This window comes from Setaria viridis, chromosome 3, assembly GCF_005286985.2.
Source record: "Setaria viridis chromosome 3, Setaria_viridis_v4.0, whole genome shotgun sequence".
Lineage (NCBI taxonomy): Eukaryota > Viridiplantae > Streptophyta > Magnoliopsida > Poales > Poaceae > Setaria > Setaria viridis.
The window spans coordinates 48,027,576-48,097,756 of record NC_048265.2 but is presented as its reverse complement, the minus strand read 5'-3'; the positions used below and the strand labels follow the sequence as shown (position 1 = coordinate 48,097,756).

At 47.6% G+C, this 70,181-nt stretch overlaps 6 protein-coding genes across 6 annotated transcripts; 5 read left to right on the top strand and 1 right to left on the bottom strand.

The window, feature by feature from the left end:
• The first annotated feature begins 9,375 nt into the window (after positions 1 to 9,375).
• On the top strand, positions 9,376 to 10,299 carry LOC117850103 (uncharacterized). The gene has a single exon (XM_034731891.2). The coding sequence runs from the start codon at positions 9,455 to 9,457 to the stop codon at positions 9,863 to 9,865; it is 411 nt and encodes a 136-aa protein (XP_034587782.1). The 5' UTR covers positions 9,376 to 9,454; the 3' UTR covers positions 9,866 to 10,299.
• Positions 10,300 to 27,205: 16,906 nt separating this feature from the next.
• Positions 27,206 to 29,216, top strand: LOC117850856 (uncharacterized). The gene is made up of 6 exons (XM_034732737.2): positions 27,206 to 27,481; positions 27,621 to 27,776; positions 28,003 to 28,096; positions 28,203 to 28,285; positions 28,405 to 28,558; positions 28,693 to 29,216. Exons 1-6 carry the CDS (start codon positions 27,341 to 27,343, stop codon positions 28,923 to 28,925), a joined length of 861 nt encoding a protein of 286 aa, XP_034588628.1. The 5' UTR covers positions 27,206 to 27,340; the 3' UTR covers positions 28,926 to 29,216.
• On the top strand, positions 28,786 to 32,076 carry LOC117850855 (uncharacterized). The gene is made up of 3 exons (XM_034732735.2): positions 28,786 to 28,927; positions 29,502 to 30,573; positions 30,681 to 32,076. Exons 1-3 carry the CDS (start codon positions 28,898 to 28,900, stop codon positions 31,946 to 31,948), a joined length of 2,370 nt encoding a protein of 789 aa, XP_034588626.1. The 5' UTR covers positions 28,786 to 28,897; the 3' UTR covers positions 31,949 to 32,076.
• Positions 32,077 to 34,697: 2,621 nt separating this feature from the next.
• LOC117847907 (uncharacterized) lies at positions 34,698 to 37,129 on the top strand. The gene has a single exon (XM_034729209.2). The coding sequence runs from the start codon at positions 34,810 to 34,812 to the stop codon at positions 36,916 to 36,918; it is 2,109 nt and encodes a 702-aa protein (XP_034585100.1). The 5' UTR covers positions 34,698 to 34,809; the 3' UTR covers positions 36,919 to 37,129.
• A 606-nt stretch (positions 37,130 to 37,735) lies between these two features.
• LOC117849432 (thiosulfate/3-mercaptopyruvate sulfurtransferase 2) lies at positions 37,736 to 43,554 on the top strand. The gene is made up of 12 exons (XM_034730983.2): positions 37,736 to 37,935; positions 38,016 to 38,234; positions 38,779 to 38,838; positions 39,244 to 39,306; positions 40,388 to 40,512; positions 40,675 to 40,837; positions 41,019 to 41,078; positions 41,178 to 41,236; positions 41,684 to 41,765; positions 42,410 to 42,473; positions 43,034 to 43,101; positions 43,185 to 43,554. The coding sequence occupies exons 1-12, from the start codon at positions 37,783 to 37,785 to the stop codon at positions 43,284 to 43,286; spliced, it is 1,218 nt and encodes a 405-aa protein (XP_034586874.1). The 5' UTR covers positions 37,736 to 37,782; the 3' UTR covers positions 43,287 to 43,554.
• A 186-nt stretch (positions 43,555 to 43,740) lies between these two features.
• Positions 43,741 to 46,152, bottom strand: LOC117849431 (L-type lectin-domain containing receptor kinase IX.1). The gene has a single exon (XM_034730982.2). It carries the CDS (start codon positions 45,941 to 45,943, stop codon positions 43,847 to 43,849), a length of 2,097 nt encoding a protein of 698 aa, XP_034586873.1. The 5' UTR covers positions 45,944 to 46,152; the 3' UTR covers positions 43,741 to 43,846.
• Between the last annotated feature and the right edge of the window lie 24,029 nt (positions 46,153 to 70,181).

Genomic DNA, 70,181 nt, shown 5'->3' with positions numbered 1-70,181 from the left:
AGCTCCGCTGGAAAAAAAAAAGAGCAAAAGAAGTGAAGCTCCGCTGGAAAAAAAAAAGCCAAGCTACGTCTGTGCGCCGTTGGCCTCTGCTCGACGTGCACCTGCCCGTGGCCTCGCTCAGAAGCTAGCATGCGGCTGCCCTCTCCAACAGCAACCGCACCTACCCGTTGGCCTCTGCTCGACGAGCCCTTCGGCAGTCTGGCAGCATCGGCTGCCTCCCATCCCCGTCCTCCAGCAGCAGGCGCCGCCATAGCCCGCGAGCTCCCTCATGCAGCAGGCGCTGCTGGGCAGCTGGCGGCCGCGGCCACCAGAGCTGCTCACGCTGCCCGATTTATAGTGAGGGGTCGACAAAATCACACTTTCATAGTGTCCATGGAAAAAAAACCCAATTCTATTCAAGACCCCGTCTGTCACTTGGATTGACAAAATCAGATCATATATTATCTTTTTGTCATGCTGCACCTGCAGACCGGTGCCATGACTCGATTATTTTCTTGTAGACATACGAGGTTAAGGCTCATAAATTGATGGCTCACTTTGCAACACGACTTTTATTAGGATGTCAATGACGTTTTTTCAAAGACCATTATCTTCTATTATCAACTATCCCTTTTATAAATTCTAATTTTCGATATTTTATTCCTAATGCCATCTGTTTTATCAGTTCCGGCTCTTTTGGTATATCTGAATCCACTAAGTAATAAAAGTCGAATGACCATTATAAATAGATTGTTCATCAAACTAGGTTCAATTTATTACAGCTTAACTCAGTTCCATTTACGTCTACGATGAACTTTAATTGGTGATGATTTAGGCTAATTTTTTATTTGGTGATGATTTAGGCTAATTTTTTAGTAAAAAAATACACATTTCAATAAAATAGAGGAAAGCGGCAGATTGGATTTGGTCAATGCCCGTCACCTGTGACTTGTTCGAGTGAACAGAGGTGGGCCGTGGGCGGCCGGTGTTTTCAGCCCATCTAGATGGAGTTCCCCGATCTCCCCAACCAAACCAAAAGGAAGAGTCTATCGCGCGCGGTATCGCACTCAAGCTGTAGACGCGACCCCATGCGGCCCATGTCCTGTTCAGTATTTTATTGGCCTGCACAGCACGCATTTATATGGGCTGGCGTTTATTGGCCTTCGCAGCTAGCGCTGGATCGTTTATTGACCACCTGCAGGGCTGCGGGCTATTCTGCTAGCGAGTTGGGCCACGAGTAAGACAGTAGATTAGCCTGCCTGGTTAGCTTTTTTGTACAATAGATATTTTGTTGGGCTGTTTGGGCTTCAGCTTGTTGCCACCGTTAACCATGTATTGCATACGTTGGTTAGTTAACTAATCATATGTAGCAACTTATATTCAAACCTTCATGTAAGTTGCTATGCAAATAATTTTGAACCTAATGCCATTACCTGAAGTATCTGCATAAGTTGCCACATTGTCTTTACCTGAGTTGTTATTTTAGATGCGCGGAAGTGGTGTACACAGCTTTTACCTAAGTGATTACATTTGTCTCGGTATAAATTTGATCAACGACATTAGACATGTAATATAAGTTGTTACATAGTCTATAAATAAGTTGATACATGATCTTTGCATAATTTGTTAACTTGTCTCTGTATAAGTTGTCAATTAGTCTTCATGTAAGTTTAATATATAAGTTGCTACACATTTGATATATATGTTGATAGTATACATACATTATAAGTTGACAGTCACATAAAACAACTTCAAAATATATTCAACATTAGTCTTGTTTTGTAGATCTCACCACAAGAAACACGATGGTGAAAACACATTTGAAAATGGATCCTTGATGAGAGAGTAATGCTTATTAAAGAATACAACTAATATTTTTTGCTAACATCAGCGCGATGTCATTAGAAAGGGACCTTCCCGCCTGGCTGCATGCACGTGCGCTGCGCTTCCATGCATATCAATATTTTTTTTAAGGTTGTGCCTGAATTGGTGCAGCGCTAGGAAAGGTAAGTCAAACGGGTCACACACTCGTCCAATGGGCGACCAGTCGTGGCTTAACTCGGTCCAACCCCCCTGCAATTGAAGCAGCTTGCAACCTAATCTCACACCGACTAAAATTCCTTTTGGACTTGCATAAAAGTCACTCATGCTCGTGCCGCCCTTGGGCCACTAAAAAGTGTCTAGGAGGAAGAATGGAAGCTACAGATAGTTCATCGACGCGCGCGATATATAACATTCCCGCTCGAGGCTCAAGTTTCGGATCCTAATTCTGACCCAACGGGATTGTTGTTTGCTCAATCTGCGCTTTCTTCTTTATCAATGTAATCAGTACGTTTCCTGCTTGGATCGTTAAAAAAAGAAACTCTAACCCAACGATTCGTGTGTCCATTGACGAAGGTTTTCTAGTCTGAGACGTTCAGGGAGCACTGATAATAAAATTGGATCAGCGACTACAATGTCCCCATAGCCTTACTAGTCAATTTACACCGGCAGTCCAGATACACTGGATAAATAGTAGCACATCTCATCGGATGATATTACAAATATGATCACTAGCACCGATAACCTTCTTTAGCTGTCCATTTTAAGTTTTGTTTCGTCATCGTCTCCCTTGCATTGCCAAGCGATCTCGGTTCTTCTCCCTACAAATAAAAAACTACTTCGTACAAATTGCCTTGTACAGCCTTGTACAGTACCTTTTATTCCCAAGTATAGCCTTGTACAGTACAAATTGCGTGACTCTAACATGGCGTTGGTAGAGATAGGAAATCTGTTAAATTATTACTGTACTACTTCGTAGCTATTGGCATTTTGTAAAAGAAAGTAACAGTAAAGTTCAAACCACAGCCACTGTAGATAAACAACGCTATTCACACCGTCTGTAAATATAAGAGATTCCGAGGCTTAAATTTTATCTATAAATAAAAAAATATTATAGGTATTAGGAAACAAATCATCACATGGCTGCTAATCAAGCATTCAAGCATGTTCACCGGCTGTGATTATATTTATTGTGGAAGGAGTATAACAGGCTTAAAACAGTCCTTACATTTGTTGTGGAAGGAGGGAGTACATGTTACAACAATTTATAGTCCAACTCAAGACCCAAAGGTTAAAATCAAATTTGATAAGCTCATAAACACATGTTTAACTGTTATCGAGTCACAAATGGTTGATCTGAAAACACTTTCTAAAACTGAGGATTGAAGTACTACGCCTTGGCTGATGCATCAATCTCAGTGTAGGTTATATTATATCGGCTGCCAAGGATATGCTGGATAGTAGACATCTCAGCACAATATAAACTATTATACTACATAAAAACAATCTCAAAACCCATAAGACTAAATAAAGTCACAATTTCTTTCTAACAGCCACATTACCGCCTTTGTTTCACCATTGTCTCCATAGCCCTGTGGAGGGACCCCTCCTCTTATGATAGTGATTCAGAACCTCCCCTTCCTAGTAAATCACAATAGTAATTGAGAAACTACATATTTATTATTAAACCTAAAAGGTGCGTGCCTGTTGAAAGTCTACGTACCTTTGGGAATCAAATCAATCTCTCTTGCAATATCCAACTTTTTCCTGGCATAATCCAAATAGAACTTTGGGTTTAAAGTTGAAGCCTGAAGATAAAATTCAGCCTCAGCTTTAGCAAAATAAAGCCAATTTCCAGACAGCATTAAAAGCCATAATCAACTAGTAAAAATTCTATAGCTACAGTACAATTGCTTGCCATGGAAATCAGTCAACTTACTATTGTCTCTCTTATCAACTGACGAACTTTATCATCTGCAGCCTGAAAAGACAGAAGTTCCATCAGTGTAAAGAATTTATTTCCAGTAGCAGTAGGGCAAGGATCCCATGCAGACCAGCTTATCATTTTGTCAATGCCAGCCACATGGGCATCATACTGGAAAAAGGAACAGACAACATAAGTATCTAGATGAACTAATTGAAAAAAAATATACACAAAAGAATTAGGGAAATGGTAATAAGAGAAGGAACTTGCATAATCTTTTATTCGGAATCTGCATGGAGTGTTTTCAAGCTCATGTTTAATATCAGAACTGCGCAAGGGAAACATGTCTTTGCTATGTATTTCCAACAAAGCTTCTTCGAAACTCATCTGAAAGAAATTGAGGTAAACAAATATGTCCCTTAGCAAGCATGCATATGTATAAGAATGCAAAGCAAGACACCAACAGAAATGGAGAGCAATGTGGGTTGCTTAGTTGTGCATACTGAGGTACTAACTTTTCCTTTAGCAACCCGCTTCCAAATCTCAAAATAGAGACCATCTAATCCCTTGCGAGAATAATCAGACAAAATGCTACAGATATACTCCTGCATTAAAGGATAGAATGTCAAATTCCAATATATCAACACTTCTCAACAACAAAATTAGCAAGTAAGCAAGGTGTCATTACTGGGAAACCGTAGGAAACTAAAAATGGGGAAACATCGGGAAAGCTTGCTGCAATATCCAGTGCTTGCATGTAAGCCACACCTCTAATTCTTTCCCACTGAACAACAAAAAAGTTCCCATGCACCATGTGTCACTACAACATCAATTTACATTGCACAACAGTTTATTAAGCACTAAAGGCTTTCTTTGGGAATGCTTACCTGAATTGTGCTGTCTCCCAGATAATCTTCAACCCACTGTCATATGAAAAGAAGACTATTAGACCAAAGATAATGTGATCAGTAGTTTACACTTCAATCGAATCAATGATACCTTGGTCTGCTTCGCTACCTCTTCAAAGTACTGTACATATGCTAGGTCTTGTTCGTACGTATTATTAATGCTGCGGTAGAAATCCCAATCTAGATATCCACGCTGCACAAAGAATATGTTGTCTATTAAAAGCAAAGTAACATCTACTATGTACAAGAATATTTCAAGTGCGGAAATATAAGCGCTAGCTGACTGTCTCAGAATGCAAACTTGAAAATGTGGATTTCCGAAAGAAGTCTAATATGATTTGAACCAGCAAGCTAGAATTTGTTGATACTATGACAAAACCATGCAATCATGTGAAAATCCTATTGTGTGTGTCTTAAGTACCAAAGGACAGTGCATTGCCCATAATTATAAAAAGATAACAGTCATAGCCATAAAACCAAGACAGCTAAACTCAGCTCCCTCACCAGATCACGAGATGTAATAAAAAAAGAGCAGTGTGCCTATGTAAGATAAGAATTTCAAGTACACCTTTCTGCTATCGATTAATCATCCACAGTCGAAGTGGTGTGAAGTGAAATGCAAGGAACTTATATCCTATTGGCTTTCTTAACTAAAAGTTGTATGTATCATGGCCATCCCCCAATGGATAGTTGCAAAAATACAATAATTTTTTTTCTTCCTTCGATAAAAGCAAAGGCTGCCAAGTTGATTATGATTGTTGGCAAGTGGCAGATGGATCCTCCCAACAAACTCAACACTAAACTTACTGCTGTTTCACTGGTCCAGTAAGTTATAGTCAGACTGTCATTAGTATTTTTAATACGCTTGAGAACATTAATTACAACAAAACAAAAATGTTAATCACACATGTTGCAGACCTTGTTGATGCCCAGAACAACAAATTCAAAATAAAAAACATAGTATTAGCTTCAACAAAACTAAATGTTTGCAGCATATTATAGAAGGTTGTAACAGATAATTAGCTAAGTTTACTCTTCCAACATTTTCTTGAATTAAGCTATTAAGGAATACAAAAGGCTTCAAAACCAATCAAAGTAACATTTAACACGGATGGGTATAGCAACGTATACTTAGTGATAACAAGAATGATAATTAAGCTAATTGGCATGGAGGAGTCAAGTGTTCATGCTTACAAAACCGTGAAGCACTAGCCGCTGGTAGTTATCAAACTGAGCGTTCCAGCAGCGCTCAAGATCGAAGTACCATTCAAGGCTTTCCTCATAATACTTGAAAAAATTGTTATCATAAAGTTTGGATGGAGGGTACTGCAGTTTCAGATTCACATCATCAAGTTCAGCCAGCTTCCTATCCACTGTTAACTGCAGAAGACAATCATAAAGTATTAAAAACGGATGCAAAGCAGATGCAGCAAACTAGAGTACACAGTACCAGACAACAACGTTTAGATACCCACAAAGAGTAAATTGCTAAGTCTTCTATTCATGTGACTTTTAAAGATACCTCATAAGCTTTGATGCGGTACAAGGCTAGCTGCTCGTACAACTCCATGAGCTGGTCTTTCTCGTATTCAGGACCGTAATCACAACGCTCAGGAGATTGACAGTTCAGGCGTTTGATGAAACAGCAAATCATTTTTCGGATGGTTTCATCATCCATGTCGAGGAGGGCCTGCGCTTGTCCACTTGCACTCCCTTGTTCTTATTTGTGCTCTTGAATGGCATGGACATCAATCTTGCCAGAATGCTGTTCATCTTCAACTGCAGAACAAGGTTTTTATCAGACTGTCCATCTTCATCTTCATCCTTTGCAATCTCGCCACGTTCCCTAGAACAAGTTGATTTCGAGATCCACATTTTCTTCTTCTGCCTCCGCTCGTCGAGGTTAGGGTTTCGGGCTTTCCTGCAGATGGGGACTCGGCGATTCGGCGGAGACGGATGGATTGGAGTTGGAGACTCTCCTTAGCGACGGTGAATAGGCAGCGGAGGGGATCGCGTCGCCGTCACGTGGGGTTTCCTATTTCAGGCGATGGTGAGGTAGAGCCGAGGGATGCGAGATGGAGATGGAGATGTGATTATGCAATGAGACGAAGGAACCGGAAGGCTCTGGAGTCCCGACGCGTCGTTCATGGGCCTGGCGGACGCGGAGAGGCGATCGGGGCCTGGTGGACGCGTTCATGGGCCTCAGCCAGGCTCTCTTCCCTTCCCGGTTGGCCCAGTACTTCGCCTGCCAGCCCTGCGCCACCTCCGCCTCCTACAGGACACCAAAATTTTTTGAACAAACAATTTCAACAATTTAAATTCACTATTTCAACATTTTATATAAAAATGTTGAACTAGTTTTTCTAAAATGTCCAAGTAGCTTGGATGAGATGTTGAATCATATATCCGCAAATGTTGAATGCATATAAAAATGCATTTCACCATTTAAAACAGAATGTTGAATAGAATTTGAAAATGTGTGTCGTGAAAAGAGCTTGGAAACACGGAAAAGCCGGCGCGCGTGAGAACGGTGAAATCGAACAGAAAAATAATCTTCTGCACGCGGATGTTAATTGGACTTTAATTGACTTTTAAATTTAGACTGCTTATATGACTTTTGGAAGTTATATAGGAGACCTCATGAAAACATGTCTCTGACCGGTGTTTTCTAGGTGTCATTATGGTCCCTTGCTTGGTTAGGGTTACTAATAACTTCAGCACACGGTTATGCTTACTCCCTCCATCTTGAAAAAATAAACCATTCTAATTTTATCTATAGTTATTTCTTTTAAATTTAACCAAGTTTATATAAAAATATTAATATTTATGATATCAAATATGCATTACTAGATTCATTGTGAAATTCATTTTCATAATATATCTATTTATTGTCATGAAAAATATTAATATTTTTCTATAAAAATTGGTCAAACTTCAATTTTTTTTATCTTAGTACAAAGTTAAAATAACTTATTTTTAGGATGGAGGGAGTATATCCACAAGTACAACCAAGAGAAAAAATAAAGCTTTACGAGATTATGAGAAGCGAAAAGCCGAAAAATGAGCAATATGCATTCCACTTGTACAAATCGATGTACAAATCGAATGTAACTAGGTGTTGATCTACATGCATTTAGCTGATCATCACGTTATTGGAAAAACTTGGACCGAACATATAGAAAAGAAGATGATGACGTGATGCTTGATGATATGCTTATGCTTGATCAGTCCTTCCTCCGAATCTTTGCTCTCTTGGTCTCGCACTTTGGCCAAAGTGGCCATCTTTTTTTTTTCACGAATGAGGAGAGCTTTATTACTTAACGAGTATCATTACGAATGAACAAGCATATAAACACACTCAGGAACATGAGAAAAGGAAACACAATACTGGTTCGCACGCAAGGCTAGATGGGCTAACTCGTGTGCAACCTTGTTTTGCTCTCTTCTAACCTTGACAAAGTACAAGCTTTGCAGCTGCTGGCTTTCATGCAGAGCATCCATGATGACAGGCGCCACCAAGAACCTATTCACTCCACCCAACTTGAGCATTTCAATCACCCTTGAGCAGTCCGCTTCCAATACCATATCATGCCCCGGTCACTTTGCCGCTAGTCTTATTCCTTCCAAGCAAGCAAGTGTTTCTGCCTCCTCTGCATCCCTACAATGTCACGCCCAGCACCAAGCTGTAAGCAATGCCCTGCCCAGGTGGTCTCTAATAATAACTCCAACTGCCACTGCCCCATCTCCTTAATGAAAGCGCCATCGACATTAATTTTGGTGGGGGAGACCATTTTTTGGGAGCATTCATCTTTCCTGACGTGGGACGAATCTCACTTATCTTCGCAACCTTCTACTTTCCTCGCTCATCCTCAACAGGGTGTTTCTATTAGGCTTGGGACAAAGCATCAATATATCGTGTCAGGAACACCACTGACCCAGGAATTGAGATTTGCTCCCCAGCTTGCAGGACACCGTTCCTAACATTCCAACATCTCCATATTAGCATAAGAAAATTCATTAGATTGGAGAAGAAAGAATTCATTGAAGTGTTATGTAATGATTTGGAAATGACGCCATTGTATTCATGCAAACATGTAGGATAAACTACTCGACGCGTCACCTGCTGCCGGCGATGAGAGGCTACTTCCTGTGGTGTTGTCGATATATCTATATGAACTGCCTGTGATACCTATTGTGAACTCTCTGTGATGGATGTGATGTTTATTTGAATGTGGTACGTGGCTGTGACCAAACCAAATAAACTGGTTATATGTGGCAGCTTTGCCAAGCAAAAGGGCTATTTGCCAAGTGCCATGCAAAATACACTCGGTAAAAAAAAACGTGGCAAAAATATATACATTTTGGGCCTAAAATGGCCATCTTTGCCGAGTGTTTGGGCTGTGACACTCGGCAGCAAAGAGGCCAAAATCCGTACATTCTGAGCCTAAAATGACCGGTCTTTGCCGAGTATCTGGGCTGCCATACTCAGCAACAAAGCCATGTTTGCCCAGTGTCCGGGCCGGTACACGGCAAAAAAGGCATGTTTGCCGAGTGCCCATCCGTTTAGACACTCAACAAACACGCCGTGACCATCTTTATGCTGTCACGTTGCTTTTGTAACACTTGGCAAAAACTTTGCCGAGTGTTTTTTAAGCTTCGCCATGTACCGTGGACACGGCAAACTTCAACGTTCCGGTAGTGACGTCGTCCTCACTTGCCCACAACGACGACGTGCCACCACCCCCACGTATATAACCAACAAGCTGTTGTGTATGTGTCGGCGTTAGGCTGGTGATCAGAGCTGTGTGTGTCGTGTTCAGAGATGAACAGGTTCAGGAGCGTGGTGCTGCGCAGGTGCAAGAGCCTGTCGCGGGTGGGGGCGCTGCGGCCGAGCTCGGCGCCCTACAGCAACCTCCGCTCCATGTCCACAAGGGACGCCGCCGGCGGCGAGGAGGAGCCGGCGGCCTCTGCCGGCGGCGGCGCGGTGGTGTTCGTGGGCAGCTCGCGGCGGCGGTACGTGATCAGCGCGGAGCACCTGAGCCACCCGCTGATCGCCGCGCTCATCGACGAGGGGCGGCGGAATAAGGACGACGACGACGACGAGACCGTCGTCGTCAGCTGCGAGGTGGTGCTGTTCGACCACCTGCTGTGGATGCTGGACAACGCCGCCGACGACCTCCGCGGCGGCGACGGCGCCGCCATGAGGGAGCTCGCACAGCTCTACGCCTGCTGATCGATGGGTCGGTCGTCAGCCTACCAGCAGGTCCTTTTAACCTGCAGCCACACGGTTGGTTTGCGTCGTCGTCTTCTTAATATTTACTACTCGATCTGTTCTCTTGCGCCGGAGATCACCCAAGGTTTCCTTCGGCGCCATGGCTTGGAAGAACAACTTGGTATATAGAGAGATGAGATCAGCCATTCCATTGATTTGATGCAGTTGCCTAGCTATGCATCGTGTTTTCTTTGTATCAGTCAATCTACTGATTATGCGAGAGGTAGTCATGAGCATCGTCATGTTGGCTTAACTCTCTGTTTGCATGACGATGTAGATGCTAGAAATTGCAATTCTTCACGTCTCTGATGAAGGTGTGTCTGTTGATTCCTTTTTTTTTTCCTGCTAATTAAAATGTACTGAAAATTCATGTTTTGTCTTGTCATTTCTTGCAATTCATTTGTTGTGGGATCAATCTTCTTGTTGAATCTGCAGCTAGCCTAGCCAGATATACAGCTTGTATAGTCAGCAGGTAGCTGACCCTGACTGGTTGCTGATTACATCCTACAACTCATACATACTTGAGTTTTAAAAGTGAATTTTTGCGAATTCGAAACAAAGCATGCTGAGCAGTTCAGCGATATCATCAGCAACTAGAGGAATTGAAAAGGGTTAAAAGAAAATGAAAAGCTAACTGATGTTGGTACACAGCTAGCTAGATGGATGTAGCTTGCAGCAGGTAATGCGTTGGGCAGGCAGGCAGTCAGATATACCCAAGAAAGACATGCCGCCTAATGCAGCTACCAAGCACATCCCAACGCAACGCGCTCAGTTGCAGAGTCCCTGTCACATTAACAGACGTGATTTAATTCAGACACACGTCCAGCCAGTCTAGCTAATTGGACCTTGCGTTGGTTCCCCTGTCGCATACAATGCTTGTTGCCTTAGCTTGGCGATCGATGAAGATAAGGAAAATTAAAAGATTGTTGCTGTGCTTTGCTTCTGTCAGCAGCGTACAAGTTAAGTAATTCTCAATCGCAAAAAAAAAGGTAATTTTCTGGTGGAGATGGTTGGGCAGTTGGTTGGGACATGAGACTCGAACGGAACTTCTTCAGGGTCAGTGACATCGTGTCCACTACTGTACTGGCCGGCCAGTGGCAACAACAGGACGGACACCCAAGGGGTTTTCAATGAGAATTTGGTGCGTGCTGAATTGCTGATGACTGCGCACCGCCGAGCCCTTCAAACAGCACACGTACGCATAGCATGTTGCTTACACTTTCATCCTCGTTTTATGTAAGATGATTAACTCGAATGTGCTACGACTGGGGACAAAGATTTATAAGTTGTCTTCACCCTTACTCAACTAGCAAGGTGGTACTAAACATGCGCACCTGCGCTCATGGGCTACTACTGGGCCAAATAAATTGGGTCGGGTGTCACGTACACTCCCCAAAGAACCCGACGTCCTCGTCGGTCCAACTCACCCACGCTTGGGCAAATGTTCAGGAACATTCTCTCTTAGCGCACGACCGTACGTCCAACGCCGGAGCCATATACCATGCGGTGTGTTCCATCTAGAGTCCACACACGCTATATGCTCGCACACTAATCCGTACATGCAACCGTGAGGGTCGGCTATGATACCACTTGTAACACGTCCTCCTCCAAAGCCGCACCGTCCAGCCCTTCCGAAGGATGGGCACGCGTACACATAGTACCCTGCTTACACTTTCATCCTCGCTTCATGTAAAAGTGTAGGTGTTTTGTACCACCGACTAATTGTACTCCGCGCTCTCCTTACTCCCGATGGCTAGCACACAAGACACAAAGAATTATACTGGTTCGGGAATGTCCCTACGCCCAATTTTGGCAGAAGTCGTGTTCCCTAGATTGTGTGCTCAGGACTTACAACAGGGTGCTTGCAAGCAAGCGTTCATGCGGTGTGAATGGAAATGCTAGAAAGTGTGAAGTGTAGAGAGAGAGGAAAAGGAGACCCAGTTCCCTTTATATAGGTTAGGGCCTGGACGACAATGCTTGAGAAAAAGGAGGGCCCTGACCTCAAGGTCGAGGGTTGTGTCTTGACGTGATCTACCCTGCACCGAGGAGACTTTCTTGCCTTGCTTCCTTGGCCGGTTGTGGGCTTAGCACGCCTTGTACGACGTCCCCTATGCGGTCGTGACCCCTTGCAGTCTGGTCTCCAGTTGCTGTTGATTACTTACCTTTATGCACTTCCAATGCAAACTTCATCAAAGGCAGGTCCTTGGAGAAAGGTAATGTTTTTGAGGTTCTTGGAATGCATTTGCTTCTATTGTCAATCTTACAGGAAGACTAGATTTTGTGTGTTTTTTTTCCTTGGTCAACCTTGGCCAAAGTATAAAAATCAGTACATTAAGGAACTGGGCAGTTTAATAACAGGATTTTCTTTTTTTTCCACATTTTAGGCGATATCAAGATTTCAGAATAATATTATATTGGATTTTTTGTCCACCGGACACTATGAAAGTGTTGTTTTGCGTGGAGCACCTCTCACTCATCAATTTAGGCTCTTGGACACTCTCAAGACTTGTATTTGTGCACAGCACACCATTGCCGTTAAAAAAACATTTCTCCAGCCTAGGAAGAGAGAGCGCCCGATAAAATGACCAAAGTGACCTTGGTGTGGGTCCCACCCATCAACCCCTTGCTGTGTTTTCCCATTTCATCCTCTGCTCGTTGCACAAGGAAACTCGGGGGCGTTTGGTTCCAGCTACATTAAATGTAGACTATTACAAAATCCATTACACAGATGGAGGCTAAACGGCGAGATGAATCTATTAAGCTTAATTAGTTCATGATTTGACAATGTGCTGCTACATTAAACATTTGCTATTGATAGATTAATTAGGCTTAATAGATTCGTCTCGCCGTTTAACCACCATCTGTGCAATTAGTTTTATAATTATCCTTCTAATTAACCTCCAAATATTCGATGTGATACGAACTAGCTCGAGGAACCAAACGCTCCGAGTGAAGCTCCGTTGAAAAAAAGGCCTCTGCTCGACGTGCACGTGCACCTGCCCGTGGCCTCGCTCAGAAGCTAGCATGCGGCTGCCCTCTCCAACAGCAACCGCACCTGCCGGTTGGCCTCTGCTCGACGAGCCCTCCGGCAGTCCGGCAGCATCGGCTGCCTCCCATCCCCGTCCTCCAGCAGCAGGCGTTGCCATAGCCCGCTGGCCCTCATGCAGCAGGCGCTGCTGGGCAGCTGGAGGTCACGGCCGCCCACGCTACCCGATTCATAGTGAGGGGTTGACAAAATCACATTTTCATAGTGTTTCATGGACAAAAAAAAACTAATTATATTCAAGACCAATATCTGTCACTTGGATTGAATCAGATCATGTATTATCTTTTTGTCATGCTGCACCTGCAGACCTAGGTTACAAGGCTTATACGTGGGAAATGGCTCGGTTATTTTCTTGTAGACATACGAGGTTAAGGCTCATGAATTGATGGCTCACTTGCCTCTCTCATTGGTTCCGCTGCTGGACCTGATATATTGCCAATTGCTAGAAAATAGATATCAAATTGAAAGAACTTTGCAACACGACTTTTATTAGGATGTCAGTAAAGTTTTTTCAAAGACCATTATTTTCTATTATCAACTATCCCTTTTATAAATTCTAATTTTTGATATTTTATTCCCAATGCCATATGTTTTATCAGTTCCGGCTCTTTTGGTATAATCTGAATCCACTAAGTAATAAAAGTCGAATGACCATTATAAATAGATTGTTCATCAAACTAGGTTCAATTTATTACAGCTTAACTCAGTTCCATTTACGTCTACGATGAACTTTAATTGGTGATGATTTCAGCTAATTTTTTATTTGGTGATGATTTAGGCTAATTTTTTTAGTAAAAAAAATACACATTTCAATAAAATAGAGGAAGGCGGTAGATTGGATTCGGCTTCCTATCAGTGCCCGTCACCTGTGACTTGTTCGAGTGAACAGAGGTGAGCCGTGGGCAGCCGATGTTTTCAGCCCATCTAGACAGATTTCCCTGATCTCCCCAACCAAACCAGAAGGAAAAGTCTATCGCGCGCCGTAGAGCGCGACACCATCGGATGATATTACAAATATGATATTACAATGTTAGGTAGAGATAAGCACATAGGCAGTTGGAAAGACATTTGTGTGCTGGAGCAGATTGAATATTTGGCGATGGAAGATCATGCCTAATTTTGGTTAGATTCGACCTGTTTAGGACCAAGCATTGGTGGAATTGCTAAAGTATTTATGCAAACCTGTTGGTCTAGCATTATACGGAAACCCTGCTGTCTGCACCAGTGGGCCGCCTTACGTGCTACGGAAACCCTGCCTTTGTAGGATGTCCATGGCCTCTGGACTTACCGTCATTACTGCTTTATTGCTGTAACATTTTGGAAATCTCGGAATGCCAAGGTTTTCGATGATGTTGATCTTCCACTGGCTATGTGTGCTGGCGTGCTGCAGTGCAGATATCGCCCTCTGGTTGCACGGTGCTTCTGGTCCTGTCTGTATCTAATTTTTTGCCACTATTAGGGGGGTGAGTGGCACCAGATTTGCCACTATGTGAGAGGAGTGAACGCGTGAGGGGTTAAGTGAACATGGTAAAAAATTAAATGTCCCGCCTATAGAGGCACTCTTAGAGCTTGGAGTGATCACGGTTTAACTTTGTCCGTAATGTAGGTGTCTTTCCTGCCCCTTTTCTGAGTTTGACCTCCTCTCGCAAATCTTGTATGCCACATTTGCATATTGAAGTACAATGTTCAGATCGGCCATTTCCCTGTTGTGGTTCAGGGTAAAAAAAAGACATGGCAAAGTGGAGTTTCCAGCATCGTGATTGTGATTATGTTGGCTTCTAGCAGAGCTACTATATCTAGTGGACTAGTGGTTTCTTTTCTGCTGGCCAGTTTTATCACGAAAACTGCAAGTCATTGTGGTTGTTCTTGTCAAAGTTTTCCTACCTATCAGTTTATACAATCAAATACTGTGTTCCAGTTTAATATGTAAGGCATATTTCAATCACTGTTCAGTTTATGATTGACACAGCTAATGAAACTAAAATTATGATGAACATCTGTCATTTTCTTTCCTGAACAATTAACCTGCTACAGACTACCTCTTCATCTCTTCCTGTTAGTGTTCATGGCATGAACAATTAGTTTGCATTACCTTGAGATTGTCCTTTCGTTTCTCATTCATAGCAGAATTTTTATATACAGATTGTCATTTTTATTGTTGTCCTAAAAACTCGCTATTCCGTAGATATGACAAGATGTTGTCACCGGTGCTGCCAATGTCAGAGAATGGCATCACTGCTAACACAAACCCGTTACAAATGTTTAATTCCTTAGGAGGCAATGCTGGACACCAGAACACCTATCTTCATGCTCCATAGCTGGAACATCAGCAGTCAGCACACAAACTTGGTGCCAACCGAGTTGTTTTTGTCCAAAGCTGTACAGAGGAAAATGGCAATTTGCTTGGGGTAGCTCTGAAAACCGTACCACTGGTACTATGTCGTCGCTGCAGCAAGCAAAAGCATCGCCTGCCTAGCTGTAGTGCAAATGGTAGATGCATCTTGTGTGGGAGGATTTTATGGATCAACAAATTCATGTGTGCCCAGCCCAACTGATTGATAGGATGACGTTTCAGACTTGCAGAGGGATGGGTCTCTTGTTGCAAGAACAAATAATCTTGCTGCTCGTATTTTCAGTGGAAATGCAGAAGCTATGTTGTGTGATTTCTGTAAAATCGGATGTGGCTCTCTTATCTTAGGAAAAAAATGTTTGTCCGTTGTATGTCCAGGGAAGTAGATTTTTCGGGTTGGATCGTTTATGGTAGCCAGTGAAAGTGCTCGTCTTGCAACTTGCAAGCAAGATGCTGAGACTCAGATGGTGCAACTTGTTCAGTTCATTGTTGCATTTGTCTATGTTCAGCTTGCAGATGCTCAGTCTCAGAGCTCTTCTTGATTTCTAATTTTCTACGGGACAAGGCAGTGGAGCAAACAAAGCAGAGCAGCAGCGCCTTCTTCTGGAATTCGTGTTGTTGCTCTGAACCTCTGAATTCTGAATGCTTAAAAGCTTCAGCCAAGCTACAGGTTCTGTTGCTTCCCTTCTGAACCGATCGGAGATCAGATAAGAGGAGGACCGACATCGTGATGAGGGCAGCACGAATGCTCTCGCTGCATGGATGGCGCTTGTCTTCCTCTCGTTTTTCTCTATGGTGGCAGCGTATTTTTCTACTAGCTACAAAATTCTCGGCCAGTGGTATCTCATCCACAACTACTAGAAAGTAGAATCCCCATCATGGGATGGAATATGTACACAGTAACGTATTTCCACGACCTTCTCATTCCGGTACAGTGACAGCAGCAATCTTTTCTTGTCCCATCTTAAAAAAGAAAGAATCTCAGTGTAAGATCCTTGAAAAAATGACAAATCATCCGATGGAGAGCACAGCTACACAATACTATTATCAACATATCCACTATGCGAAACAAAACAAACATGAAAATAATATTGCGGCAGTTATATTCTAGATCCAAAACTCATAGGACCAATAGGGGGGAAAGAAAACCTCGCACTGTATAATATCTTTTTTTCCACAATTTCGAGTGTTGAAATATGCAATGCATACTTGGAACATTTTAAAAAATTGGAGAGAATGCTGAGTCATAGTTGTCATGCTTCATAGTGAAGTGTAGAATACTCTAGAACTAGATATTTTAGCATGGTAGAAATATAAGAAACTAGATAAGGATGAGGAGGGTTCTAGAGTTAGAATATTTTGTATGGAAGAGTGTGGAAGTTGCCACATGGCAACACCACAATGATCATGAGCACCTATAAATAGAGGTGCTCCCCTCCCTCCTAGTCATACCATGGATAGAGTGGCATGTGAGCCATATGTGAGGAAATGGCAAGGTTACCATGTAGTGTAGTGGTGTCATAGCTCGTTATTTTTAGGAGATGGAATCACACCAAATAGTAGCAGTATGTTTGATGTCTTTGGAGAAATTTTGGTGTGGGGAACTAGACAGGATACTCCGTGCAGATTTTGTTCAGCAAAACTCATGAAGAGTTCGGTAGTAAATCATGCAAAATGCTTGAAGCCCAGAAATCCTTAAATTTGCCATTAACTAAAGCGCTTCCCATAATAGGTTGGGCCCATATCAATTAATGCTCCAGAAATATATTAGCCTTGCTGCGCATTAATCTCTGGTAGCATTTTCTCAAGTTAATAATCGATATCTTCCTTATAATGACGATAGCACACCTTATTAACTGAGCACACTACATAATACTAGGCAATTTTTGTTAGCTAGTCTTGGTCTTTAGGAAGTGGAGTCAGTAGGGTCACTTAGTTTGTTCTCCTCGGGATGTGCCTGTAGTTTTAGTGCCATGATGACCATTAGGTTCAGCCACCAAGGCCTTTGTTTACTGATCTATAAATAAGAGAACAAGATGAACTAAAAGTTGCATCTTGCAGCACCATTTCCGCATGTGTGTTCTTGACTCAAGTGAGTAGAGAGATTACAATAACTTATTTAAAATACATTCTTTTTAAAAGAGTTATACCTTTTTGGTTTGTTGCTGTCAAGGTTCTACGTTTAGGTGTAGTTCATAAGAAGCTCACTTAGGACTCCTGCCGTAAGTTCATTTCTTAGTGTGAAGAGCAGTGCCAAATTACAAGAGATCATCCCACGGAAAAGTTTTACACATTTCTTGAAAAAAGCAACTGCACTGGGATGATGCTACGAAAGGAGAGTATTTAATGTCTCTTGTGGTCTTTGATCACAGTTAAATGAGGAGCAAGCTGAGGGGTTCAGGTTTAACATGACCATTCCATGAGAATTCGGCGCACATATATGACAACATGCCAAGTTTGCTTCAGAAGATTCTTGATTGGGACAAATCAAAGAATCGTAGGGAGCAAAATACGTCCAACTTTTTTAGCTATGTCATAGTCCTGAGGAATTGCTAGAAGCATTATAAGGATATGCATGAGGAGCTCAAGATAATTAACAGAATACAAGTTTCGCTTTCCATAGATGTATAGCAGCATTAACATCTTCTTTTATAGGTTATACTCAATCATTAGAGGGCTCTAATCTTACATATTGAGAAATGGACACTGGATTTCTGGACAAAGGTGTATGAGATAATCGATAAATTAACTACATATCCCTTTGGTTCTAAGGTTTGCCTCTGCATTTTCTGATTGTGGTCTTTAATTGGCAGGCTGGACTTGATCTTCCTATATCTTCGAGTACCGCAATATATATTGTTCGCGCATGCTTCTTTCTTGAGCACTCTCTAAGTAGCTCTATAACAACAATTCGTTCTTTCATGTTCCTTTAGATGGAACTGCTGCATTGAAAATAGTAGTGTCTAATCATAGGATGGGGTGGTCCATATCGAACAATAATAATTATAATACATGTGTATAGGGATAAGATGTAGTACAGAGCACATCTTGTAAAATAGAACATGGAAAAACAAGTAAAAATGAAGTACAAAATGGAATCTGCATGTTTGCAACGGGAAGGATTCATTTAGGCAGTTACATACAATTTTAAGACACCTAGTAATTTAAAATACCTGTCATGGATGTAAATACAAAACCTCACAATTTTCAGTGAAATGGTTAGAATCCATCCCAAGATGTTGCTTTGGAGTGAACCCAAGATGTTGCTTTGGAGTGAAGAAAGAGATAATAGATCCTTAGCACATCAAAAGCAAGGATCAGGTTCTCCACCCTAGATGAAAAGCAGGGATATGTAGATCCAGATAGAGTTCCTAGGTTAAATGAGTGAACAATTAAGCCTTCAGTCCAAAACATGTAGTATATTTTAGAAGCTTGGAAGTTCCACGGATATACCCTTGTAAAAGTATCAAAAGAGAGGTTGTCAATTAAGGCGAAGTGTCAAACATCCAATCACTAATTTGTAAACAATCCTGTAGACTGAAGGACTTCTTGTTCTTTTTATCAATGAAACTAAAGGCTTCAGATAGCAAAATTACTCCTTGAAAACAAATACTCTGACAAATCTTATATTGATGCAAGGAACCAACGGTCCAAATCCAATCAATGATTAAGTAGAATATGCTTTACTTTAGTAGTTAATACCATAATTACTTCCTTTATTATTGGTTTCTTGTTTCCAAGAAAGTGTAGCATTAGAATGTCAAGACAATAGATGTCTTCTCGTTTCTTCTACCTCAGTCTTTTTTCCTTGTTAGTTTTGAGATGAATCCGTTGCTATCTTACCCTTGACTCACCCTTCTCTGATGTGGTTCAAGCAACATTCATACCCCGAAGCCTAAGTATCTGGTGTTTTTATGTTTTTGCAGGGATCTCTGTTGCTTGTACGCCTGAAGATGAGTCACGCTTTGCAACTGCCGAGTGCTGAGGATTGGGGGACGTCATGAATGGGAAAGTGGTCCTGTTTCTACCGAACATGTGCATTATCTGTTGTTTCTTTGTAATGCCTTTTGTAACATCAAAGTTTGACAGACTACGGTTGAGTTATCTGTGCTGGATATTTTTTTGAGGTAGTCACCAGCAGCTACAAAAGATTGTCAGGCTACGGTTGAGTTATCTGTGCTGGATATTGTTGTGAGGTAGCCACCAGCAGCTGCCAAAGATTGTCAGGCTACGGTTTAAAAACTGGGTGATTAGTAGGAATAGTAGGCTTCGGTCATCTATGCTGGATATTTTTGTGAGGTAGCCACCAGCAGCTACCAAAGTTTGTCCGGCTACGATTTAAAAACTGGGGCATTGTAGGCTTCGGTCGAGTTATCTGCGCTGGATCTTTTTGTGAGGTAGCCACCAGCAGCTATCAAAGTTTGTCAGCTATAGATAAGTTTTCACTTGGTTTTAATTTCTCATGACCAGATGTATGGGGATTTTTTTCCTCTTAAAGTGTGGCATGGTGTCAAGTGTATGTTGCCAATTCCCCATATCAAGTGTATGATCCGGCGCGGCGATCATCAGTAAAATGTTAGTGGATATTTGATATTGTTTGGGGTCGTTTGATATGAAATGGAATGCTGTAAAGGTTCACGCGTGACTCCATTAACCACTGAATCCATTTGCGCGCGCTCTTGTATTCAGGAGTGCACGTGTTTTAGAAAATAAACATAGATTTTATATTTTTAGAAGAGTACTCTTTATAGAACACACGTTAACAGGTGGCAAAGCCACTTAATTCGTCTCAATACATTATTATTGTGTCAAAGTACAAATTCAACCGGAAGAAACTACCATTTTGCCTATAAATGCAAAACATGTGGACTGCAATTAGGCCCTCGCGCTAAGCCAGTCATCTTGTTGCCGGAGGGCGATGGGAGCCAGGCGGCACAGTGATGGGCTGGGCAAGTGCTACTTCAACCTTGAGAACTTGGAAGTAAAAGCATAATACCTGTTCCACCAGGATGCAAATTTTTCATAATTCAATCACTTGATTTAACAAGCATGTGAAAAGAAAAGGATTGGTCGGTGTCACTGTCATGATTTTTCAACCATACACAAACAAAGTGTGAAAAAACTCAAAAACTCTTATAGTGGCATACTGGCATGCAAGAAGTGTATGTACCTGCATTCTAATTTCATCGAACACTAACCAATTATGGTAATTCAATCACCCGGTTTAGCAAGAATGTGAGAAGAAAAATGTTGGTTGGTGACATAAATTTTCAGCTCTGTATAAACAGTGCGAAAATCAGAAAAACTCATAATGGCAAGCTAGAAGTATATTTTAATGAGCATTATATTTTCAACACACACTTTCTTAAAAAATAATTCTCCGAAATGATTTGAGTGCAAGCACACTTACTGTTACTACCGAGCAATTCGTCTGCTTTCAGTAGACATGAATTGTGTGGCTGCTGGCAGCTACGCTAAGGACGTGCGTTTCATTCCGAAGACTGATCATACACATTTCTCTAGAAAGTACAATACTTTGATTTCAAAAAAGAAGCTTAACTAAAACACAGGCTAATCGTAACAGTTGAAATATTTTACCTCTTCATCTGCCTGCAAAAATACCCTCAAGACTTTACTTTGCTTGAGTTCAGGGTGTGAAGCTATGAAGCTATCCTGTTAGTGAATAAGTCCAAAGCTTGGTGCCACAATTCAATGAACTCCTTGCTAAACCTGAATTTCTCTGTCCACAGATTATTAGCACAATTGTTCAGCCACCCAGAGATTTCCTGTCCGAAAGAGATTAAATGAAAAAATAATTTGGGATCTTACCAATAGCATTCTTCTCTGGAAGGGGAGGCATAAAAATGCCTTTCTACCTCTCAGCAAGGCTATCATGCAACCATTCAAAATCACATAGCGTCGATTAACAATTTTCTCTGGTCCTCAAATTCAGGCAAGTTGGTCTACACAAACAAATGTGTGGCAAATCAACAAGTGTTCGAGGTCAAAAAAATGCCACATGTCTGTACAAGAAAATACCCGCGCGTGCACGGGCTATATGTTGATATGATAATAATTAAAATGTTGCTATAGGAGCAAGAAAAAGTCAAATAAATAGCCGACGTGCATAGATTCAATCTTAACTTCCATGCGTTGAACGGGTGCTGCAGCACTCTGCTATTGCATGACAGTAGGGAACAAGGTGAAATTCCTAGCAGCCACTACCAGCAACAGTAGCTTTGCCGTGTGTCCACGGCACACAGCGAAGTCCAAAAAATACTTGGCAAAGGTTTTGCCGAGTGTTACACTCGGCAAACAGCACATGGCATCCACAGTGCTGGCAAAGGTTTCTTTCCCAAGTGTTTTTTATTGGGCACTCGGCAAAGACTTCGCCGAGTGCTAAAATCGACGCTTGGCAAAAAAAAGCAACATGACGACGCAAAGACAGACTTTGTTTGCTTTTTTTAAGAATTTAAAAACAAATCGGCCACACGTTCGTGGTCGTGTTTTCCAAACAAGATGTTTGAAATTTCTTTTCACCCAGGTAAGGCCTAACACTGGACTAAATAACATGAATATCATTTTTCTACTTATTTTATTCTATTATTTGAATCACTTACAGTTCAAATTTGACTTATACCAAAAAATTCCTAGAAATACAATAAATTAATTAAATATAGCAAATAGATCCAGAGATATACCAAATTTTAACATGGAATACCACATGTTGTATGTTGAGAGTAGAAAAAGTTTCAAGGTTACAAAAGAAAAAAATAAAATTATTTGCCGAGTGCCACAGATATACACTCGGCAAACATATTAACGGATGGACACATGGCACGTTCTTTGTCGAGCGCCTCCCTTTGCCGAGTGTTTTTTTTCTCTTTTGCCGAGTGCCAAACTTTGCCGAGTGTTTTTTCCCTCTTTTTGCCGAGTGTATTTGTTTGCCGAGTGCTTCCACTCATGGACACTCGGCAAACGTACTAACGGATGTCCACGTGGCGGTTCTTTGCCGAGTGCCTCGCTGAGTGTTTTTTTTTTCTCGTTTGCCGAGTGTTTTTTTCTTTTTTTGCCGAGTGTAAATATTTTGTCGAGTATTTTCTGTTAGCACTCGGCAAATATCTTCTTTGCCGAGTGCCTGATAGAATGTACTCGGCAAACATTTTAGCGCTCGGCAAACACCCAGTTTCCGGTAGTGAGCCAGACAGAATTGATGAACACAGAAGAATGTTGAGAACGTGCTACTGTAGTATCAGAATCACAGGCATCGCAAATACAGAATAGAAAATTGCAAGAAAGTTAACTTGAATACTGGAACAAGCATAGTAGATAGTTAAGGGATAAGGTCCTATTGCATCAAACAATCACTTCATATTGCAGAGCTCACAATGGAGAATTAAGATCTATGAGTAATTAAGCTAGCATGCTTATGCAAGGCCATCAAAGCAAAACTCATCATATCTTATGTTAGCTGTTCCCATAAGAAGGCACCATTTCCGAAATCAGATCAAGTTTTTTTAACCCTAGCTATTTCTAGTAGTACAATATAAAGTAAGAGTAAGATCAATTACAAATTTTATTGCGAGGAAGCTCAAAAGGTTTAGTGGATGTTTGTCATTAGTCGCAGGCTCAAATCTTTACATATATGCACCAATTTGCTTGCGAAAAGGCATTAGAGATACCAGCTACATCCATATCAGAAGCTCCAATTAGTACGACTGGCTAACAAAACCCTATTCCAGTAGAACTTTAAGCAGGCAATGATCAAAATGTGAATCCAGAATCTATAACATAATACTAAATAGTAGGGGTTGCAAGCATTCTATTTATCATGGAACTGACATGAGCAAGAACATCTACCAGCTGAAAGCCTCCAAATGCCATTTTGATACATGATGTTTCAAGCCCTACATCAAGAAGAAACTGGGACGGTCCGGAGGAATGCAAACTTTGCAAGGAAAAAGAGGATGCTGATCACCTCATTTTCTGATGCCCCTTGGCGTCCTTTATATGGTGTTGGGTCAGAGATAGCCTAGGATGTGACTTTATCCCTGTTGACCTTAGTGATTTCGCAGAGCATAGGCTAAATGGGTCCTTGGGGGTGGGAGTGGAGATAACTTGATGCTTTTTCTTCTGGCGGGTGTGAGCTGGGCGATATGGCGCACTAGGAATGATTGGGTCTTCTCCAATATCCTTTTGACTAACCCCAAAGCTCTGGCTTATAAATCCATTGGTTTTCTGCAGCATTGGAGCAGGATGGCATCCGTGGAGGGGCAAGCAAAGCGGGAAGATTTGTTGCAGAAGCTAATACAAGGGTTGGAGGGAATCTGACCATCGCTGATGGTGAGGTGATCTTCTGAAGACATTAACCAGGAGACAGCGGGTGGGAGCTGGAGGCAAACAAGAGGATGTTTTTCTTTTGTTTCAGTGACCTGTTGCTAGAAGTGAGATTGAATAGCGGTGGCTAATCAAGTCCCTGGGATTTGTTCCCTAGCTTCTGTAAGCGTTGCTTAGTTTTCACTTTTATGTGGTAGGAAGTAATTCTGATGATGATTCGCTTGAAATGTAATAGGGCTATATTCTTGTAAAGCTGGTATCCCCAGCAAGACGGTTGCTTTGCTTTCAATATAAGCAGGGCCAAGGGCCTTTGGTCTAAAAAATTTGGAAAAAATGACCATCCGATTAGTATACTATCATCATATCCTACTCGAAGAAGATGACCAATTCCTTGGTTCTGGTATGAAACATACAATATCATAAGATGTGGGTGTTACCATTTTCTGTCGAACACCTTGCAGGGGAGTGGAGACATGGCTGTGCCATGATTTTCATTTGCTTGCAAGCGTCCTTGCAAGCTTCAGCCATATCACTCATACAGGTTGCTCATTAAATTAGTTAATATAATATAGAATTGTTGTCATAGGTTGTTAAAGATGGATCATAGAGCATGGCATGCTCTATGGTATACGGAGACATTCGCATACATTCATGTCAGATGTATCAAAGTTTGTGGAGGCTGCGAAGAAGCACGCTCACATTTGCAAGATAAAGCAAATACGTTGTCCGTGTTTTGATTGTAGCAACAATACTGTATGGGAGAATACTGATGTCATCAAGAGACATTTGATAAAGCAAGATTTTGAGGATAGATACACAATTTGGTCCCACCATGGTGAGGCAAGAGGTACTTTCAACAACATAGACATCGATACTGGCTCTGATGAAGTGGGTGGTGATGATGCAAACGAAAATGATCATGTTATGATGGATGATGATTATGACCGTGGAGATCAAAATGGTGATCAAACATATGCGCGTGTGGAACTACAGGTGGACGAGGAACGTGATATTGATATGGAGGACATATTGTGCCACATTGAACCAGACATGTTGCTAGGGAGTGCTAAAGGGTTAGAGAATTTCGACACACTTAAGAAGGCAGCAAAGGACCGTATGTATGAGGGATGTGGGGAGGAGTGGATAGTGTTGCGTTTTGTCCTTCATCTTCTGATCCTGATGAAGGCTAAATTCGGCTGGTCAGACAATAGTTTCAATGATCTCCTTACTCTGCTGGGCAAGTTGCTCCCAACACATAAATTTGTGCTAAAAAACACATACAAAGCAAAGAAGATTATCAATCCATTGAAGATACGTGTGCAAAGAATACACGCGTGCATGAACCACTGTATATTGTACCGCGGTGAGTACGTAGCATTGGAAAATTGTCCAAATTGTGATGCTAGCCGTTACAAAAGTAATGCCGATTTCTGTGAGGATCGTGCCGGTTCATCAGATATAAGAGGAAGAAGGGTGCAAAGAAAAGTGCTTGTGCACACAAAGATATCAAAAGCTAAATCTGCAAGATTGAACAGATATACATACCATTATGTAACAATCTAGATCCAAATTGCATCGTTTAATGAAAGAAACAACAGCTGCTGGATTCTGACTTGGTAGAATTTCTAGAACATCACGAACTTGGTATCTGATGGCCTATCATGGCACAAACAACAATCTTTCAATCTTGTTCACAAGAAGCAAACCAATACCATCTGGCCAAAAGAAAACAAAGAACATACAGAACATGTATCTTTCAATTCAAAGTGGCGGACATCTGTTTCAGAGTCCTCCTTTGTCAAACGTTGATTTGTTACCTAAAAAGGTTAGCAATGTCATCAACAACAGACGTCGATAAAATAAAGATGGATATACTAAATTACCACACACCTGTTGCACCATCAATTTATCTTAGTCACAACACAAGTAGAGAATGAACAATAGATTGTCCTGTTGTTTGTTATACTACAGCCTCAAACTATTCTTCAGTATTTTCACTCAGTTGCAATTATTTAGTTCTTTTTTGCTATTTTTCATTTTATATAGATCAAAATCCAGTCCTTAGACACTTTCAACCACTGATGGATGTGTGCAGGAGATGAAATTTTCTGAGGAGCAATAATTCAGCAACCTAATACATACAGAAATATACACAGAAATATTTATAACTAGGTGCCTTTATCAAAAAATAATATGTAGGTGCAGAAGATTCCCCAACCAATGTATATCCGCGTCTAGAATTGCTAGATTGACTTCATCTATAAATGAGTAATAAGAATAAAATAAAAATACCTAAACTGTTTAAGCTCATGGAGAGGATACAGAAGATACTAATTGTAACATGTATTGTGGCTCTCCATCATTATGGAACTTCAGAGCAGGGGACATAGAGCGTGCTCTCTCAATTAATCTCTTGGAGTCTGGTAATAGAAATGTTAGAATCTTTGGGAAGAAATGTTACTCGACAGTTTACAGATTGCAGGTGAATATTATCAAGATTGAGACCTCATACCTGAAATGTCAGGGAGCTGAGTAACAGATGACTTCGACCTTTGCATCCCCAAAGCATCCAAATTGGGATGAATGATATCTGATATTCTAGGTAACAGTGACGGATTTGTTTCATTCAGTGATTTTCACAAAGACTGCAACCATGGATCTAGAGCTCCTTCATATCTGGTATAAAAAAACAAAATTATCTTAGTATATATCTTTGATGAATTGCTCTCCAACCCAAAGAAAAAAATCTTAAAATTTCAGTAAAAAAAATATATGACATGTGACTTCTCCAAAGCTTACTTGTGAACATAGAAACAATATCAAGTGGAAAAAATGGTAGATATCAAAATCATACCCTGCAGGATTCTGATCGTCCCCTAAACCTTTCTCTATGATTCGCTTTGCACCAAGATCTAAAAGCCTCTGATCGAGCTTCTTTGCAGGAAACTACATTGCAAACACAACAGTGGAGAGGGAATTAAAAACAAGAAGGTATAATTTAAAAGCAACACACGTACTAGCACAGTAGCAGCTTAATTGTAAGGTTTTGGTTAGAAGAGACTAGTCACATTGTACTTCCGGTAGCCTGAATCCCCAAGCCCAAACACGGCATAATATATGCAATCCTTGTAGCCACCGCGCACCCAAATGCTTCTGAAGAAGTACCTCCAAAAACCCTGCCACACGGAAACCCCCAGACCAAAATCGTGATCAGCAAACGGATTGTCCAGATGAAAACCGCTGAATGAAAAAATAGCATTCCAATGTCCCCTGCTACCTTCATGGAATCCGGGGGATCGCCCTGCCCCATGGTGGACCCCTGCTAAGTAATTTTCTTGTGGAGATGGTTGGGCAGTTGTTTGGCTGGGACATGAGACTTGACGAAAATTCTCCAGGTTCAGTGACATGGTGGGCCAACAACAGGACGGACAATCAGAAGGCTCAAAGCAGATGGTGGGCCAAGTGTGTGTACGCACGCGCAGGCCCAATCATCCTATGGGCCTCACAAGGCTCTGCTAGTGCGCGCGCGTGTGTGTGAGAGAGAGAGGAGAGATGGGAAGGAAGGAAAGGAATACGTGTCCGGGCGTTGAGCCGTGAGAATCCCGGACCCGAGCACGGGCGCCACCATTACTGCGCAACCCAACTCTCCACCCACCTCTCCAATCCTTGTTGCATTGAAGCGGGGTCGGGCCCGAATCCGCCGATGAGGGGAGGAGGAGGAGGAGGAGCGATGGCGAGGCTGGCGGTGGCCACGAGGGCCTTCTCCGCCTCGGCCTCCGCCGGCGCCGGCGCCGGCGGCGTGGCCATGGTGCAGGGCGCGTCCCGGGGGATCGGCCTCGAGTTCGTGAGTCCTCCGCCTAGCGCCTATGCCCGTCCCCATTTCGCGCCTTCCCCGCATCCGCCCCCCCGTCCCTTTCCCATCCGTATCCGCGATTCGCTCCGATTGATTCGCTTGGGTGCTGGCAAATCCGGTGCTGGTGCAGGTGCGGCAGCTGCTGCGGAGAAGCGACCAGGGCCGCGTCGTCGCCACGTGCCGCGCGCCGGGGTCCGCCGCGGAGCTCCAGAAGCTCAAGGAGGAGCACGCGCCGGGGCGCCTCACCGTCCTGCCGATCGACGTCACCGACGAGGGCACCATAGAGGTAGGTACAGACACATTGGTGCTTCTCGGCATTGCTGCAGACAGGGGAAATTTGTTTGGTTCATAGAGTAGTCAGGCGGAGTGCTCCTGAATAAACAGTTCTATCTGTCATCAACACAACCTGATGAAGTTTACTGGCACATCGCCCACTGATTCTGCTTAATTGTGCTGTTCGTAGTGCTAGTAAAACGCAGGCTATTGTGCAAAATTTGATTCTTCCATTGCAGGCCGCCGCTGCCTCGATTGGGGAGACCCACGGTTCTCTTGACCTGCTGATCAACTCCACTGGCATCCTTTCCATCCCAAACGTGATACAACCAGGTGGATTCTCTCCCTCGATCACGTTTCACACAACATTGAGAAGTCAGCAAGCATCAATTCCCTAGTTACTTATCTGAAACCGAATTTCTTGTGTCCCCTGTCACAGAGACTACATTGAGCAAAGTTCAGAAATCATCTCTGCTGCTGGCCTATGAGGTCAATGCAGTCGGCCCTATCTTAGTGATCAAGGTGAAACTCATTGCTTCATTTCAATTCTTTCCGTCTCTTGTGGTGGTATCAACATTCTGCTTGCCAGTCATTGCGACACTACTAATGCTGGAGTCTGAATCGATCCTCTTTTTTGCCAGCACATGTGGCCGTTACTGAAGGCTGGTGGTCGCTCCGAGACCGGGAGAGGATTCTCATTGGTTGCAAACATGAGCGCTAGAGTCAGTTCCATAGGGGACAATGGTCTAGGAGGCTGGCATGCATACAGAGCTTCTAAAACTGCGCTTAATCAGTGTATGTGAACACCAAGAAGTTCCCCTGTTCTCAGTTTATCACTATCTGTCTTGAGTAACCTAGTGCTTGTGCAGCTGTTAAAATCCATCTGTCATGATTTGCTTCCTGAAGTTCGTTGCTCATGTCTTATGCAGTGACGAAGACTGTGTCAGTGGAGTTTGGAAGGAAGGACAACATTGCCTGCATTCTGCTACATCCAGGAACTGTGGACACTGACCTCTCACGGCCATTTCAGAAGAATGTCCCCAAGGATAAGCTCTTCACGAGAGAGTTCTCCGTGCAGAAGCTCCTCTCCATCATTGACAACGTCAAGAAAAGTGACAACGGCAAGTTCTTCGCATGGGATGGGGAAGAAATTCCTTGGTGATGGTAATCACACATTCACCCATTTCAGTCTACAGCACAGTAGTCAACACCAGCCTTGATTTTAACTCGACAGTGTTTTCCTTTCTTTCTTTTTTTTTTTGAAAACATTACTGGCAGGAGCACTGCCTTTCATTTAAGAAGTAGAATTCGAATTACAAATGTTTGAAGATTACATAAGAGCGAGTAGTGTTTTCCTTTCTCATTCGCTCTGAGCTACATAGAAATGACGGGATGTTTGCTGATGACACAAATTTTATCGATGTCCTTTGCTTATTAAAGGTTTTCATGCTAATGATCCATTAGTTATCGCCGTCTGTATCACGTACCCTGAATTTCATTCCGACGTATCCTGGAGGCTATGTTGCACCTTAGTCTTGATTACATTTGAACCCACAAAAAAAAAATTACATTCACCCTAGTTTTATTTCACGCACGCTGATATTTTTGTATGCGCACGTCCTTATCATTTGCTACAACATTTCCAGTATTCGGGGCTGATGTTTTCTTGACCAGTGGTTTTTTAGCGCCTAAAATTGCACGAAATTGAACTTGAAATTGTGGCATCATTATTTTTCAGATATGCACGCGGTTATTTTCCGATGATCCAAAAGAGAAATCAACGACAATGATATTTGAAAGAGCCACAGAAGAGGGAAAAAACTCCGTTTTAGCCGCCAGCAAAGACCACTGTTCTTACCGTGCGCAAGCTAGCGTAGCAGAACTGCAGAACATGGACCTCTTCGTCGTCCCCCTTATCTTGCTCACTGCTGCTGCTGTGCCCACCACTGCCGCCAATGGTGGCGGTCGTTGTAACCATTGGTGCAACAGCTTCTTCGTTCCATACCCATTTGGCTTCTCGGGGGACTGCCCCATCCTCCTGGCCTGCAACGCCACCACCTCGACGCCGCTCCTCCCAGACAGCAGCACCGGGGCGGCGCCGTACCCCATCCTCTCGTTCAACTCAACCGCCTCCACTTTTATGCCCATCCTCTCGTTCAACTCAACCGCCTCCACTTTTATGGTCGCCCTTGCTCCGTTCTGCAACCGCGGCGTCACGCTCAGCGGTCCCCGCGTCATCAACGCCAGCGTTCACGGCGACTTCAACACCAGCTTTCCCGGCGTCGTCCACGCCAAGGCGTCGCTCAGCGGCGGCGGTGGCTACGGCTTCACCTCCCACACCGGTCTCTTCCTCCGCGATGGCTGCCGTGCGCTGCTGCCCTCCGTGTCCAACTGCACCGTCTCAGCAGACATCATGTCCATGCTGCTCCGCACGGCGCAGTGTGGCAACGACACCGCCTGGACGTGCGTTTACACGCCACCGCCGCCGCCGAACAGCTCTGCTGCATTGAGGGGCCAGGGCCAGTTCATGATGTTGGACGACGTGGATGCTGCTGGGTGCGTTGCGAACCTGCTGACGGCTATTGTGTACGGGGACACTCAGGGTGAGGTGCCGTCGATGGAGGTCGGCGTGGCGGAGCTGGGGTGGTGGCTCAACGGGACGTGTGAAGATGCTGCTGCTGACGGCGAGTGCGCTCACAACGCGATCTGCCACGACGTCAAGACGCCGAGCGGAGCGTGGGGTCACCAGTGCGCGTGCTCGGACGGGATGACCGGCGACGGCTTTGCCGGCGGCGTTGGGTGCCACTACGGTGAGTTCGTTCGCCATTTTTTGTTGTGCGGTCGTGTTTGATTCCTCGTGTGCCATCGAAAATTAACAATCCTGATGAATGGTTTGGGCCTACTTTGGGGAATCAAGGTGTCCTTCATGCGAAGCGGCAGTGGCCGGCAGTGGCCGCCGGAGTGGCCGCTGTCGCTTTGCTCATCATCGGCGTCCCGGCTTTGTTCTGCCTCTGGAAGCGGAAACGGCAGAAGCAGAACCCCACGGTCAACATGTTGAAGGCAACCAGCCAATCATCTAATGGCGGTGCGAGACTTTTCCGCGGTATACCCGTGGATGACATCGAGCTAGAGGGGGTGACTGGGCCCCATCCATTCTGCTATGACGAGCTTGCCGCAGCCACCGGAAACTTCTCCGACGACCGGAGGCTCGGGAGAGGAGGCTTCGGCTCCGTGTACGCCGGCTTCCTGACCGACGGGAACCACCGCGACGTCGCCGTGAAGAGGGTGTCGGAGACCTCGCGGCAGGGCTGGAAGGAGTTCGTCTCGGAGGTGAGGATCATCAGCCGGCTCCGGCACCGGAACCTCGTGCAGCTCATCGGCTGGTGCCATGGCGGCGCCGGCGACGGCGACCTCCTCCTCGTCTACGAGCTGATGCACAACGGCAGCCTCGACGCGCACCTCTACGACCCGGAGGGCGTGCTGGCGTGGCCGGCGAGGTACGCCGCCGCCCTCGGCGTCGGCGACGCGCTGCTGTACCTGCACCAGGAGACCGAGCGGCGCGTGGTGCACCGCGATGTGAAGCCGAGCAACGTCATGCTGGACGCGTCCTTCACCGCGAAGCTCGGCGACTTCGGGCTCGCCAGGCTCATCGACGACGGCCGCCGCTCCCACACGACGGGCGTCGCCGGCACGATAGGGTACATGGACCCGGAGAGCCTGTTCGCCGGGCGGGCCAGCGTCGAGTCCGACGTGTACAGCTTCGGCGTCCTCCTCCTCGAGATCGCCTGCGGCCGGCGGCCGGCCGTGCTCGTGAGGGAGGAAGACGACGACTACGTCCACCTCGTGCACTGGGTCTGGAACTCGTACGGCGGCGACCGCCTCCTCGACGCCGCCGACGCGCGGCTCGACGGCGACTTCGACGCCCGGGAGATGGCGTGCGTGATGGTCGTAGGGCTCTGGTGCGCGCACCCTGACCGCAGCGTGCGTCCGACCATCAGGCAGGCCGTCAACGTGCTGCGGTTCGAGGCGCCGCAGCCAAGGCTGCCGTCGAAGATGCCGGTGGCGACGTACTGGCTGCCGGCCGACCGTCCTGGCTCCACATCGTCGTCTTTGGAAGCGGCGACGGTAAGAGACGGCGGCAGCAACGGCATTGGGCGTTCCAGCGCCACGGAGCTGTCGGACTAGTCAAGTTTGATGTAATGCCAGACGAACGAAACTTCTGTGTCATGTAATCTGGGTTTCAGTCTTTCAGATCATTGCACTGTACTTATTTTTATCTATATATGATAGTTCATAGCCAGTATTTGAAATTATTTCAACGGGTAAAGTCAAGAACGAAGCATTTGATGGCGAACTGTTCTCTTTGGACCTCTTGTGAGCGCAATCCTGGAACTAATCAGGCGACCGTATGAACACTGAACAGGGCGTTGGAGAAGAAAAGGCAAACGAAGGTAAGATAGGAGGGTTTGGATTAGCAGTCAGGGAATTCACTTGATCCAGAGATTAGTAATGCTCTGAATAAACTGTTGCATTTGACAGCGTGGATTAAGAACCTGACGGAATGTCACTTACATTACTAGTGCTTGTGCAGCTATCAGAACTTCACCTGCCATTATTTGTTTCATGGATTTCGTTGCCTCATGTCATGCAGTGAGGAAGATAGTGTCAGTGCAGCTTTGGCAGGAAGGACAGCATTGCCTGCATCCTACTACATCCAGGAACCGTGGACACTGAACTCTCACGGCCATTTCAGAGAAACGTCCCCATGGAAAAAGCTCTTCACGAGAGAGTTCTCTGTACAGATCGAAGCACCTCTCCATCATTGACATTGACAATGACATTGACAACGTCACGAAGAGCGACAAAGGCAAGTTCGTTCTTCGCATGGGATGGTCAAGAAATCTTCCCTTGCTGACTCTGGCGATTGTCATTTGTTCCAGTCAACAGCACTGCAGTGAACAGTTAGATGGATTTTCTGTTCAATCTATACGTGCTATCCCTTTTATCGACCATTCCACGTTATTGCTCCACATGCAAAACATGGCGATTAGTTTTTTCTTTTCCATTTCATTTTTCAGCTGCATAGAAATGATGTGAACGCATGTTCAATTTGCTGATGAGTGATGACGCGAATTTTACTGGAAAACCTTTATTTCTGGGAGTTTCCTCATTCATGATCCAGCATCAATCTGCATTTTTTTTGACATGTGAAGGCGAGAACAGAAGTCAATAAGTGTGAATAAAATTGCGGTGTCAAAGTATCATTTGAATATGCACCTAACGCGCGTGCTGACATGGAATGTAGACAGATGATCTCAGCGAAACTGGAGAAGAGAGAAAAATACGTCGTAGCCACCAACAAAGACCGGTCACTCGTTGAAATGTGAGATTAAGCCAATCCCAGTGTACAGAGCACAGTTTCATGGCAAAGTCATCCAGGTTGAGAATTTGGTAAATGTAACTGCTAGGTTTCATGGCGATAAAACTACTCTCACATGTGATGAAATTCTTTCTCCTCTCTCCTCATAATATCCTTGCACGTCAACAAAATTTGCTGATGTGGCATATTATTTAATGGTCATGAAACTCTTGATGAAACCTCCACTAAGACCGACCTTATATCCAAAACGTCAACAAATTTGAAATATCTATAGGTATATCGCTCAAAGGATTCCTGGCCGGAGCCACCTGTGGCCTTGCATAGCGTGGCCGTTGAAGCGCAGGCCCACGTGCTTGCGTGCGGAAAAAAATTGTTGTCCGCCCGCCTACGCTACCCCTGTCGCTGGAGGCCCGCACCAGCGGTCCCCACTGCTGGGATCGGAGCCCCCTCCCTCCTCCGACGAGTGGCGCCTCCCTCCTCCTCCCTCCTCCAATGAGCCGTGCTGCCCTCTCCTCCCTCCCTTCGCCGGCGAGCCGCCCCTCCCTCTCCTCCCTCCAACGGCTCACTCCGTTGGGGTGGCGCCGGTCGGACACCCACGCCTTTGGGACAGCCGGCTCGCTCCGCCGGGATGGCGCCACCCAAGGCAGCCACGGCGGTCCACGGCGGCGGGCCTCTGTCGGGGTCGAGCTTGCCTGCACTGCTAGGGTTGGGGCCGGTCGGCCTTGCCACCGTGGTGGAGCCAGCCGGCCACCTGCGCTGCTTGGTGCCGCCGTCTTGCTCCGTTGGGGTCACACTGGTCAAGGGAGCCACATCGTCCACCTTCATCGTCGCCAGGGCCGTGGCTGAGGTGGCCGCACGATCCAACCTGGCCGCGCCGTGCTTGCCTCCTCCACCATCAGGATGCTGCTTATACAGGCGTGGCGGAGTGCACCCTTCTTCCTAGTCTTACTTACGGACTACCAAGTACCATCGTTCTCCTTTTCCTATTCCCTAGCACAACCTTCTTCATCTTCACCGGCAGCCGCGGTGGGCTTGACATAAAAATAAAGGTGGACAAAAAGTATATTTCTAATATGAATCTAATGACGTCAACTTTGTGTCATAGAAAGTATATGTTAGTAAAGTAATTGTTGGTCAAGGTCAAAGGCTTTGCACTAAGGATACGAAATGAGCCTTATAATTTCAAATGAATGGATTTGTGAAAATGTGTCTATGACAACGGGTCTAGAACGTGTACACGATTTATAAAAGGTACCTTTTCTGCCTAAGTTGTAAAAATATTACTCCCTCAATTTTAGATTATAGATCGTTTTGATTTTTTAGTTTCATGTATCTAGATATACTCTATCTTTATATTCATAATAAAATCTATGTATCTAGATATACTCTATGTTTATATTCATAATAAAATCTATGCAATTATAAAAACCAAAACACTCTATAATTTGAAAATGGATGGAGTATATTTTATTCCTCTTTTTTAATTGATTGCCACGTCGACGGTAGCACATAATTAATGCTTATAATGGATTTATTTGGATTACTTTGACTGGGTTGTGCAGGCTTGGACCTGCTGAAATGATTGTACGGAACATGCGGTCTTCCATTTGCTACATGAGCAAGAAATTTTCATACATGATCGCAGGCTACAGGCTGCTACGAGAATATGCGCCACCTCGTCGTTGTCCTTTTCTTGCTTCTCGGTACTCCCCTCGCCGCCGCCGGTAGCGATGGCAGCGGTGGTTGCGATCGTCGGTGCGGTGGCAGTGGCACCGTCGTCCCCTACCCCTTCGGCTTCTCCGCCGACTGCCCGATCGTCCTTGCCTGCGACGCCTCCACCTCCACGGCTCTCCTCCCGCGTAGCACCGCGGCGGCGCCGTACCCCATCCGCTCGTTCAGCGCCACCTTCTCCACCTTCTCGGTCTCCATCGCGTCCTCGTGCAACCGGAGCGTCGGCGAGGCCAAGGCGTCGCTCTATGGCGCCGGCTACGGCGTCTCCAACCGCACCGGTCTCTTCCTCGCCGGCGGCTGCCGCACGCCGGGGGCCTCCAACTGCTCCATCTCCGCGAGCCTCGCGGCGTCACTGATCCGCTCGGCGGGGTGCCCCGCCGACGCCACCGACGCCACAGCCTGGACGTGTGTGGCCCAGCCGCTGGCGTACGGCTCCGACGCAGGGGCGAGGGGCAAGGGCTGGTTCCTCGACTGGGAGCACGTGGACTCTGCCGGGTGCAGGGGCGCGCTGACGGGCACGGTGTACGTGGAGCCGACGAAGGGGTCGCCGTCCCTGGATTTCGGCGTCGCGGAGATGGCCTGGTGGGTCAACGGGACGTGCTCCGACGCCACCGGCGGCGGACGGTGCGCGGCGAACGCGGCGTGCGACGACGTGCAGACGCCGAGCGGGGCGTGGGGCCACCAGTGCTACTGCTCCGGTGGGATGTCCGGTGACGGGTTCGCTGCCGGCGAGGGGTGCTACTACGCTTCCCCCGCAGTTGCCGGCGGCAAGCGGCTGCCGGCGGCGGCGATCGCCGGCATCATCGTTGCTGCCGCTTCCTTTGCATTCTTGCTCTCGATTTGTGTCTGCCTCCGGCTGCGGAAACGGCTGAAGACGAAGACCGGCAAGCAACGGCCGCAAGTAAGAGTTTTCCGCGGCAAACCAGTGGAAGACGACCTCGAGCTCGCGGAGGAGGTGACCGGGCCCCAGCGATTCTCCTACGACGAGCTCGCCGCAGCCACCGAAAACTTCTCCGACGACCGGAGGCTCGGGAGAGGAGGCTTCGGCTCCGTGTACGCCGGCTTCCTGACCGACGGGAACCACCGCGACGTCGCCGTGAAGAGGGTGTCGGAGACCTCGCGGCAGGGCTGGAAGGAGTTCGTCTCGGAGGTGAGGATCATCAGCCGGCTCCGGCACCGGAACCTCGTGCAGCTCATCGGCTGGTGCCATGGCGGCGCCGGCGACGGCGACCTCCTCCTCGTCTACGAGCTGATGCACAACGGCAGCCTCGACGCGCACCTCTACGACCCGGAGGGCGTGCTGGCGTGGCCGGCGAGGTACGCCGCCGCCCTCGGCGTCGGCGACGCGCTGCTGTACCTGCACCAGGAGACCGAGCGGCGCGTGGTGCACCGCGATGTGAAGCCGAGCAACGTCATGCTGGACGCGTCCTTCACCGCGAAGCTCGGCGACTTCGGGCTCGCCAGGCTCATCGACGACGGCCGCCGCTCCCACACGACGGGCGTCGCCGGCACGATGGGGTACATGGACCCGGAGAGCCTGTTCGCCGGGCGGGCCAGCGTCGAGTCCGACGTGTACAGCTTCGGCGTCCTCCTCCTCGAGATCGCCTGCGGCCGGCGGCCGGCCGTGCTCGTGAGGGAGGAGGACGACGACTACGTCCACCTCGTGCACTGGGTCTGGAACTCGTACGGCGGGGGCGGCCTCCTCGACGCCGCCGACGCGCGGCTCGACGGCGACTTCGACGCCCGGGAGATGGCGTGCGTGATGGTCGTAGGGCTCTGGTGCGCGCACCCTGACCGCAGCTTGCGTCCGACCATCAGGCAGGCCGTCAACGTGCTGCGGTTCGAGGCGCCGCCGCCGAGCCTGCCGTCGAAGATGCCGGTGGCGACGTACGGACCGCCGGCCGATCGTCCTGACACCATCACGTTGTCGTCTGCGATATCCACGACGACCGCGAGCGACGGCGTTGGGCATTCCAGCACCACGGAGTCATCGGACGTGTCCAGTTTGATTAGATGGCAGGCGAACAATAGTTCTTCGGTATGATGATTTGTGTTTTCAGATCATTGCATAGGACTTGATTCTTCAGCTCAGATTGGAAGTTCTAGGCCCCATTTGTTCCACTTATAAGTGATTATCGGTGGAAATAAGCGAGAATCTCGCCAAACGTTTTGCTTATTTTCACCGATTCTCGCTTATGTGGTAAGCTGATTTATAGATTTGAACTACGAAAAGCGAAAAACGAGAAGTTCACTTAGATTATAATCCAAACATGGCTAAGAGAAGCGTATCCAAACAGGGCCTAGTTCGCCTGGACTATGGTCTATGATTTGCAGGATTCAGAACGCAGTTATCTACAACTTCCAGTACATGTGTTTCTCTTCCTCGTCGGATCAGGAGACCATAGTCCGTAGCATCCTGCCATGCTGCTAAGCATCGATTGAAATTTAGAAGTTGTTTCAGACCATGCTTGGTTGTACGCCACCAAAAGTCACGGTTAGGTGGCGTGGTGGTTGGTGGCCACCAACCAAGTACGCCATTTGGTTGGTAGCTTCGATATTTGAATGGTCAATGGAATCCCACGATGATTGAGAGATGTTTCAGACTTTCAGGACAACTAGATAAACTTTATTTTTAATTTTTTATTTGAAGATAAAAATAACCTAGGTCGAAAGAGGAAAGTTTTTTTTAGAAAAATCTTGGGACAAAATAATTCGGTCCGGTTTGCAAAGTCCGGGTGCGCTGATTGACACGAGGATTCCACCAGCGACGCCACGTCGGCATGAAAACGACAAAACCCACCCATCTGCCATCCCCTTCGTCCCCTATCCCCCTCCTCCCCCACACCCACAACTCCCCACCCCCCTCCCCTTCCCGAACCTTCTAGAACCCCTCGCCAGAACCCTACCCATGGCGGCGTCCCTCCTTTCCCGCGCCGCCGCCGCCGCCGTGGCGCTCCGCGGCGCGGCGCGGCCCCACCACCTCCTCGCGCGGTGCACCCTCCCCAAGGAAACCCTCCTTCCCCTACTACTCCTACTCCTCACCGCCGCCACGCCCCCCGCGGTCGTAAATCCCGCCGCTTTGCCGCCGTCTCGATCCTCCCCGGACTGACGTAGCCCTTTGCCTTCTCTTCGCGCGTGCAGGGTCGGGTGGGCTGGGCGGCGCGCGCGGCGCAGGGCGCCGGCGTGTACGGGTGCGGGGCGCCGCCGCTGGCTGCGGGCGCGTTCGGGATCGCGGCGCGGTGCAACGCCACGTCGTCGTCCGCGGTGTCGGAGGCCGCCGGCGTGCACGAGCTGCCGCGGACGGAGCCGGTGGTGTCGGCCGAGTGGCTGCACGCCAACCTCAAGGACCCCGACGTCAAGGTGCGTAGCTCTCGGTCCCAGTACTCAGTACTATGCTGCGGTGATCTGCGATTGGCCTGTGAATTATTGGTTGCGCAGCTTGTAGCTTGCAATTCGATGAGTGAAGCTTAGGATTACTGGATTAAGTAGCTATCGATTGCTGTGTTAGCGATGTTGTATCTGAAGAGACTTATTTGGCTGGCCGATAATCTATAGTTGTGCCATTTGAGGGAGTGCCGGAGCGGAGTTGTCTAGGCTATGAAAATAGGCACAATAATTATTGGATAAGTGGTTAAAAATTTTCTAGTGTCACAGTTTAAACCGGCAGCTGGGTCCTTATGTTCTTCGCAATCGGTGCTGCTCAAAATATTGAGTATACTCGCTTCTAAGGGAAAAATTTCAGGCTTTTGGTACTACGGCATAGACTCAACAGGATTAGTAATGGAACATATATTCACAAAGATTGAGCTATAACATGGGATTTATTTGCAAGATACACTTTGTTCTTTGGATTCTGTCTATCTTCCAATGTTTCACTGTTTCTTAACCTGATGCTTCTGTCTAGGTACTTGATGCCTCTTGGTATATGCCTGCGGAACAAAGGAATCCTCTACAAGAGTACCAGGTGATAATTCAGTTTGTTTTTGCGGTTTTGGAATTCCAGAACACTGCTTGCTAGTATGCCGTTCCACTTGCATTTCTCTGATCATTTTGTGCACATATTTTATTGGACGAAATTTTCAAATGAATCAAATTTGCACATCGGAACTTTGAGTAGTTTCTTTTTGAAACAATATCTTTGAACTCAGTGACTTAGCCTGTCCTTCCCTACATTACATGACAACATTTATCTGTAGGCATACCTAACCTGATACACTAAGGTATATATTAGCTGGTGTACCAAACCTGATACATAAATATATGTACTAGCAAGCTTACCTAACTTGTCCACTATGGGAAGTGCTAGACCCATGATTTTGAAAGTATAATGCAGATATTCTCATGCTTCAGTCTTCAATCTTGTTTCTAGGTGGCTCATATTCCCGGTGCCTTGTTCTTTGATGTTGATGGGATATCTGACAAAACATCTAGTGTAAGTTCAGTTCTTTTGCTTGTTCATTTTATAGTTAATGGCTACAAAATCATACAGACTCTGTTTATGTACATATCGTTTTGGGTCTGCACTACTTTTATGGTTAATTCTCTTCTAGTTCCGCATTGATATTCTTTAGTCCTTGCTGTAATTGGTCAAAAAGAATTGTGTGCTTGAGTTGTTACCAAAAATATTAGAAGAGTTTTATAAGAACCCCACTGAATGGATTTTTTAGGACAGTGTGGCAACTGCTTTTTCCTTTGTCAATAGATGAAACATTCAGCTGTGCACATCATTCCATGTGCACACATAGTTCTTGTAGGGGTGATTCCTGCAGTGACACTCTCTTACATTTTAGATGCAAGTGTGCAATAGGCCAGCCAACATCTGAAAGTGAAAGTTGAAAACAAGCAAATTAAAACAGGGACATCCAGATCTGAACATACACAAGTAGGGGGCAACTTACTTCCTAAGGTGTTGTGATCTGTCTACTAGATGTTGTGTTGCCCCATAATTAATCATTCAAACTACCTAGTTGCTTTAGTTAGTGCAGGTGCTAGCATTCAAGTTTCCTTCCCATTCTTCTGGTCTATATATTTAGGATAACCAGGGATGATATCAGGCTCTCTAGTGGCACATATTCAATTTCTTGTAGCATGTTAGTTTTGCTTGTAGTATCAAAGCTTGTTTTCTAATTCCTCTGATCTCAGCCTGGATTCAGCTTCTAACATTAGATGTGTTGGGTGTCATCCGAACCACTCTCTGTAATTATGGTGTGAGTTGCCATTTTCTTCTCATATAAAGTGAGAAAGAAAACTGAAGTCAACAACCTTCTTCCTTCATTAGACCTGCCACCATATGTTGTATGGACACAAGTTATCTTTTTCTTTGTCATGCTGGTCATATCGGCGTCACTATAAGAGTATAAGTTGCTAAACATGGCATGCCTAAGTAGTACTTGAATTCTTTGCGATGGTTGTTGATAATAATAATATCATTTAATCTGATTAGTTGCTTTTTTTGGGTAAGCATCTGCATGTAGATTTGAGATCAATGGTTCCTTTTTTCATTTTTTGTCCAGTTACCACACATGCTGCCATCTGAAAAGGCATTTTCGGCTGCTGTATCCGCTCTTGGCATCTATAACAAAGATGGGATAGTAGTTTATGATGGAAAGGGACTGTTCAGCGCTGCTCGTGTTTGGTGGTAAGCTTCTTTTCTTCACAAAAAATATGTAAAGATTGCTCGGGCTGAAGACAAAATGAGCTGTGGTCGAAACAAGATGCAATTTTTTTTGTTCATTCATGACTACTATGTTTGGTAGTTTTCATATCTAATACTGTGCTATGTTTGCTACCTTGACAACAGGATGTTCCGAGTATTTGGACATGATAAAGTTTGGGTGCTAGATGGAGGTTTGCCCCAATGGCGCGCTTCTGGGTATGACGTTGAATCAAGTGCATCCAGTGATGCCATCTTAAAGGCCAGTGCTGCTGGTGAAGCAATTGAGAAAGTTTACCAGGGTCAACCGGTAATTTGCTCTCCTGTTACTTTTGGCAGTGATTTAATTGCAACTTACAACTGCACATCAAGACCTCTACTACTTTTATTGAGCTATTTGAGTCTTAATTAGTACATACATCATTAGCAGCTGTTCCAATGGGTGTTAAACTCTATTTTCAGTTATACATAACCTCCATATACTTCTCCAGGTTGGTCCATTCACATTTGAAGCAAAGTTGCAGCCTCATCTTATTTGGAGTCTTGATCAGGTCAGTGCTGAAGGGTCCCAAACCCGCCTATTGTTTTTTTTTTCACGACCCACTGAGCTTTCTTCATATTTCATAGCAACTAATATATGATTTTCTCAGGTGAAAGAGAACATCAAGACCCAGACACATCAACTTATAGATGCTCGATCAAAACCTAGGTATCTTACTCATATTCTAATTCTGTAAAAGTCATAAGCACATCATATGCATGCAGTATATAAAGCCTTTGCCTTTATCCATAAGGATCTGCTTGGTGTTGATTAGTGGTTTTCTGAAGGCACTTGCATTTGCTAATTCTGATAACTGCTTGGAAGCATAAGGATCTCCCTCCCTCCCTCCTTCTCTTGAAAGATTCCTATAATGAACTAGTTCCACAGTGTTCAGCCAGTGGTACACATTCAGGAAAATGATTTGTATAATATAATGAGGATAACGTCCATTCATTTATTTTTGCTGAGAACTCAGTTTAGCTTTTGCACTTTAATTCTTAAGTGTATTTTAACCAGCACGGTGTATGCAGCTCTAATGCAGTAATGTTGTATATTTGTTTTGGTAATTGAAATTTGGACTTGCATTTTTAGATTGATTTGAAACTTCTATTTCAGATTTGATGGTGCAGTTCCGGAGCCACGCAAGGGGATTAGAAGTGGGCATGTACCTGGGAGCAAATGCGTTCCTTTTCCCCAGGTGGAAATTCTCCACTTTTCCATACTTTGATCAGTTTTTTTTTGTGTGTGTTTGGATGTTTTCCTGTGTTTATAATGGATGGTGATAGACACTTATCTGATAAATATCATAGTTGGAGGCTGATGTTCAACATATGATACTTTGCACTTCTTGCTCATTCTAGTCGTATTTTTCTTTCATCCGCCCTTCCATTTTGATGATGTGTAAATGTGTGTGTTTACTAGATATATTGGTGACCAGCTGACTGCTCAGGTTGTATACCTGCGATGATATACTGGATTTGGTAGATGAGATAATCGCAGCACATTGACATAGCAAGAGATCATGATATTGTTGGTAGACACACTTGTAGTATTGGAGGTTATTCTTCCTCACTTATACTATGATACCTCATTAACCATGTCAGGATGGAGGGTCAGATGATCTTTGCTTGCACTTTCTTTGTATCTTGGTTATATACACTTTTGCACTGGATGACTGGAACATGGATTGGTGTTTGAACTAGAAGTTCATGTACCGTCATCCTTTTTGTGTGCATACAGAGTGTTGGCAGAGATGTTTTTCTATCTCTGGAAGTACCTTTTTTAAGCAACCCTTGGAAGTATTGTCTATGTTATTTCTTATTCTTCCTTGACTTTCTTCAGGTGCTTGACAGCTCACAAAAGCTATTGGCCCCAGATGAACTCCGTAAAAGATTTGAGCAAGAAGGTAATATTTCATCCATATAGGTTGCAAGTACTTCATTCCTGCTTGATACTCCAGTAGCCAGGCTGCATTATGTTTTGTTGGATATCCCTGTACTGGAAATATTTTTTAACACACCCCATTAAGCTAGTTTGGCTGCTGAAATACCTACATCTTTGCGAATCTGAGTTTAACTTAGCGTCCACCAAGTAGTTATATGAGACTAGCTAGTAACATGAAACTTCATTGCTACTGCAGTACCAGTGGATCACTGCCATACTGTTCCACATAATTAACACCGGTTATTCATTTGCTATTGAAACTTTGATCCTCTTGCATGCATGTATATGACCCACGATATATCATATTTCCTGGATTTAAGTACGGTTATCTTATTTATTGGATTTGTTGAAAGAGTGATATCCACTAGTTTTGCATAACATTTGTTGTGTACTCGTATCAGTTGAAGCTAGCACACATTTTTATGGCACCTAATGTAGAACAACAATAGCCAAGTTTTAACATTAGAAATCCACCATAGCTGTGGTAGTATTTATAATCTCTCTGGTACGATTCATTATCAGGAATATCACTTGATCAACCCCTTGTAACCTCTTGCGGCACTGGTGTGACAGCATGTGTATTAGCCTTGGTAAGATTACCTGCGACTTGATCACTTGAAATTTACTTTCCAAATGGCAAATTGTGCTTCTATAACCTTATCTCTCATTTTAGGGCCTTCATCGCCTTGGCAAAACTGATGTCTCAGTATATGACGGATCATGGACCGAATGGGGCGCCCATCCTGACACTCCAGTCGCAACTGCTGCCGCTTAGTCCCTATCCTCTTCATGGAGGACTCTTGATTGTACTTTCCTTGTACCCTGATCCTATGGGTAAAGGCGAAGGAAACTGAAGTGGTCGGGTGTGCGGAAGGTTAGGGAAGCGAAGCCTTTTGGTCATCACTGTAAATGCTGAAACAGAAAATGTCACATACACATACACTGGTGAATTATGAGTTCATAATTTCCCTTGCCGAGGTCCCTTTTCTTGGTGGAACAATAATAATGAAATGGCAAAAAAGAAAAATATGCCATCAGTTTTAGTGTCCGGTGCAGCACCACCTCGATGGATGCCACGTGTCTCATCTTGTTCAATCTCAACCATCACTTTGATTTCACTCCTGCCATATATGATATATGGGTGGCGAGTGAGGAATCAAGGGGACGGTTGATTGGCTATGTTCATCGAGTGGAGCTTCACGGCGTTGGATTTGCTCTAGGAATGCACATAGCATAATCTTTTTCTTTTTTGGCATCTAGGCCTTTTGTACTGCATTTATGAACAACATCTAAACCAATTTGGCACTACATTTTTGTTATGAACATGATGAACATCTAAATCAATTTGGCACTACATTTTTCTTTGTCTGGTGCAGAAGCGGTGGTGCTGGTGCTGGTGCTGGTGCTGCCGCCCATCGTCGCAACTGAAGATGTGTAGTATAAAGTATTAGGCGGTGACAGGAAGATTGGCACCGGCATCCCCGCCGGCAGGCTCGGAGGTGGCACCTCTCGCCGGAGCACGTTGACGGCCTGCCTGATGGACGGCCTGAGGCTCCGGTCTGGTTGCGCGCACCAGAGCCCGACGACCATCACCGTCTCCATCTCGCTGGCGTCGAACTCCCCCTTCAGCCGCGCGTCGGCAGCGTCGAGGATGGCTCCCCTGCCGTAGAACTCCCACACCCACTGCACGATGTGGATCACGTCTTCTTCCCTACCATCTTCCCCGTGGCGAGCCACCAGAGGCCGGCTCATCACGTCTTCTTCCCTGTGGCTGCGGCTAACGGCCACCAGAGGCCGCCGGCCGCAGGCGATCTCGAGGAGGACGACGCCGAAGCTGTAGACGTCAGTCTCGGTGCTGGCCCTGCCGGTGATCATGCAGTCGGGGTCTATGTAGCCCAAGGTGCCGGCGATCACCGTGGTGTGCGAGCGGCGGCCGTGGCCGACGAGCCTGGCGAGCCCGAAGTCGCCGAGCTTGGCGTGGAAGGACGCGTCCAGCATCACGTTGCTCGGCTTGATGTCCCTGTGAAGAACGCACTGCTCCCAATCCTGATGAAGGTACAGCAGGGCCGACCCCAGGCCGAGCACGATCTCGTGCCGCAGCGGCCATGGCAGCAGGGCGCCGTCCCTGGCGCTGTAGAGGTGCGTGTCGAGGCTGCCGTTGGGCATCAGCTCGTACACGAGGAGGAGCTCGCCGCCGCCATGGCACCAACCGATGAGCTGCACAAGGTTACGGTGCCGCAGCAGGCTGATGATCCTGACCTCCGAGGCGTACTCCTTCCTGCCCTGCTTCGAACCCTTGGACACCCTCTTGATGGCGACGTGAAGGTCCATCTCCTTAATGTAGCCTCTGTACACTGACCCGAACCCACCTTCTCCGAGCTTGCGCTTGTCCGAGAAGTAGTCGGTGGCCATGGCGAGCTCGCTGTAGCGGAACTGCTTTGGCCCGGTCCCTTCCTCGAACTCGTCGTCCATCTCTCTTGCTGCTTCTTCATCGACGAGCTTACTTTTTTCCCTCTTTCGCCGGGGGAGTCGCATGAAGAAGACCAGGGCTATCAAGCTGGAACCGACGAACACGCCGATCAGGATCCCGATGGTCTTGGAATGATCGGCGCTCTTGGAAGACGATGAAGGTCCTACGGATATCGCCGGGGGAGTTGGCGCCGGCGGCAGGGTGATGTCGAGGACGCCCACCTGGTAGCGCAGGTAGCAGCTGTACCCCTTGATGGCGCCGCCGGTGTTGTTGGGGAACAGGTCCCCCAGCCTGTCCGTGTAGCTTGAGACACAGCTGGAGCACTCGCTGGCGTTGAGGTCCCTGGTGCACTGCGCCAGGCCGTACATAGCCTGCGAGCCCGAGTACGGCGTGCTGCCGTTGGCGAGCCGCAGCGGCGAGCCAGCGACGCCGCCCGTGAGCTCGCTCATCAGCGCCACCCAGGCTGCCCGGGCGCTCTCCGAGGTGACGCCGACGGGCACCCCACGGACGGTCCCGTTCACGGAGTGCAAGTAGCTGAGGTCCGCGGTGGCCGGGATCGGCGCCGCCGAGTACCGGAGCACGCACGCGTCGTACATGGCGCGAACGTTCCGGCTGCCCGGGCACACCGTGGCGATCCCGGCGGGCGCCCTGGAGAGGCAGTCGAGGCACGCCGTCGCGTTGTGGTCGGCGTAGCACATGATGAGGCCGAACACCTCGTCGTCGGTGCCGGCCCCGGCGCTGCCCTGGTAGAACCAGCCGTTGTCGCCGGCCGCCGCGGGGAGCGCGGCAAGGAGCTGGTCCAGGTTCTTCTTGTACTGGCTGTCGGCCGTGTAGTTGTCCGCCGTCGAGCAGTCAGGCGGCCACGGCCGCAAGATGTCGTCGGCCCGACCACCAGTCGCCATAGCGGCGCTGCAGAGCCGGGCCACGACGGCAACGACAAGAAAGAAAAACCGGGATGCCATGGCCGGCGGCCGGCGAGCGACGCCGTTGCTTGCTCTTGGATGAGGGACTTGTGAAGAGCCAATTGCTTATCAAACTACAGATATAATGCTGAAGTAACCGCATCGGTCACTCTTAGTCCAATTATTCATTTATTCATCAATTCTACAGTCTTGCCGATCGATGAATCTTTCAATGCTGTCATGCTGTTGGAAATGAATCTTTAAGCGCTGTCAGCTGTCATGCTGACGGAAATGGGAAGGAAGATGAGGAGCGTTGATTCGTTTTCTCAGTGGTGACGGTCCCCGATGCTTCCCTTTTTTCCTAAGGTCAAGGGCGATGGCTGTTGCCCAATAATACAAGCCGGGACCCATGAACAGATGGATTTTTATCGTGGTACCTTTCTTTTTCGTTCGAGAATACGCAGGAAAGCTACGTATCTTTATAGTAAACAAAAATTGTGGTTCACTTTCACGATGCTTATGTAAAAAACATCAACAAGCAGCAGCTATTTATTCTACTGGTGTAGTAGGAGAGAGAGTAGAGGAAAGAGAAAACTCTTCTTTATGCACTATGGTTGGGCAATAAGCTATTTCTTTCTCTTATTCTTCTTCTTTTTTCCCCTCTCTTCCTCTCATCTTCCTCCTTTGATCTAACGAAGGTCTTGGGCAGTAGGCAGGCTAGAGCCCTCCTAGGTCCGCCCCTGGGTGCATCCTAGGAATCTTTTGCCTATTACTAGTTTGCATAATCTTTGTGTTTATCTTAAAAATGATGCTCCGACTTTGTTCGCCACTAGCAGGATTGACCATTCTTTGGTGTGTGCGTGTGTGTGTTTTGTTTTTCCGCTGTGTGGTGTGGCAGGATGGCAAGGTTTCCGACGACTGCAACAGAGTCTGGACGTTCTTCAGTCGACGCTGTGGCTGCTAGCTGGAAAAGAGAATGGTCTCCGTCGCGATCACCCACCTACATACCCACACCTAACGCATGTCCAAAGCAACAATTTTATATCTGCTGTCTATCACAACCTTCTCCACTCTTGTGAAATTGGCCCCCTTTTTTTACAGTAAGCTGACTGCTGACTTGTTGAGACTCTGAATCTCTGACTACTTTTGAGTAAATCCATTTCTGCATTCTGAGGTGCTAAATCCTCCCTTTTTTTTTCCATCATCCAAGAATTGGACAGCCCAAATGCCCAATAACCACCTGACTCTAGATTCTTCGTCGCAAAGCGAAGAACTGTAAGCAACGGCGTCGCCGGCCGGCCAACGGCCATGGTTACTCGCTTTATCCTTGCCGTTGCCCCCGCTCGCCGCGTCATCGTCTGATCCCGCTGCTTGAAGGAGGAGGAGCTAGCAGCCAGGCCACTGCCCACTGCGCACGGCACGCCTCTCTCTCTCTCTCTCTCTCTCTCTCTCTCTCTCTCTCTCTCTCTCTCTCTCTCTCTCTCTCTCTCTCTCTCTCTCTCTCTCTCTCTCTCTCTCTCTCTCTCTCTCTCTCTCTCAACAGCTGTTCCCAGACCACGCGATCGCACAGCCAAGGCAGCGCGCGCGACGCCAGATGAAGTTCCGGCATTGTGGAAACGACTCAAGCCGCTGATTAGTTCGCCGCCAACATTGCTCCCAAATCACTTGACTCCACCGCGGCGGCGGCGCTGCGCCGTCCTCGAGCACGGCCGCGGTGGCAGTCTACCGTCCAAACCGAAAGGAATCATCAATTTTTCTGTCCAATAGAAAGATACGACAGTGCGATTCTTCCATCTAGGGCGGATGGTTGTAACGGCGGCGGGGGCGGCGGGCGGCGGGAGGAGCGACGGCAATGGAGCCAGTCCATCACAGGGGTCTTTCTGCAAAACTTTGGATCGCGATCTAGGATCTGTTCGCTTCAGCTTATAAGCCGGCTGAAAAGCCAAAACGGCTGATTTGTTGTGAGAGGAAAACATTGTTTGGTGGCTGATAAGCCGGCTGAATAAGCTGAAGCGAACAGGCCTCTATTTTGTACATATCTTTAAAGAACGAATCCTGGCAGAAAACTCGAGCGGTGGATCGGGCCACGTCGTGAGTTGCCCGCCGTCGAGCAGTCAGGCGGGCACGGCCGCAAGATGTTGTCGTCGGCCCGACCAGCCGCCGTAGCGGCGCAGAGCCGGGCCACGACGGCAACGACACCAAGGAAAATCCGGGAAGCCATGGCTGGCGCCCTGCTGGCAGCGCCGTTGCTTGCCCTTCGATGAGGGACTTATGAAGAGCAAATTGCTTCTCAAAATACAGGTCACCTCCTAGTCCGATTATACTCTTCAATTTTACCGTTGACTGGTTGTAATTTCAGTCTTACCATTGAACAAATTTTTACAAATTTTTAATTTGAGTAGGTTTGATACCAATTACAAAAACTAAACAACTAAACGTGAACTAATTATAAAATTAATTGCATAAGTCGCGGCTAATTTGTGAGATAATCTATTATAATTCATGATTAGCATATATTAACTGTAGTATCACATGGTCAAATCATGAACTAATTAGATTTAATAGATTCGTCTCGCGAATTAGCTTTCATTTATACAATTGATTTTGTAATTAACATATATTTAATACTTCTAATTAATATATAAATATTCAATATACAATTAATTTTATAATTAACATATATTTAATACTTTTAATTAATATATAAATATTCGACGTGACAGCGACTGAACTTCTGTTCTAGTTGAGTTCAGACACGGTCGATGAATCTTTCCGTGCTTGTCTACTGTCACGCTGTTGGGAAATGGGAAGGAAAATGTCGTTTTCTCGGTGGTCACGACGTACGACGGTCCCCCGTCACGTCGTCGCCTTCTTGTGTTTATCTGAAAAATGATGCTCCGGCTTTGTTCGCCGCTAGCAGCCAGCAGGACTGACCATTCTTTGATTTCTTTTTTTATTTAACGCTGTGTGGTGTGGCAGGATGGCAAAGATTTCCGACGGCTGCAACAGTCTAGACGTTCTTCAGTCCACGCTGTGGCTGCTGCCCGGAACCGGAGGGAAACAAGAAAAGAGAATGTTCTCCGTCGCAAGCACCCCTGGCTAGCGCGAATCATTCAAAAACTACTTATCGGGTTGGGCAATTAATTGTTTAGGTTTACTTTGCCGGAGCATTCGATCCAAGGCGTAGGAATCATTCCGACATCGTGTATTTGCCTTAGCCTGTTGGGAATGTAGGTGTCCGAGAATGAAAGCTCGACAACAGAGCAGACTGGAAGAAGTATGTACCTCATGAAGCAAGGACTAGCCGGAGCTAGTAGTATGGCCGCATTTGCTGGATGAATCCGTTCACTGCCAGCTTCCCTATCGCACTGCTGGAAGATAGCCTAGAAAGAGTGCAAACAGGAAGCTAGATCCTTGAGAAATAGAGGAGCTATGAGCAGGGTTTAGGATTCAGTCCCTGGCGAAAACACCAAATTTTGTGAAATTTCGGCTGAAATTTGGACTAAAAGTGAATCTTTCGATGAAGAGAATGAAATTTTGGACAAGATTTCTTTCACCGTCGAAAAGACCGAAATTTCACAAAATTCACAAAATTTCGACCAAAATTTTGAGCACTGGCTATGACTACTGTCCACGACCTCTAATGTCCCGAAAGTGATAATCCGTCAATCGCTCCAGAAACCTCAATGCTAACTCCAATAATTTCCTTCTTTACTACATAAAAAGCATCAGCGCTGCCGGATAGAAAACAAAATCATTTATTTATAGCTAACAGTTAGCTTTCGCTAGATTTCTTTATTACCACCTTTTCTTTTATATTTGTTTTTATTGTAGATTGGGTCGGTGTAAATAAAGGGTGAGCTCCAAACTATAGCGGGAAAGGCAGGTTCAAGATGTCTACAACACAATAAGATAGGTGAAGCCACTAATTTACTTGCTTTGAAAAAGGCAACCTTAGCTGATTCACGTTACCACTTGTTATTTCAATCCTTCCATGTCCAATCCACCCATCAAAGGAAGTTAGCAACATCACTTAACTCATGCTTCTGTTTGACTAGTTGTTCCCGTAACTCTTATTTCACAAATTCCCTCTTTATATGATCCTTGAAATCAATTCCCTTCATTCATGTCAATTCTTGACCATCTGATAGTTTGTAACAGCTGGGGAGAACAGTTCATTCATTTGTTAGCCTTCCATTCAAGTTGCTTAGTTAGGTGTTTGAATTAGCTGGAACGAACTCTTCAAGGAGAGGCTCTGCGGGGACTTGGAGGTCTCCGTTTTGAGGTCTCTTTTACGAATAAGGCAAAGACTACCCAAAATTGTTCTAAGGCTTCGTAAAGTTAGGTCTTTTTAAGGAAAAGGCTATACTCCTGAAGAACCGATTTGGATCAATCTCCGATTTTCAATGAACCAAGGATCATCCTTCTCAAAAGAATAGGTATTCAAACACATCATGGACTACCTTTCTTTCGTACTGCCAAGGTTACAATGGAGATGTCAATCTCTAGTTGAAATGGTAAATCACAGATGTAAATCTCTGCCTAGCTCAAATAATATAGAAGGGGGAGCATTAGCCTGGGGTGGTCACCATGTGCTTCTAACCCTTAACGTACACCAGGATACACCCACCTTCTTCTTCACGCGGTGCCTGGCGTTCCTAGGCCTCGACCCAGCAGGGCCCGCAGATAGCCCACACCCACCCAGCACGACCCAACAATATTTATGGGGCTGACGATGCACGCAAGAGGGTTAGCAGAGCCCGCAAACGCACCGCAAGAGTTTCTGTCTGAAGAATCAATCCGTTTGTGAGTTCTTCACCATCATCAGATGCACAGAATATTGAAGTATTAGTCAATCAGCAAAACACAGTTCCGTTGCGTACAAGATTGCAGCTTTTTACATTACGATTCACAAAGGTAACCACAAATTTACTTTCAGCTCTGCTCTCACAAAAATCCTCCTTTCAGATCAAACTGTACCTCACAATCTGATTTGACGGCACAAATCTATAGCCTTGGGTGCAAGATCCCCTGATTTTATAAGGTCTAGAATGCCTGTATTCCGATCCAAAGCATAGATTGAACTGATTGGCAGCTGCACACGAATGGCAGGCACGCCCAGCCCTGTCTTCAGCAGCCTTCAAAGTGCCTTCCTATGGTGGAGCAGAGCGCTGGGGCAATCAATCTTTGCCTTTTATGCTTTGATAGTTTGTCCATGTCTCTGATATCTTGTCACCCATGACTGTAAGAATGATGTTGTAAAATGGCAGGAACCCCATGTTGTCAATGGGAACAAAAGCTGTTAGTGTTAGCACCTCTTTTTGGTTTCTGAGTTGTACACTATTTCAGTAAATATTTCCATTATCAACATGGAACATATCCATAGCAGATAGTAAAAAAATGGTCAGGACAAGTTTGATGCTACGTCGTAGTTGTTCTGTGGTCATTTCAGCAGGGTAGATGTCTCTGTCGTGCTGGAATGAATGGTCCCGGTGCCTCCTCAAATGCTAAGACAAAATTGATCCACTAGAGGTGGATGCTGTCAGCAACCATGCATGTCTAGCACTTGAAGCTGAAGCGTTGCCACAATGAAGAAGCCGGAGAGCAAAGCGGGAACGTTTTCAGACGGCGCACAAGCTGGACTGGTCAGAGTGACGACCGGGGGGTGGGGGGTGGGGGGTGTGAGGGGGGGGGGGGGGCTTTCGGGTCTGTTCGCTTCAGCTTATTCAGCCGGCTTATCAGCCACCAAACAGTGTTTTCCTCTCACCACAAATCAGCCGTTTCAGCTTTTCAGCTGCCTTATAAGCTGAAGCGAACAGGCTATTCGTTGCTCCAGATGCTGACCAGGGTGAGCACCACACCCGCGGTGGCATGTAGAGAGATAGATGAATTTGAGAATTACACCACACACCACACGCACATGAGAAGGTGGCCTTTCATATATATAACCTAAACCAGCTTGGTGTACAAGTATACAACTATAAGAGATATACGATATGTGTACATACATAGGCTATACATATCTCTAATACCCGCCCGCAGTCGCAGTGGGAGGTTCTCGGATGCTAAAACTGGACCTGAAATCAGTGAATAACTGCACTGATAAGCCTTTGGTCATGATGTCTGCAAACTGGTGCGACGATGGAACATGAAGCACGCGAAACTGTCCTAGTGCAACCTTCTCGCGGACGAAGTGGATGTCGATTTTGATATGCTTAGTGCGGCGATGGTGAACAGAATTTGCTATCATATAGACTGCACTAACATTATCACAATAGACAACCATCGCTGTAGCAACTGAAATGTGAAGCTCCTGAAGAAGCTAGCGTAGCCCACAACATTATGCAACAGCGTGAGCAACAACACGATATTCCGCTTCAGCACTGGAACGAGATACCGCAGTCTGGCATTTAGATGATCAAGACACCAGATTGTTGCCAAGGAAAACACTGTAGCCCAAAGTAGAACGTCTCGAGTCGGGACAGTCAGCCCAGTCAGCATCTGAGGACGCCGTGAGAGAATCAGCAGACCAATGCTAAGGTGAAGACCCGCGGACAATGTGCCCTTCACGTACTACGCTTGATTAGCGCAAGATGAGGCTCCCAAAGATCATGCATGAAGAGACACACCTGCTGAACAGCATATGCCAGATTAGGGCGAGTCAGCGTAAGATACTGGAGAGCACCCGCAAGACCCCTATATTCTGAAGGATCAACAACTGGAGCACCATCCATGGCAGATAGTTTGGACTTGGAGTCCACGAGTGTTGCCGTTGAGTGACATTCAGCCATACCAGCACGTTGGAGAAGGTCCATATCATACTAACGCTGTGAAAGGAACAAGCCAGCAGACGAGCGTGTGACAGAGATGTTGAGGAAGTGGTGCAGGGCGCCCAAGTCAGTCATGGCGAACTCAGAGTGAAGCCACTCGATAATGCGCTGAAGAAGAGCTGAAGAGGACGTAGTTAGCACAATGTCGTCGACATACAGCAGTAAGTAGGCGATGTCTAGGCCCTCTTTAAAAACACAAAGAGAGAGATGTCCGTAGCCAAAGCTGTGAAGCCCAAGCGACAAATGTATGTGACGAACCGCTGGTATCATGCTCGAGGCGCCTGTTCAAGCTAGTATAACAACTTCTGCAACAAGCACACGGCATCAGGAGCGGATGGATCGACAAAACCAGGCAGTTGTTGACAATACACTGTCTCCTCAAGATGACCGTGAAAAAACGTATTTTTCACATCCAGCTGGTGAATCGGCCAGGCACGAGAAGCGACTATGCTGAGGACGACTCGAATCATTTCTGGCTTGACCACTAGGCTGAATGTCTCATCATAGTCAACACCGTGCTGCTGCAAGAATCCCCAAACCACCTATCGTGCTTTATGATGGGTGAGCGAGCCATCGGCGTGGAACTTATGCTTGAAAATCCACTTGCCCATCACCACATTAGCACCGGAGGGCCGAGGGACGAGATGCCACATCCCATTATCGATGAGAGCCCTGTACTCGTCCACCATAGCTGCTCGCCAATTCGGATCGGCAAGGTGCTACGGTAGTTCGATGGAACCGGTGATGCGACGATGTGCGTGACGGACAGGTTCATCCTATCCATCGGCTTGAGAGAGCCAGTTTGCGATTGTGTCACCATGCGATGCAATACTGTGTTAGACTTAATCTTGTTGATTTGTGTGAGTTGTTAATTGTGTCGTGTGTGTGTCAGCGTTACGTGTCGTTGGCTAGTTAGTGGTGTACGTGTGCTGCATGATGTAGTGGCCGGATCGGCAATGCGAAGTGAGTGGATCGGCAACCAGGTGGCAGTGCCAAATGTGACGTAGAGTCAGCTGTGCAGGTTTTTCTCGGTCAGGTGCTTGGCCTAGGGGTGGTGCACGTCTAGGAGCTGGAAGCAGTATGTGCGCACTCTGGCGGCCGTTGGAGTTGAACGTGTACGAGCTGTTACCTTGGATCCTGCTTTGCATGTTCGATGCATTAGTGTAGGGATTAGCTAGCTTCTTGACCGGTTCTTGCAGCTAGTGGTTGAGCACGTCGCTGAACAGAGGCCAAGGCTACTAGTGTGTGTTTAAATATGAGATCATATAATCAGTTTGTGTGTGAAAAAATATAAAAAAAGGCATAAGTGTTGTGCAGTGCCGGAAAAGCTCTGAGTGCCCTTTTCAAGTGCCCTGTGCGTGCGTGTTTCTTCTAGTGAGAGTTCAGAGTATCTCCGAGAGCTAGTGCTCGTGTGTACGTGTTCACCTTGCGTGAGGGAGCTGAGGGGCTAGGCCAACATTTGGTATCAGAGCCTAGGTGATGTCCAGCGATGGAGCGTACACGCCGCTGAGCCGACGTCCTGGCAAAGGTGTTGCGGGTGACGGCGACGACGACAACAAGCTGGTGAAGCAACAAGTGAAGGAGGCGGGGGTGACACTACGTTACTGTGGCGGATCCACTTCGGATCTACTTGGTTAAACATGATTTAGCCGCCTGATACGCGATGCTCATGCCTAAGCCGAGTAAACACGAAGTGCCGTCGGATTTTCCTCCGATTTAACCACTTGAACAGGACCATTTTAGCAGACTCACACGAAGGTGAGCGGTTCCAGAGAGTACAACAAGTCCACCGAGTTAACAAATTAACCACTGGATTTAGTTGCGAATGAACATCAGAGTTTTACAGGATTTCGGAAAACAACAGAAGGTAAAACACTAGCAGAAGCAATCGTCGGGGTCGGACGTCCTGGTGAGGCCAGCCGGGACATCACTGATCCCTCTCCTCGCCGTCCGAGGAGGGATCCCACTCGACCGTCCAACCCGGAGGGAGCTGGGGCGGCCAAGTGCCAGCAGGAGAAGGGTCGGGGGCAGCAACTTCACCTGAAAAACAGGAGCCACAACAAGGCTGAGCTACTAAGCTCAACAAGACTTAACCGACAGGAGTAAAACTACTCCACCATTCTAGACATGCAAGGCTTTTTGGCTGAGAGGTTTGTTTGCCAAAAGCACTAAGTAAACCCTATTTTCAAGTTTTATCTCCGATTCTAAGTTCTTTAACCAGTCTAGGTTTTGCAACCTATTCTAAGCAATCATAGAGCCAAACAAGGTATGTATATCAACAAATCCATGTCATCATCAGATTCCTCATTTACTCAGGGTGACATAGCGATCAAGCAATCTCAAACTGTGAGAGGCAGACGAATCGATTCGAGTTCTTTAACCATGCATGGTGAACCTAGCCTCACGACATCCGCGCACCCGGAGGTCGCTTCCTGTGTCGGCCTTCCCCATCAATCCCCTAACCCGTGTCGGTCCCATTTCCTTTGGTGCAAGGTTCCACAGACCCGGCCTCTGCCGTTCTGTGACCACGCATGCCACCACGTGCGACATCCAGCAGGGGAAACTCCGTTCCAAGAATAATGGGGTGACCGCTCACGTCTAGGTTCAATCCGGTACTAGGCTTCCTCATCCCATACTAAGTATGAGGCTAGTACTTTCAAACACTTGATCACGAACACCACCACTGTCGGGCCTTAGCAAGTTTTCATAGACAGACGGAGCAACCATCCGACCACCAAAGAGTTACCCAAACCCTGGTCCCGTCCATCGTCCTTATAGTTATAACAGAAGGGTAGACATCCAACTCCTACAACTCGCGAGTGACAGGGAATCACTCGGCTTTTACCGTCTCCTAATTAAGCAAGCAGCTACTCGGTCCAACAGCTAGTGCTCAGATCATAGGAAACTAGGTCATGCATCTAGGGTTTCAAACAACTCCTATACGTAAATGCACAAGCATGTTTCAAGGAAGGCATGCGCAAGTTTGGAAAACAACGCAGGGTTTTCATGCAACCGGGGCTTGCCTTCGAGCAAAGAGGAAGAGAACTGCTCGACTTCGGGGGCGGCTTCGGCTTCTGGGAGCAGGAGCTCAGCTACAGCTTCGTCTTCTGGCGCCGGGTGTAGCTCGTAGAAGCCGTCGGCGAGGCGCAGCTCTACACGAATGCAATGAAAGAGTTAGCATAGACGGTTATTTCAACAGAAACACTTGCTCGCCTGAGCCCAGAAACTCGCGACAAAGAGCAGGAGGGTGGGGAGGCTCAAAGGAGCTGGTGGAGATCAAGAGGTGAGGGTTGGAAAGGAACTTGTGATCTGATCTTTGAACTAGAGGATGTGGTATACTAGGGATCCTCAGACGCAAGCGCTGAAGGGTTCCTAAGTTTTACATATACACCCTCGGGTTGAAGAAAAAGATCACAGCCGAGCCCTCGGGCGAGGCGGATAAGGGTCGGCGGAACAGATAGGGTCGGGCGAGACGGAACCGGGGTCGGGCGGATAAGAGGGGTCGGGCGAAGCGGACTGGGGTCGGCAACTTACCTTCTTCCTACAAGGAAAGCTTGGGGTCGGGAAGAAGCAGACTTGGGCGGAGGGACTAAGGCTTTGAACAACGGCTAAGACCGGCAGTGCTCCGGCGGCGGCGGTGCTTCTTGTGGATCACAAGTGAGCTTTTACGCAGCACGGAGGAGCAAGCGGCTGGGTGGCTTGGGGAAAACGGAGGGGAGCTGAGAGGAGAGTTCCTCAAGAACTTTAGGGTGTGGTGCTAGGAGCTTGAGCAGGGAGCAAGAGAGGTGGCGGAAGGCAACAATGGCGGAGGGAACTCCGGCGGGCTTGCGCATTCCCTTTTTTATAGCGGCTGGGACGGGGAAGGGAAGCGGCACGGGAGAGAGAGAAGGGGAGCGGCGCAAAGGCCGGGGAAGAAGCAATGGAGTGCTCTGCCTGGGCGGCGATTGAGCGATGGGGGCGGTGGTGCAGGACTTCAGAGATGATGCCAGCGGTCATTGGGTTCTGGCGTCAAGACGGAGCAGGAGCGGGTATGCCGGTGGTTGAGATTTGGCGGATGTGGGCGTTGCCGTGCGGAAGATTTGATGGACACGACCGGGTTAATGGCGCTAGAATCGAGGGCGCACAGGTGAAAAGACATGCAGCCGCGGGCGCGCGGGTGAGCGCGGAGCAACAGATTGTCGGGCGGCTTCTGACAGGGCGGGGAAAAGGAGCTGTCGCTGCCATGGTCGGGGTTGGCGAAGGAGGAATCGTCGGGTAGCGAAGACCAGGCGGCGCGACTGTGTTCGAAGTGACGGAAAAGACGGGCGACATTGGGCTCTGCGGCCGGGATCTAGCGGTGTGACGATGGGCACGGGAGGCGAGGTGCTGCAGAAAGGTTGCAGAAAGGTTGCAGAGGGGCTTCCGCTGCCATTGGGGAAGGGGGCGCGAGAATCCATTCGATCGCGGGTCAGAGACGAGGCTGAGCGGCGGGTGTCGGAGAAGATGAGCCACGCGGCGGGGAGACTCTGAAGCGATCATGCAACTCGAGTGCGCCTGCCGCGGAAGATCTGGGGGAAAAAGATCTCGCGGGTCCACCGGTCAGATAGAATGGACGTTTGGGAAAGAGTTAGAAGGATCCGATGGTGGGCTGGTTTTGGCGGGGTCGGAACCGAAGCAAGGCGGGGAGGGGTCGGGTCTCAGGGGTCGGGACCGGTCGAAAGGTTGAACTTTCAGGCGCGGCAAACTAGACAGATGATCAGGGGATAGGATAAAGATCAACCTGGGAGATTTGGGGCCGGTCGTCACAGCCTACCCCTCTTAAAAAGAATCTCGCCCCGAGATTCAGGTACCAAAAAGGGGGTGTGCTATTCTTACCTCCTTGATGAGATAGAAAACGTGGGAAGCGCTTGTTCAGATACTCGTCTGTTTCCCATGTTGCTTCATCTTCGGTGTGGTTTCTCCAGAGGATCTTGTACATTTTTACCATTTGGCGCCGGGTATGCCTTTCTTTCTGGTCAAGAACTCGGTCTGGGTACTCGGCGTAGGTCAGGTCGGGCTCTATCTGAAGCTGTTCTTGCTCTAAGATCTCGGTTGGAACTTGGACACATTTCTTCAGTTGAGACACATGGAAAACATCGTGTATGGCCGATAGCTGTTCTGGGAGTTGGATCCTGTAAGCAACGGGTCCACAGGTCTCCACAATCTCATAAGGGCCAATGTAACGGGGAGCCAACTTGCCTTTTACTCCAAACCGTTGTACTCCTTTGGTCGGGGAGACTCGAAGATACACATGATCACCAAGGTCGAACTGCAGGGGTCTTCTCCGCCTGTCGGAATAACTCTTTTGTCGAGATTGGGTAGCCTTGAGATTGGCTTGAATTACCCTTACTTGCTCTTCGGCTTCTGCCACTAAGTCAGGGCCATAGACCTGTCTTTCTCCTGCTTGGGACCAGTTCAAGGGTGTCCGACATCTCCGGCCATACAGGGCTTCGAACGGTGCCATCTTCAAACTGGCCTGGTAGCTGTTGTTGTAGGAGAACTCTGCCAAGGGCAGGCACTTATCCCAATTCTTGTCATAGTGGATGACACAAGCTCTCAACATGTCTTCGAGGATCTGATTGACTCTCTCGATTTGACCATCGGTTTGAGGATGATATGTTGAGCTACGGATGAGCTTGGTGCCCATGGATGCTTGTAGCTGTTCCCAAAAGCGTGCCACAAACTGAACTCCTCGATCAGAGACGATGGTCTTGGGTACACCGTGTAGGGAAACTATGCGGTCGAGGTACAACTCTGCATACTGCTTGACTGTGTGGGTGGTGCGGACAGGAAGGAAGTGAGCGGTCTTGGTCAGGCGGTCCACTATAACCCAGATGGAATCATATCTCTATGATGTAAGGGGCAGTCCAACTATGAAGTCCATGCTGATGTCTTCCCATTTCCAAGAGGGAATAGGTAGTGGCTGCAGGGTACCTGCTACCTTTAGATGGCTGGCTTTAACACGTTGACAGTTGTCACATTCTGAAATATACCGGGCTATTTCCGGTTTCATGCCACTCCACCAAAAGGTTTGACGGAGATCATGGTACATCTTATTGCTGCCAGGATGGATTGAGAACTTGGAGAGATGAGCTTCATCTAAGATCCGCTTCTTAATGTCAGGGTCGGCTGGTACAACCAGTCGGTTTCCATAATATACACCTCCAGTTTCGCCCTGCCGGAATTGCTTATATCCTTCATCCTTTACTGAGATCTTCCTGATGATCCGCTTTATTTCTTCATCCTTTACTTGTGCTGACCGGATTTGGTCTTCCAGAACTGAGTTAAGGGTGATGTGGCCGAGGGTTCCATGAGAAATAATCTCCAAACTGAGTTTTCCCATCTCATGACACAGAGTCTCGGTAAAAGCTGTTACCAACAAGCAGTTGCAACGGTGCTTGCGACTAAGAGCATCGGCCACCACATTGGCTTTGCCGGGATGATAGTGAACTTCCAAGTCATAGTCTTTTATCAACTCCAACCATCTTCTCTGGCGCATATTGAGGTCGGCTTGAGTAAAGATGTACTTGAGGCTCTTGTGGTCGGTATAGATGTTGCATTGGGTGCCCATCAGATAGTGTCTCCATATCTTTAAGGCATGTATCACTGCTGCTAACTCAAGGTCATGGGTTGGGTAGCTCAGCTCATGAGGTCGTAATGCTCGTGAGGCATAGGCAATAAGTCGGTTGTCTTGCATAAGAACACACCCAAGTCCAGTGCCAGAGGCGTCACAGTACACATCAAACGGCCTAGAAGGGTCGGGCTGAGCCAAAACTGGGGCTGTGGTCAGCAGGTGCTTCAGGGTTTTGAAGGCTTCTTTACACTTGTCGATCCACACGAATTTGGCCTCCTTCTTCAACAACTCTGTCATGGGCTTAGCTATCTTAGAGAAATCCGGTATGAAGCGCCGATAGTAGCCTGCCAGTCCAAGGAAACTTCTGATCTGGTGCACTGAGGCAGGAGGCTTCCATTCCATAACTTCCTGTACCTTACTGGGGTCGACGGCTATACCATCCTTAGAGATAGTGTGTCCCAAAAACTTGACACTACCTAACCAAAACTCACACTTGGAGAACTTGGCATAGAGTTGGTGATCTCTCAGCCGTTGGAGAACTACATGAAGATGATCGGCATGTTCTTCTTCGCTCTTTGAGTACACTAGGATATCATCAATGAACACCACCACAAACTTGTCCAGCTCGGGCATGAACACCGAGTTCATGAGGTACATGAAATAGGCGGGTGCATTGGTGACTCCAAAGGACATGACCAGGTACTCGTATAGTCCATATCTCGTGGAGAAGGCTGTCTTAGGTATGTCGCAGGGTCGGATCTTGATTTGGTGATAACCAGAACGAAGATCGATCTTGGAGAACACTTTTGCTCCGGCTAACTGATCAAACAAGACATCAATGCGTGGCAGTGGGTACTTATTCTTGATGGTCACAGCATTGAGGGGTCGGTAGTCCACACACATGCGTAGACTGCAATCCTTCTTCTTCACAAACAGGGCAGGGCAACCCCAAGATGATGTGCTGGGTCGGATGAAGCCTTTTTCCAACAGATCATGCAACTGGGTCTTCAACTCGGCCAACTCAGCAGGTGGCATCCGATAGGGTCTCTTAGATATCGGTGCGGTGCCGGGGATCAACTCTATGGAAAACTCCACCTCTCTATCAGGCGGCATACCAGGCAAGTCTTCCGGAAACACGTTAGGGTACTCACAGATAACATGGAGGCTTTCTAGACGGGCTCCCGACAGAGGGTATGCACAAGGAAGTGCAGACTTAGGATGTGTCAAGGATAGGATAGAACTGCCATGGAAGGGTGAGCTGATGTAGAGAGATCGGGCTGCTGTATCTAGAACCACATGATGTCGGGCCATCCAATCCATCCCAAGGATGACATCTATGCCTTCTAGGTCAAGGATGATAAGGTTTTCCTTGAAGAGGGTCGGGCCTAGCTGGAGAGGTACAAGAGTAACGATCTGATCCGATGCTATCTTCCCTCCAGAAGTGGCGATCACATAAGATTTCTTAGTGTGACCGACATCCAGCTCACATCTTTCTCTAGCCTTACTCCCGATAAAGCTATGAGAGGCTCCCGAATCAAACAACACAACAACAGCTTGATTTAAAACAAGGAAAGTACCCGTCATTACTGGCGCACCTTCGGGGAGCTCGGTCAAGCTGGTGTAGTTGAGTCGGCCTTGTCGGACTTGCACCTTGGGCCTTCTTCCTCTGTTTGCCATGGGGTTTTGGCCTTGCTGTTGATTCTTGTTCCTGGGGCAGTCCTTGGCAAAATGCCCTTCATTGCCACAGGTGAAACAGCGGCTACTAGCTGCAGGGCGGGGTGGTGCTGGTGGGGTCGGCCGGGGCACCTGTGGTTGGAAGCCGGGGAAACGGGGCTTTGCTGTTGGTGGGGGTCGGGCAATCCACCTTCCTGACTGATGGGGTCGGCCGGGGGCTTGTGGAGGAACCATCCTGAACCTTTGGGTCGGCTGGCTCGGAAATGCCACGGAGGCTTTCCTCTTCTGGTCGGCCTTAAGAGCTTGCATGCAATCCTCTTGAGAGATGGCCAGATTGACCAACTCATTGTAGGTGTCCACCTTGATGGGGTTCAACCTTTCCCTGAGCTCCAAGCTCAGCCCTCGGCGGAATCGGTCCCGCTTCTTTTCATCCGTGTCCGCATGGTAGCCGACATAACGGCACAGGTCGTTGAAAGCTTGAGCGTAGTGCAGCACATCTCGGGTTCCCTGGGTAAGGGCCAGGAACTCGTTGAGCTTGCACTCCAAGAGACCTTCCGGGATGTGATGCACTTTGAATGCTGTCTTGAACTCATTCCAGCTGACCACATGGCCAGCCGGCAGCATGGCATGGTAGTGATCCCACCAAAGCCGTGCGGAGCCACGCAGCTGTTGAGCTGCGAACCGAGCCTTGTTATGGTCGGGGCATGGGGCGGTGAGAAGCTCGAACTTGGATTCGATCGTACGAACCCAGGCGTCAGCGTCGAGCGGTTCTTTTGTCTTCTGAAACAAAGGGGGCTGTGTCCCCAAAAAGTCCTCATAGTGAGCCACATGCGGCTGCTGCTGAGCCCTTCCACCATGGGGCTGCTGCTGTTGCCCTTGTACAAGATGCCTTAGCAGCTCAGTTTGAGTTGCCAGGATTGCCTCTAGTGGAGATGAGGGCGGGGGTGGGGGAAGATCCTGTTGCTGCTCGCTACTGCCGGGCACAGAACCAGACCTGGTGCGATGCGCCATCTGCAAGAGTTAGCGTTCCATTAAATTCATAATCTTAGAAGTACTCCAACAAATGGAACGTATAAGTTAAATCCTCCAATGCAACTCTTGCCGATAATGCCACACACGTCCTCAGAGAGGAGATACACTTTTCCCATACTCATGTTTGTTAGCATTTTTCTGAGCCTTGTACTCAACTTCAGGCGAATCATATCCTACCCAGACTCCTATGATCCAACTTAAGCCAAGGGGTCAGGCTAGGCGATCCTCCCGAGAAAAAGGGTCGGCAACGATCCACATTAAAAAGGGGTCGGCCAACTGAACAGACTCCCAGAAAACAGCGTGTGGTCGCGGCGTTACTTACTTAGTCTATTCATTCCAACACTTTACAAGAGTTAGAGGCCAGATTAGAAATCGACTTCATATACAACGGCATTCCAACACAGAGAGTACTCGACTCAAGGCTAACCTATTACAATCCTTTCCAAATTTAGGCTGCCGAGGAGTACAACAAAGAATGAATCCCTGGTAACTCTAAGTCTACAAATGGACACTATGAGTAGGAGAAGGGGTGCCATCTTCTTCGATGTCCATACTGGACGCTCCCTCATCCTCCTCGGGGTCCTCTTGAGCCTCGAGCTGCATATTGAGGGCATGCATATCGTCGAGCTCAGCTTGATGCTCCTCCAAGTGAGCATTGGCAACTGCCAGCTCCATCTCTATCTCCATCTTCTCCTCCGACAGCTCGATCATGCCGTCCACGAGGTCGGCCACTTCTCCCTCGAGCTCGGAGATCCGGTCTTGCATGTCGTGTATCTAAATGCCTCTTTGGATAAGCTAGTAGGTTTGGCCTACCATATCTCTCCTAGCTGACTGGAGGTACCCGTGAGCATCCGCTGCGGTCCGGGCAAAGAGGGTCATAGCTCTCCCTTGAAGCTCGATCAGCCGATAGAGGGCTGCCATGCATCTGACATTGGTGGAGATGGTGACCATGGCGTACGTGGTGGCTAACACCTCAATATTCCCGACGCGGTCGAGCCACGCCGGGTCCAGCCGGTTCCTGGCGGGGAACAGGCCGATAGGGTCTAGCGTGATCTCTAGGGGATGCAGCTGGCAAAACTGGGTGAGCAGCTGGAGAGCGGCAGACTCCCAAGTGTCCTCCGGAGCAAGGCTGTAGGCTGATATGCCGAAGGAGGGCCAGTCGGGCCGCACAGGGGGAGGAGGTACCACCGCCTGTACATGGCACGTCTGGATACCCTGCTCCAGATACAGTCGTCCGGCGTATAATGGTGGGGACTGGTACCCAAACCATTTCAACGTGTCCCACAAAATCGCGGGAAAACCCTCGAAATGTAGACATGTCGACTGGAAAGTACCATCCGCTCCAAATAACACATGCCCGGGGACGGCCATCTGGAACCAAGAAACCGAAACCACATGAGATAGACTCCAAGGGTCAGGGGTCGGATAGAGAAGCATTCGGCTTTAACCGAGAGCAACTGGAAGAAACTAGAAATCCTTAGAACCGAAAAGAACTCTTCCGAACAAGGTTGCTTTTGAGAAGGAAACCTTACAGCTTTCTGGTTATGACGCATGCACGGCCTACCTTACTCTTAACCAAAACAACTGCCCAAACCTGGGTCTTACGCGATCAGTGCCGGTGACAAGGCAACAAGTACGTCTCTCCCTATAATAGCTAGTCGATTCTAGCAACGTCTTCTAAATGAACGCGGTTAGCGTACCTACAGAAAACACCAACACACAAACCTTTCATGCCAGCACTCATGAAAGCGTTCCCAAACATTACCGCTCACTATAGGAACGACACCCATGCGTTTAAGGCTGCATGGACAGCACTCCACCGTGGAAATAGGTTCCCTTTGAATGGAACCATACAACCCTTCGCATACTCGCGATGCGGAATCAGCACACGTATGATAGACGTGGTGAATCAACCGTGCTGATAGGTTCGTTGGAATCGAACCGTACCAACCTTCGTATGGATTACATACGGAACCTGCGCACGTGTGATAGACGTGGGCGAGAACAACCACGATGATAGGGTCCTTTGAATAGAACTCCCTATCAACCTTCGCATGCTCGTGATGCGGAACTCGGCACACGTATGATAGACGTGGCGAAGTGCTGGAAGGGTTAGCAAGATAACCAAGTAAAATATTAGTCACCTAAAACAACCCCAAAATCCCCTAGGGCCTCTCGCACTAAAGTCATCCTTAACGATCGTACGAGATTTTTTAAAAAAGTTTCTTGCAACTTTTATCTTTTTAAAGAAGTGTTTAGGGCTTGTTGTGTTCTCTGTACTGCTAAAACCGCTCTGGTACCAGCTGTGGTGGATCCACTTCGGATCTACTTGGTTAAACATGATTTAGCCACCTGATACGCGACGCTCATGCCTAAGCCGAGTAAACACGAAGTGCCGTCGGATTTTCCTCCGATTTAACCACTTGAACAGGACCATTTTAGCAGACTCACACGAAGGTGAGCGGTTCCAGAGAGTACAACAAGTCCACCAAGTTAACAAATTAACCACTGGATTTAGTTGCGAAATGAACATCAGAGTTTTACAGGATTTCGGAAAACAACAGAAGGTAAAACACTAGCGGAAGCAATCGTCGGGGTCGGATGTCCTGGTGAGGCCAGCCGGGACATCACTGATCCCTCTCCTCGCCGTCCGAGGAGGGATCCCACTCGACTGTCCAACCCGGAGAGAGCTGGGGCGGCCAAGTGCCAGCAGGAGAAGGGTCGGGGGCAGCAACTTCACCTGAAAAATAGGAGCCACAACAAGGCTGAGCTACTAAGCTCAACAAGACTTAACCGACAGGAGTAAAACTACTCCACCATTCTAGACATGCAGGGCTTTTTGGCTGAGAGGTTTGTTTGCCAAAAGCACTAAGTAAACCCTATTTTCAAGTTTTATCTCCGATTCTAAGTTCTTTAACCAGTCTAGGTTTTTGCAACCTATTCTAAGCAATCATAGAGCCAAACAAGGTATGTATATCAACAAATCCATGTCATCATCAGATTCCTCATTTACTCAGGGTGACATAGCGATCAAGCAATCTCAAACTGTGAGAGGCAGACGAATCGATTCGAGTTCTTTAACCATGCATGGTGAACCTAGCCTCACGACATCCGCGCACCCGGAGGTCGCTTCCTGTGTCGGCCTTCCCCATCAATCCCCTAACCCGTGTCGGGCCCATTTCCTTTGGTGCAAGGTTCCACAGACCCGGCCTCTGCCGTTCTGTGACCACGCATGCCACCACGTGCGACATCCAGCAGGGGAAACTCCGTTCCAAGAATAATGGGGCGACCGCTCACGTCTAGGTTCAATCCGGTACTAGGCTTCCTCATCCCATACTAAGTATGAGGCTAGTACTTTCAAACACTTGATCACGAACACCACCACTGTCGGGCCTTAGCAAGTTTTCATAGACAGACGGAGCAACCATCCGACCACCAAAGAGTTACCCAAACCCTGGTCCCGTCCATCGTCCTTATAGTTATAACAGAAGGGTAGACATCCAACTCCTACAACTCGCGAGTGACAGGGAATCACTCGGCTTTTACCGTCTCCTAATTAAGCAAGCAGCTACTCGGTCCAACAGCTAGTGCTCAGATCATAGGAAACTAGGTCATGCATCTAGGGTTTCAAACAACTCCTATACGTAAATGCACAAGCATGTTTCAAGGAAGGCATGCGCAAGTTTGGAAAACAACGCAGGGTTTTCATGCAACCGGGGCTTGCCTTCGAGCAAAGAGGAAGAGAACTGCTCGACTTCGGGGGTGGCTTCGGCTTCTGGAAGCAGGAGCTCAGCTACAGCTTCGTCTTTTGACGCCGGGTGTAGCTCGTAGAAGCCGTCGGCGAGGCGCAGCTCTACACGAATGCAATGCAAGAGTTAGCATAGACGGTTATTTCAACAGCAACACTTGCTCGCCTGAGCCCAGAAACTCGCGACAAAGAGCAGGAGGGTGGGGAGGTTCAAAGGAGCTGGTGGAGATCCAGAGGTGAGGGTTGGAAAGGAACTTGTGATCTGATCTTTGAACTAGAGGATGTGGTATACTAGGGATCCTCAGACGCAAGCGCTGAAGGGTTCCGAAGTTTTACACATACACCCTCGGGTTGAAGAAAAAGATCACAGCCGAGTCCTCGGGCGAGGCGGATAAGGGTCGGCGGAACAGATAGGGTCGGGCGAGACGGAACCGGGGTTGGGCGGATAAGAGGGGTCGGGCGAAGCGGACTGGGGTCGGCAGCTTACCTTCTTCCTACAAGGAAAGCTTGGGGTCGGGAAGAAGCAGACTTGGGCGGAGGGACTAAGGCTTTGAACAACGGCTAAGACCAGCAGTGCTCCGGCGGCGGCGGTGCTTCTTGTGGATCACAAGTGAGCTTTTACGCAGCACGGAGGAGCAAGTGGCTGGGTGGCTTGGGGAAAACGGAGGGGAGCTGAGAGGAGAGTTCCTCAAGAACTTTAGGGTGTGGTGCTAGGAGCTTGAGCAGGGAGCAAGAGAGGTGACGGAAGGCAACAATGGCGGAGGGAACTCCGGCGGGCTTGCGCATTCCCTTTTTTATAGCGGCTGGGACGGGGAAGGGAAGCGGCGCGCGAGAGAGAGAAGGGGAGCGGCGCGAAGGCCGGGGAAGAAGCAATGGAGTGCTCTGCCTAGGCGGCGATTGAGGGACGGGGGCGGTGGTGCAGGACTTCGGAGATGACGCCAGCGGTCATTGGGTTCTGGCGTCAGGGCGGCGCAGGAGCGGGTATGCCAGTGGTTGAGATTTGGCGGAGGCGGGCGTCGCCGTGCGGAAGATTTGATGGACGCGACCGGGTTAACGGCGCTAGAATCGAGGGCGCACAGGTGAAAAGACATGCAGCCGCGGGCGTGCGGGCGAGCGTGGAGCAACAGAATGTCGGGCGGCTTCTGACAGGGCGGGGAAAAGGAGCTGTCGCTGCCGTGGTCGAGGTTGGCGAAGGAGGAATCGTCGGGTAGCGAAGACCAGGCGACGCGACTGTGTTCGAAGTGACGGAAAAGACGGGCAACATTGGGCTCTGCGGCCGGGATCTGGCGGTGTGACGATGGGCGCGGGAGGCGAGGTGCTGCAGAAAGGTTGCAGAGGGGCTTCCGCTACCATTGGGGAAGGGGGCGCGAGAATCCATTCGGTCGCGGGTCAGAGACGAGGCTGAGCGGCGGGCGTCGGAGAAGATGAGCCACGCAGCGGGGAGACTCTGAAGCGAGCATGCAACTCGAGTGCGCCTGTCGCGGAAGATCTGGAGGAAAAAGATCTCGCGGGTCCACCGGTCAGATAGAACGGACGTTTGGGAAAGAGTTAGAAGGATCCGACGGTGGGCTGGTTTTGGCGAGGTCGGAACTGAAGCAAGGCGAGGAGGGGTCGGGTCTCAGGGGTCGGGACCGGTCGAAAGGTTGAACTTTCAGGCGCGGCAAACTAGACAGATGATCAGGGGCTAGGATAAAGATCAACCTGGGAGATTTGGGGCCGGTCGTCACAGTTACCCCATGCTCGCGGAGAACAACTACGGAGTATGGGCTGTGAAGATGAAGATCTTCTTGCGCACACAAGGTGTGTGGGCGGCTGTGGAGAGCAAAAGTCCGGTTGATGAGAAGATGGACCAAATAACTCTCGCCGCCATTGTCCAAGCTGTGCCGGAGGCCGTGGTAATAGCCATTTCTGAGGAGGAGAAGGTGAAGAAGGTGTGGAAAGCTCTCGAGGATATGCACGTCGGTGAAGAGCGCGTCAAGAAGGCCCGAGTACAAACCCTCAAAAGGGAGCTTGCTGGTATGTACATGGGCGATTCCGAAAAAAATAATGATTTTGCTTTGAAGGTCACCACAATCGTGAACGAGATTTGCTCTCTCGGCACGAAAGTGGAGGAGATCACAGTCATCGAGAAGCTCCTGCATTTTGTTCCCGATAAGTTCGGACCCCTCATCAGCACCATTGAGCAATGGGGGAATGTGGAGGAGATGTCGGTGATGGAGACGATTGGGCGCTTGAGGGCGTTCGAGGAGTCTTCAAAGGGGCGGCGTCGTGACAAGGAGGTGGAGCAGCAGCTGTTGGCCACATGTGCTGAGCCACGGCTCACGCGTGCCGAGTGGGAGGCCATGGTTGCTCAAGAGAAAATGAGCAGCAATGGCTCCAATAGCAACAGCAACAAGACCGGTGAGAAGAAGTACCGCGGCAAGTTCGACAAGTCCAAGATCGACTGCCGTAACTGTGGTGAGTTCGGACACTTCGCTGATGAGTGTCCTGTGGAGAAGAAAGTGCAGAACGGTGTGGCGCAACTCGTCGTGGCGGACGTCGATAATGAGCCCAAGCTGTTGTGAAGCCCAATGCGAAGGTGCAGAATAAAGCCAACAAGATTAGGGGGTGATTGTTAGACTTAATCTTGTTGATTTGTGTGACTTGTTAATCGTGTCGTGTGTGTGTGTGTGTGTCAGCGTTACGTGTCGTTGGCTAGTTAGTGGTGTACGTGTGCTGCATGGTGTAGTGGCCGGATCGGCGATGTGAAGTGAGCGGATCGGCAACCAAGTGGCAGTGCCAAATGTGACGCAGAGTCAGTTGTGCAGGTTTTTCTCGGTCAGGTGCTTGGCCTAGTGGTGGTGCACGTCTAGGAGCTGGAAGCGATATGTGCGCACTCTGGCGGCCGTTGGAGTTGAACGTGTACGAGCTGTTACCTTGGATCTTGCTTTGCATGTTCGATGCATTAGTGTAGGGATTAGCTAGCTTCTTGACCGATTCTTGCGGCTAGTGGTTGAGCACATCGCTGAACAGAGGCCAAGGCTACTAGTGTGTGTTTAAATACGAGATCATATAATCAGTTTGTGTGTGAAAAAATATAAAAAAAAGGCACAAGTGTTGTGCAGTGCCGGAAAAGCTCTAAGTGCCCTTTTCAAGTGCCCTGTGCGTGCGTGTTTCTTCTGGTGAGAGTTCAGAGTATCTCCGAGAGCTAGTGCTCGTGTGCGCGTGTTCACCTTGCGTGAGTTAGCTGAGGGGCTGGGCCAACATACTGGAGGTGGTGGAGGCCCTTGCATCGGTCGAGGCGAGGGAGCAGGTGGTTGGAGGATGCCTGCACGTACGCTAGCACCAGCACGTAGCAGCCGCTGCGGCGCGTGCAGAGCTGCCGGTGGACGCCGAGCATACTGGAGGCCGGAGGGGCCTGGTGGCGAGGAAGATGCTGGCAGCGCATGTGCTGGTCGTGGCTCAACAGCAGGCATTGGGGAAGTGGAGACCGCCCCTAACGCTTGGGTTGGCCCAGCAGCAATAGCTGGAGATAGAGCTGCAGGGGAAGACTGCTGCTGGCCAATTAGGGCAGCACAGCCCACGGTCGATGAAGATGCTCGAGTAGGCAATGGGTGCACAATACCATGCACACCAGTGCCGCTGGAAATAGGTTGCGGCTGCTCGACACTAGCGTCAAGCGAAGCGGCCGCGGGGCTAGAGCCTGACGGGGGCACGAAACCACACCCGTCCAGCAAACCTGCAGCAAGACGCGTTAGCTCAACGTCGGCGGGTGACGGAGCGTGCGCAAAATAGGGCGACTGCTCAACGTTAGGAAAGGACGGAACTGTCACACGGTTAGTAGGAGAATGCACAACCAAATCAACATTCGTATGGAGAAAATCAAAGGAGGTTGGCTGCAGACGAGGTGCAGTTTGGTGAAACGGGAAAATCGATTCATCAAAGACTACGTGTCTAGAGATAATAACCTTTTTAGTGGAGAGGTTGAGGCACCGGTATCCTTTACAGGAAGAGGGATAACCCAAGCAAACACATGCAGCAGAACGAGAAGCCAGCTTATGTTGGGATGTTGCCTCTAAATTTGGATAACATAGGCAACCAAATACACGAAGATGGTCATAAAGAGGTGGACACCGATGAAGGAGAGTATAAGGCACTTCATTGCGGATAGAAGAGGATGGACGTCTGTTTAGTAAATAGGTGGCCGTAGCCAAGCCCTCGGCCCAGTAGATGGGCGGCATAGAAGCATGGATCAAGAGGGTGCGCATAGAGTTGTTGATTGTGCGAATAATCTATTCGGCCTTCCCATTTTGCAGAGAGGTGTATGGACAAGAGAGACAGAGAAGGATGCCGTGAGCACTCAAGAATGAGGTGGTGGCTGTGTTAACAAACTCCGTGCCATTGTCTGCCTAAAAACACTTAACAGGGAGAGCGAATTGAGTC

Coding starts and splice junctions, on each gene's coding strand:
- LOC117849432 (XM_034730983.2), top strand. CDS start 37,783: ATGGCGGCGTCCCTCCTTTCCCGCGCCGCCGCCGCCGCCGTGGCGCTC. Junction 39,307..40,387: donor TATCTGACAAAACATCTAGT/GTAAGTTCAGTT, acceptor TTTTTTGTCCAG/TTACCACACATGCTGCCATC. Junction 40,838..41,018: donor AAGTTTACCAGGGTCAACCG/GTAATTTGCTCT, acceptor ATACTTCTCCAG/GTTGGTCCATTCACATTTGA.
- LOC117850855 (XM_034732735.2), top strand. CDS start 28,898: ATGGGATGGGGAAGAAATTCCTTGGTGATG. Junction 28,928..29,501: donor GAAGAAATTCCTTGGTGATG/GTAATCACACAT, acceptor ATTATTTTTCAG/ATATGCACGCGGTTATTTTC. Junction 30,574..30,680: donor CGGCGTTGGGTGCCACTACG/GTGAGTTCGTTC, acceptor TGGGGAATCAAG/GTGTCCTTCATGCGAAGCGG.
- LOC117850856 (XM_034732737.2), top strand. CDS start 27,341: ATGAGGGGAGGAGGAGGAGGAGGAGCGATGGCGAGGCTGGCGGTGGCC. Junction 27,777..28,002: donor CCGACGAGGGCACCATAGAG/GTAGGTACAGAC, acceptor CTTCCATTGCAG/GCCGCCGCTGCCTCGATTGG. Junction 28,559..28,692: donor TAAAACTGCGCTTAATCAGT/GTATGTGAACAC, acceptor TGTCTTATGCAG/TGACGAAGACTGTGTCAGTG.
- LOC117850103 (XM_034731891.2), top strand. CDS start 9,455: ATGAACAGGTTCAGGAGCGTGGTGCTGCGCAGGTGCAAGAGCCTGTCG.
- LOC117849431 (XM_034730982.2), bottom strand. CDS start 45,943: ATGGCATCCCGGTTTTTCTTTCTTGTCGTTGCCGTCGTGGCCCGGCTC.
- LOC117847907 (XM_034729209.2), top strand. CDS start 34,810: ATGCGCCACCTCGTCGTTGTCCTTTTCTTGCTTCTCGGTACTCCCCTC.